The 72089-nt window shown below is 36.3% G+C and overlaps 1 long non-coding RNA gene across 1 annotated transcript; it reads right to left on the reverse strand.

Annotated features, from left to right (window-relative positions):
- Nucleotides 1–6335: 6335 nt before the first annotated feature.
- LOC143679346 (uncharacterized) lies at nucleotides 6336–46790 on the reverse strand. Its single transcript, XR_013173671.1, has 3 exons — nucleotides 46641–46790; nucleotides 44530–44575; nucleotides 6336–6649 (listed from the first exon to the last, which is right to left on the reverse strand). It is a non-coding gene; the product is annotated as an uncharacterized LOC143679346 (long non-coding RNA).
- Between the last annotated feature and the right edge of the window lie 25299 nt (nucleotides 46791–72089).

Raw genomic sequence — 72089 nt, forward strand, 5'->3', positions numbered from 1 at the left:
CTTATTTTCATACTCTAATAAGTTGTAGGTGATATTTTGTATGGCAGAATGTGTTGTGCTATTTAAATTATATATAAGTTTCACTGTAAATAAGCGTAGATATGGGCTAATATATCTGACCCACTGGATAAAACTGCAACCAAAAAGAGGTAGAATTATGCTGAGATCATTGAATCAATTCAAAAGTAAAATAAATCAATATTATAATTATTATTTATCATTAATTTAAAGTATTCTTCCTTACCCAAATCACAATATTTTTTTTTCTCAAATGGAACTGCAGATGGGTGATATATAGGTATAAAACTCCACAGTTCTAAAATGTTATTATTTCCATTGAGCAACCCTAAAAGCTAAGGCTGTAATAGGGGAGAAAATAATAACAAATTGTATTGTTTTTACTTAATAAACTGCTTCAATTTGCAAACACTTGCCCATTGACCTGAAATTGTTAAACTAATGAGAAAAGCATCTTGTTTTTTTTTCTTTCTTTTATAAATCTATGGAATTATTAATAATAATAATAATAACAGCTTTCCCCAGATAAATTCATTTTTACAGAATGGCTTCATATCTATTTCTTTTGCTCATGATTACGAAAGTAGTTAGGGAAAAAAGATAGATATATTATTCATGCCTTTTTTTTTTTTTTTTTTTGCATAGGCAGGCAGTGGAAGTCGAACCCGGGTCTCCAGCATGGCAGGTGAGAACTCTGCCACTGAGCCATCATTGCACTGCCCTATTCATGCACTTGTAATTCTCTGAAATTTAAAGTTTAAGAAAAATGACCACAAATATTCCCTGATTCATTGAAGAAGTTGTTGTATAATTCTTTTTCTTTGGAAAACTTTGACATTCTACCAGAGAAGAGAATTCCTTTCACTTCTCCCAAATCCTAATCTTGTTATACATGCTTTTAATTCAAGTTTCCTTAGAAAAGATTATGCAAGCTACAGGGAGTTCCTTCCGAAAGACTTGCTCATATGCTCAATTAGTGTAGAAAAGTTCTATCATCTTTCCAGTTTATAATCTAATGGGGCTTTTGTAAGGCTGCTTTGTTTTCATAAATGCAAAACCAGGTTAAAATACCATTTAAAATCACATTTGTTAATGGCCAGTCACTATTGTTACTTACAGTTAAATGATGTTTGACAGTCATGACTGGATTTAGTTATTTCGCGCTAACATTATCATTTGACAATGCTTGAATGAATGTCCCATTCCATGCTTTTGAATTCAGTTAAAATTTTTATAATTCAAATGCAGTCATTGTACTTTGAAAATTTCAGTTATAAACAGAACCACGATCCCACTTTAAATACCAAAAAGAGATGAATCCTTTACACGCCTGTTCAAAAGATTTCATTGTAACATGAACAAAAAAAATCAAAAGAACCGAGGATATGCTTTATCATTGGGCAATTTGTTGTTGTTTTTACTGCTGTTTCATTTCTGTTGTGTGCCTATGAGGTCAGCCTTAATTAAGTAAACTGGAAAAATTGAACTTCACTCTGAGCACCTCAGGGCAAAAAAGGTCATTTATCTTTCCATCTTTGGGGCAATCTGGATGTCTAATTAAATAAACAACAATGTTAGAAAAATAGCCTTCGTGAATTGGTATTTTTATGATATAAACAACAAAAAGGATTTGTTGCTTTAAGTATATTTAAATAAAATACATATAATGTATATAACTTCTTTTTCTTGGGGAGAAAAAAGGATAGAGAAGAGGCTACAAAATATCATAGTACACATCCATGGGATGAGACAAGAGGTTTAAATTCTGGAAATAATAAATCTGGAGTTTGCGCCTGTTCCACTTTGTGGAAGTTGGGTGGTAACTGACAGTAAAGGGAGAATGTTTTGATTTTTTTGTGTGGTTGGTGGTACTGGGCGGGTGAAGATAATAATGGAGGCTATTTGGATTTGTAGTTATAGCTTTGAATTGTATCTATATATTTTTATTTACTTTACTTTTTTTAAGCCCACATTGCTCTTTCTCTGTGTCTAGAATCGTTATCCATTATGATCCCATTGAACCATTTTAAAAGTGAGGAAAGAACACCAGCAGAAATAATCTAAGGGGTAAGTGGCAAAACAAGGGGTTGCAGCAAAGCATTCTGACTGCAGACCTCTTTTAAGACATTGCATTGTAGAAGCCTTTGGAAAGACTTTGATACATACACTAATCAGAAATATCAACAGCCCAATGCAAAAAGAAGTAGCGGGCATTGCAATCTTGCTATTGAAATAATCTCTTTTAAATGAAGTTGGCATTGTGATTGTTCCTGACATGTTTCTGAGTATATGTGGTAAAATATTATAAAATGTTATAAAAACTAACTCTCATAATCTCTCAAATCCTATTTTATTAGTGATCATATTGCTAATGTTATTTCTCACACATCCTTCTGAGTTATGTGTTGTGTTAATCTATTATGTAGAAATAAATTGCATTGTCTCTACTAGCTATTTCAAGTGCTCATTTACAAGATAATGATATATCCACACAGTTAAAAGTCTGTGGAGAGTATCTAGTTACTTTGGTCCTGCTTTAAGGTGTCCACCAGCTTTTCCTTTTTTGCCTATGCTTTATGATTTCTGAAAATAGACTTGGAGCAGCAGACACATTCAGGCATGCAGCCAACAGCGAACGAATTTGAGGGATTTGTATATAAGTATATAACTTTATTCTGCACATATTAATACTCAGGCATCCATTCTTAGCAAAAGGATATGAATATTCGTGGGATATTCAGGTTTATAAAATATTTCAGCTATGTAAAATATTCAGCTAACTGTTAGAGCAGGAATATAAAACCTTTTTCTAAATGCTCAACAAACCCTTAAAGAAATAAGAAATGCTGGTTTGTAATGTCCTTAAGGTCAGAGGGACTGCTTCCCCTCTGTGACTCCCTTCTTTAAAATAATAACTGGTATATTCCAAAATAAGAATTTCGGCTAAATGCATAAACATATTTAGAAAACTGAGAACTATAGAATTCTCCCTAGATGTCTTTCAAATTTGGATTGAGGCTAGGTCCAAGATAAAAGCAAGATAAGGTTTCAGAAACTCCCCATTTTCATTCAGAAGCTTAATATCATCCCTGGTTTAAAGTGTACTATAGAAATCCAAGAATCCTTTAGTGCAGTTTGAAAGACGTCCACAGGTTTCTATTTTATGACCTTTGCAAGAAACCTTGCCTCCAAAGTCTGTTCTCTAAAAGTGACATGACAAAGAAAAGTAAGCCCTGGCAGAATGTGATCAATTTCTGTACGCCTGAGTGTTCAAGTCCCTGTCTTTTGCTGTCATTCTGAAGTGAGTGGGGGTGCATCCTATCTCAGTTCCAGTAAAATAGTCATACATTTGAAACTTTGAAAACCTTTTCAGGGTACCAGAACAATCATTATATAGATGGTTGCTAAGTTAGCTTGTATTAATTGGAGTTTGTTTAAAAAGCTTAAAATTCCATTGGGCTTTACCTATTCTTATAAGAGTTAATGGACCAGAACTTCTGTTTACATTTTGAGAATATCTGGTTATTCTTATTTCCTTTCCCCACATATTTGTTCAGTCTAGTCAACATCTAAAAGTATAATTTATTTCTGACATATAAGAAATTTGCCAAATGCAACCATTCGATCTCTCATATATTTTTATTGCCACTCTTTCTGCTGCCACTCTTTCTGTACGTATAAATATATGTATGCAACTATATTCTTTATTTCCCCAATTTCTTTAAATCTATCCAAATTGCTGTTCATATTAATGCAAAAAATATGCTTAATTCTCTTAAATTTTGAGTTACTGAAGTCAATAAATGAATTTCTGATCCTTTTCACATACTATTTGGAATTCATTTTCTCTCATTCCTCAACTTCCATTTTAAACTTCTTTAATATCTTATTTTCTTGATTATGCAAGTACCAACTTGAATCATGCCTATTCTATGTACGTCAAACAAACTTATTCCCTGTTTTCAAATACTTCCTCAAATACTGAAAATAAATTTCATTTGATGAATATTTCTTCCATCCAAATAAGCATAGAACAAATAAATATATCTCAAGAGAGGTTTCCCACTCTGAAAATGTCCTTTTGTTTTATTTTCTCTAACAAAGTACACCTTTGTTCAGTGAAAAGCCACCACTCTAGTTTGTTACTTCATGAATCTTTTTGTAATCATTATGATCCATTTACCATAGAGCAACAATCCCTCATTTGGCACCTTTGCCAATTCATTGAAAATATCATGAGTTACTGCTCTCCATGTAGGTGGAAGAGCCTATGATTTTAATTAGAATAAATCAACCAGAATTGTACTATAAAATTTGAATCTGTAAAAATGAGTCTGATGTATTCCTGACACACAAAGGATCTTTCTTTTTCCTTAAAGCCTGAAATTCCTCAGAGATATGGCTGATCATATAATCCCATTCAGTGGCCTAAATGGATGATGTAATTAGTATGTCAGATACAACAAGAAACCGTAGAATAATATGGACCTCCAAATATATCTTATCTTAAATACATCCATCCTGACAATATATTTTATAGAATCTGTATTCTCAAATTATGGAGCTGTTTACTTTTAGGAAATTAGATCTAAGTTTAAACAATGTCTTCCAATAAACCAGATAGGCTACTTGGAGCACCAAGAAAGATATTTAATCTTGTTTTCTTACTGCTAAAAAATACACATTAGAGGACTGCTTTAAAGATTGAATGAGATAATGTGTGCAATATTCCTGGGTAGATCATTTCCCATGTCCCTAACCAACAGTTCACACAGCCTGTGCTTGTGCATCCTTGCGCCTATTGCACTGATTTCTTCAACTCACCTACCCACGCCCACACAGTTCTTAATTCAATTTAGCCATTATTTTACAGCATTTCAAGAGTAGCATCAGCATTGCAATCAGTGTTTTCTCTCATAAGCTTGACATCTGGTATCTCAGGGATGCCATTCAGGCACAACTACCCACTGAGCCATAATTCCCCTCACCTGAATTACGACTCTTCATGGTTTTGAGAAGTGTGCTCTCAGCTCTGTTACCTTTGTGGGAACACTAATAATCTAATGTTCTCCATCTTTTCTAGATGCTAAAACTTGTCTTCCTCATTTCAAGTCTGGTTCACCATAGTCCCTTGTATACATCTGGCACACCAGCCAGTGTGAGGGTTGACTATGCCTGCTTGAATACCAAAATTCAGGCTTTTCATCACCAGTCCAGGGAGCATTCACATAGAGGAAATAACTCCACTTTGAGAGGTCACAGACATACCTAGTGGCCATCTCCCAACCCTCACCTATTCCCCTCCAGCTTTCTTTGCACGTAGATGTTTCAACATGCTTCTATTCCACAATTCTGAAGAGGCATTAGGTGACCTTATGACAGCATCATAACCGAAAACCAGTGACAAGCAGTCCCAACTGTTTTCCCAGCACAGGAATTCTGCACAAAGGTCGTTTTGTGATTTTTGCTCAGTGGCAGGGCCCCTGCCCCTGGGGCATAAATCCCTCCTTTTGGGCAGTACAGGTGTCTCTCTTCGTCACCCAGTGGGCCCTGCAAAGCCACCATCCACCAACCCTGATGCCAGCATTTGGCATCCCTGGGAGATTGGCTGTTATGGGATGATATTCTGCCTTGCCTGTGTGCTGCTAGATCATAAAGCAGTCACTCGCTGAAAGTTCGCCTTGTGCCTGACCCTGTGTTCACATGATGAAGTGGAGAGCAACAGGCTTCACACACCTAAGACTCTGAGCATTCTCACTCTTTCCTTTGGACTATGCTTAGAGTTCTCACATGCCGCTGGGCAGGTTTCAGTCATTTGTAACAATGCCGTCTATTGGTAGAATGAGCACAGTTTAAAGCATAGGTGTATTAGCCATTATAAGTATTATAAATGGAAGAAGAGAATAGTGAATTCCTTGGAGTTGCTGAATATAATATGAGTAATATGAGTAAAGATCATATCAAGTATAGTGAAGAAAAAAGTACAATGCACTGAGGAAAATCAGTAATAACAAGTAATAATCAGGATTCTGAAAAATACAAAAATAAAACAATAATAACCTAAAAAATAATAGTTTCAAAGTATTCCATTCACTGTCAGCATCTTATATAATTTCAGAATAAAATGATTTATTGACAGTACCCTGGATGATTTTCAGTAGGAACAGATAATCAAGGTCAGATTAATGCCAATTAATAATAAAATATGTGTAATAATTATATGTGTGCCAACTTATATGACATTTGGTTAATAATTAAACATAGGATTTTCACTGGAATCAAACTTAAATTTGCTTATTTAAAATATAACCCAAGAAATCTCTTCTATTTATGTTACACTTAATTCTTATGACATTTTAAGATTTCCCTGAAATCTGTTTTTAAGTCATAAATAAAACATAGTTTCAATGGGAATAGCCTTAATTTTGCTGCCCCAATATTCTACTATTGCACACACACACACACACAGGCACACACTCACACAATCGAATAACAATTGGTTTTAATGTTCACCCTTTTTGAATCATCCATATTCATTGTTTTGTTTTTAATTTATTCTGTGAAAAAAAACACTTTCTCAGGTATATTACTGCATATGTTTCATATATGTTGAGCATTATTCTTCCATTACCTAGACGAGCAAACACAAAAAAACTGGATTTCAAAAGGTGAGAAATGTTAATAAATGCAATACTTGAAAAGATTTTTCCTTATATAATATTTGCACATAAGTAGAAAGCTATTTCTTCCATTATTCACTACATTATGTCAAATAAACTAGAAGAAGTAATAAAACACTCTTCTAAGTCTATATTTAATGAATAAATTGAAATAGATTATTATACTTTATCAGCATAATCCTACAGTCACTGCTTTATGCATTTGTAATTACATTTTATTTTTTGTTATTTGTTCAAATGAGTGATATTAAACTTCTAGAATACTAATAATGCTATTGTCATAATGAGTGATCTCAACAATTCAAACAGAACTTAGAGTAAATAATAGGGTCTAAACAGAAAGGAGCAAGTTATTAAATTTTGTCTTTAAGATAACTCTGACAACAACTTTTCAATGGCAAAGATTCAGGAAATAGAAATAAAATCCCATCAATTTTAATGCAACTTACGTTTAGACGTAATAGTGATAAGTGTATGGGAAATGATTAATCATGTTAAATAAAAGTCAATGCGTTGACATTGAAAATCATTTTAAAATTTTACTTTTCTGTAATATTGTTTAGGTTTTATCTAGTTCCAATCTGGACAATTATGAGTGGCCAATTAAGATATGTGTTGATTCAGTGTTGCATATTAATAACCCAAATGCCATCAGAGTTTAAAGTAGGCTGGCTTAATTGAAACTTCTCCATCATATTTTGTAATGACCTCAATTATCCCTAAATTATCTCAAACTCATGGATTAAGGTAGAGGTCAAATTAGATTCTCCAAATGCTCTTTTTTTTTGGTCAAAATTATTATGTTGACAAATATGTATCTAAAGTATTGGGATATGGTAATTATTAGAACTGAAAAGGTAGAAGACTATTGCAGGTGCCTGAGAAATGGACCTGAGCATGTGGCCCAGGTATCTTCCCATAAGCTTGAGGGTTTTTTTGCATTCTATGACTTAAAGTGAGAAATTCAAGTAACTGTCACATTAAAATCATAAGCCATCATAATTTTATACTAATATAAATTAATGTTTAAAGTTAAAATTATATAAAGAACCTAAAAACTCAAAATATTGCCCAGAAATCTAGGAATCTAATTTATGATCCAAGAGGATATACTGTTAATATCTTTTCATTTCAAGCATCACCTGGCACACTACCATTTATCAAATTAAATAACCTTGCTACCTTCAATGATAAGGATCTATCTGTTAACTGCCACAGGTACTTCTCATAAAATATTTTTAAAAGTACAGATTCTAATTTATAATAAACAGAGTCTTTCTATTATTTTTAATATCTGAAGATATTTTTGATCTCTATCGCCGACAACCAGTTGGCCACTATCCTTTTATAAAGTACTGAGGACCACATTAAGAGAATTCTAGTTCTCAAAAGTTGAGAAATTTAAAGGGGACACATCCCTTCACTTCTGTAATATATAAACAATAGTGAGGTAGAAGAGACAAACATATTAAATCGAAAAAAAAGATAACATACATAGAAATAGAACATTTATCATCACTCCAGTAGTTGTATGTGTTCAACTTCAGGTTTTACATTAGTATTTTCATTTCTTTTGGGTGATTATCTAGTAGTGAGATTGTTGGGTATTATGGTGTTTATATGCTTAACTTTAATAAATTATGAAAATGTTTTCCATCGTACCATTTTCAATTCCCACCCATAAAGAATTATCAGAGTTAGAATTCCATTTATTCCACATTCTTGCCAGCAAGAATGGTATCATCCATTTTTTTGTGTCATTTGAAAGTTGTGTAGTAGCTTTAACTTGTATTTGCTTAATGACTTTTATTGAGCTTTTCTTCCTCTACTTATCTTCCATCTGTTCACCTCCTATTTGCTGAAATATCTGTTTAAAATGTTTCCCTATTTTAGTTGTTTTTATCTGATTAATTATTATATATCTGCATATAATATAAATACATATATTCTACATATTCTTTTATCAGATATATTTGCTTTAGAAATATTTTTTCAGTTCATTTTCTATGTGACTTTCAAAAAAAGTTTTTAATTTTGATGAAGTTTAAATTGTCAAACTTTTTTTGCTTTTATGCTTTTTGATGGTGCTTTTGGTCTCATTTATTAAAAGCCTTTGTCAAAATAAAACTCACTAATATTATCATCTTAGATTTCTTCCAGGAATCCTACAGTTAATTTTTTTATGGACATCCAATTTTTCTAGCACCATTTATTGAAACGCTATCTTTTCTTTGTTGCATTTCCTTGAAACCTTTCAGAAATGGTCATGTATATATATGAGGTTCTGTTTCTGGGCTCCACGCTCTGTTCTCTTTTATCTTTGTGTCTCTACTTTGAGCATTCCCACTTTCTCTTGAGAACTTTATCTTTAGCATAAGTCTGGAAAACAGGTTCTGAGACTCCGCCACCCTCATTTTTCTTTTTGAAGTTGCTTTGGCTGTTCTTGCTTCACACCTTTTCATATGCTTTTCAGAATCACCTTTCCATATACACTTCAGAATCCGAATGAGAAATTGTTCATATCTGCAGAGAACTGTACTGGGATTTTCTTATTCAATTGGAAATTCATTTAGTCTATAGACCAAATTGAAGAAAATTGAGATCTTGACGATATTATATCCTATAATCCACGGAAACAGGATGTCTACCCATTTATTAATTTGATTTCTTTCAAACCGTTTTGCTGATTTCAATATTCAGATCCTGCATATTTTAGATTTTATTTAGATTTTCAATACTATAATGAATGATTCCTTCATTTCTATTATATGGAAATGCAAATGATATTGATGTATTTGTTTTGTATCCTATAACATTAATGCGCTCATGTCTTAATCTGGAAGACTGATTTCTTTTTCTTCTCCTACTGCGTTGGCTAGGACATGTGACACTGAATAGTGTTAGAGGGCAACCTTGATTTGTCCTGATTTTAAAAAGGAAAAACATAAATTTTTTATTCTTTTATCATTAAGCATAATGTTAGTAGTAGAGATTTTGTAGATGCCTGTTATCTGGAAGGAAGTTCCCTCCTATGCTTAGATTCTTTCAGAAATGGATGTTAAATTTTCTAAAATGTTTTTTCTACAATTCTTGAGGGTTTGTTGTTGTTGTTGTAATTGTTTTGTTTGTGTCTTTAGTTCATTGACAGGGTGATTTATATCTCTTAAATGTTTCAATTAACAAGTAATATTCAATTAAATAATATATATTTAGGAATTTTAGGCCTGAGTCTCTAAGTGACATTTATTTATAGCTTTCTTTTCTCTGAATATCTGTATCCGGTTTTGGAATCAGGGGATTACTAGTCTCCTAAAATAAGTTGAGAAGTATGCGCTGCTCCTCTCTGTTCTGGATGAGTTTGTGTAAGGTTGATATTATTTCTTCCTTAAATGTTTGGTAGAACTCACCAGTTAAGCAATCTAGGCCTGCAGTTTTATTTATTGATAGTATTTTTACTGTGAATACAGCACAATTTAATAAGTCGAAGACTGTGCCAGTTATATATTGCTTCCTGAATAGTTTGCCAGGTGTGTCTTTCAAGAACTTTATTAATTCCATATTTGTATGAATTTATGGACAGCAAATTATTTCTAATATTTCCTTATTATCCTTTTAATATGGATAGGAGCACTATACAGTTTCCAATTTTTCATCCTGGTATTGGTGATTAATGTCTCTTCCAATTTTCATGGTCATTATGACCGAATTTTTACATTTAATCAATTGAAAAGAATAAAATTCACTTTCATAGTCATCTATATTATTTTTCTATTTTAAATGTCATTTATTTTGGCTCTTATTTTTATTATGCCCTTTTACTTTTTTTCTTGCTTAATTTCCTTATTTTTCTAGTTTTTAAGGGGAAAGATTAAATGAATTATTTCAGGACTTTTTTGCTAGGAAAAAAATTAATGCTTTAATTCCCCTTCTAATTATTGTTTTATATACATCCCACAGATTTTGATAAATTGAGTTTCATTTTAATTCTGTTCAAATTTCCCTCAGGGCTTCTTCTTTGAGCCATGAATTATCTAGAAGTGTGTTCTTTAGTTTTCAGATATTTGGGGATTTTCAAGATATCTTTCTATTAATGATTACTAATTTACTTCTATTAAGGAGAGAGAGCATAATTGGTATAATTTCATTTTTTAAAAAATTCACTTATATTTGTTTAAGTTTAGGTTTAGCTTGGTGAAATTTCCTTGATGTTGTGATAAAGAACATGTGTTCTCTTTTTGGCTGGTATCAAGGCTATGACGGGGTGTGTTACCTGTTCTTCTATGCTCTTACTGACTTGTTCTAATTGCTCTACTAAGAGCATGTGTTGAAGTTCCTAAGTATAATTGTGCAATTTTCTAAATCTCCTTTCAGTTCTACCTCTTTTTACTTAACATGCTAAAGCTCTGCTCTTTGGTGTATTTACATTTAGACCTGCTGTTTCTTTTTGTGAATTGACCCTTTTATTATTAAACTATTATTCTTTGTCCTAGGAAACATTGCTTGTTTTGAAACTGATTTTGCTTAACATTAATATTTTCGCTCCAGTTTTTTAAAAAATACTTCAATCTTATATATTTCCCATCATTTTATTTTTTACTTATCTGTCTCTATTTTTAAAATTGCCTTCTAATGGAGAGTACATCTTTTGGTCTTCACATTGTACCCGACTTGACATATCTTTGTTTTACTTGCTGTCTTTACACAGTTTTATTAAATGTAATTATATTTGTGATTGTATTATAATCACCTGTTTTGCTAACCATCTTGTAATTGATAATTATAGTATTTTCTCTTTTTCTTCCTATATTTGCATTAAGTAATGTTTCTGTGATACCATTTTATCACCACTTTTGATTTCCTGTCTGTGTATCCTTTAAAAATTGGATACACTTGGTTGTTTGTTTCCTTATTAGCTAGTTTTGTTTTTCTCCTTCAAATTTTCTTTTTGTATTTGTTTTGGATAATCTCTACTGACCTGGCTTCAAATTTACCATTTTTTTTTTTCTCACCTGTGTTGACTCTACCCATGATCTTATCAGAGGCATTTTATCTAATCTTTAATATACCTCTTATTTCTAGCATTTTAGTTATAAATAAATAGTTCAGCACTATTTCTAATTCTGTTGATTATATTTTCTCTTGAGAAGTTTTTTGATGTTATTGTTGCACTTTGCTTTTCTGTGTCTAATTATATTTACTGATGGACAAGTATAGTGTGTAGACAGTAGATGCACAGATAAATCATCTCATGCCTGCAAATGGGCACTCCTATTATGTCATTAGTGTGAGGGGTTGAAGTTGATCTGGGTTTTGGTTTTGTTGTTGTTATAGTTACTTTTAGGGTACTGTGGGCTTCATGTTTCTCAGGTAATATTTTGTGCTATGGAGGACTTAGATTGTGAGGGAATTTTTGTATGGTCTTGCACTAATAGCTTTTAGCCTACTTTCTGTAAATGCACCTCAGAGAGGGTCTTTCTCCATGCACTTGACCCTCTCCCAGTGGCCGCTGATGTTGTTTTTTGCCAAGTGCTTTCTAATCTCACAGTGTTGGTGGTGGGGTTGGGGTTCTCAGTCATCCTGCCTTGTCTTGAATCTTAAGCAGGCCCTATGCTCCTGGGTCATGGCATTGGAGCTTTCTCTGTAAACCTGCCCCTTAACTAACAAAAAGAGATCCCAAATTGTCAAGGCCTGGAACATTTTCCTGCCCTATTTAGGGGTTTGGTAATTAGGTGCTGGTGTCAATTTGGCCAAGTGGTGATGGTTAGTTGTCTGGTCAAGCAAGCACTGGCCTGACCATTCCTGCAAGAATATTTTGTGGCTAGTCAGTAAACCAGAAGGCTAATCATCAGTCCGTTGATTGAATCTGCGGTCAATTACATTTATGATCAACTAAAGCATGTCTCCCACCAAGGAGATAATCCAATTAGTTGAAGACTTTTAAGGAAGAAGAGAGACTGTTTCACTGCTTCTTCAGCCAATGAGCCCCTCCTATGGAAACCAACCAGACTCTTCATTGGAACTGCCAGCTTCATGGATTTCCCTGTGGATTTTGGACTCTTCCCTTTCCACAGTTGTGTGAGACACCTTTATAAATCTTATATTTACAGATCTCTCCTGTTGGTTCTCTTTCTTTGGAGGATCCATACAAATATAGCTTGGTACTGGTAGTTGTTCTTGAAAAACAGAATCTTAAAAATGGATTTTTACTATTGACTTTCTACTCTGATTAGACACAGAGGTACTAATGTCTCTATTTCCAGTAATCAAGATGGCACTGATAGACCGTGGGGTGAGTTGGCCAGAGAGATACTCAAAGTATCATCATTAGATTCTGGTGTTTGCATGCTTTGTCGAGGCAAGGCTCTGGGTGATAATGTTTTTGACACCTTTATGGAGTTTTGTGGAATTAAGAGATATAATAATGTTGGGTGATTGTTGTTATATACATTTGATGCAGTGTTGAGGGAATTGGATGAGTTGAACACTTCAAATATGCAACTTAAGGACCATATGAATGATGTAGAAGTTTCCATGTTTGCTATCTGTTCTAGTTTGCTCACTGCCGGAATGCAATATACCAGAAACGGAATGACTTTTAAAAATGGGGTATTAATGAGTTGTTAGTTTACCATTCTAAGGCCAAGAAAATGTCCCAGTTACAAGTCTATAGAAATGTCCAATCAAAGGTATCCAGGGAAAGATACCTTGGTTCAAGAAGGCTGATGAAGTTCACTGTTTCTTTCTCATGTGAAAGGGCACATGGTGAATATAGTCAAAGTTTCTCTCTCAGCTGGAGGGGTACATGGCGAACACGGCATCATCAGCTAGCTTTCTCTCCTGGCTTCTGGTTTCATGAAGCTTCCCTGGAGGCATTTTCCTTCTTCATCTCCAAAAGTCACTGGCTCCTGGACTCTCTGCTTTGTGGTACTGCAGCACTTTCTGCTCTCTCAGAATCTCTCATTCTCCAAAATATTTCCTCTTTTATAGGACTTCAGAAACTAATCAAGACCCACCCAAAGTGGTGGAGACATGTCATCACCTAATCCAGCTTAACAACCACTCTTGATTAAGTTACATCTCCAGGGAGATGATCTAGTTACATACATTATTGAATATGGGATTATTCTGCTTCTAAGAAATGGGATTTTGATTAAAACGTGGCTTTTCTAGGGTACATACATCCTTTCAAACTGGCACACCATGAAAGAAAATCTTATTTCCTGTGGATAATCTTATTTCCTGTGGTTAGGGACTTGAGATCTCTGAAAACCAGACACAGAGCCTCATTCAAATTTGCAACATAAATTAAAATCTCAAACTTGCAGGAAATATTCTGTTAAAGTAAGGGCTTTGATTGAAAAAGAACGGGATCCTGAAACATGGGATGGTGATATATGGCTTCATAATGATGGCTCTGGAGAAATAGAATCCCTGGAATCTTCTGAGTCTTTGCTAGATAAACCTGTAATGAACTGCCCTGGGGAAAGAGCTTCCTGGCCTCCCAACCACCTAGAGTTGTCTTCCATCCAACCTCCACCTAATGAAAGTAACACTTCACTGCCTGCTAACTGTGTAACCATCTTCCCTGGAGAAACAGCCCCCAGTCCTCTGTCTGGAGTGCCAAATCTTGTTTCACTAGATGAAACTGCAATGGAATGCCCTGAGGTAATTGGCTTGAAAGACACTTCTATTTCTTTTCATGACCCATCCCTATCATCCCTCTTTTCTTCAAGATCTCTAACTAGACTAAAATCCAAACAAGCCCTGAAAGGTGAGGTACAAACTGTGAATCATGAAGAGATATGCTATACTCCAAAAGAACTTCATGTGTTTTCCAGTCTATGTAGGCAGAAACCAAGGGAATATGTGTGGGAATGGATATGAAAGGTGTGGGATAAGTTTGGAAAGAATATAAAATTGTATCAAGCTGAATTTATTGATAAGGGCTCACTAAGCAGACATTCTGCATTCAGTATTATCTGCTGAGGGATTAGAAAGGGCATTAACAGTTTGGATGGCTGGCTGAAACATGGGTCAAAAAGTGGCTGACATTATTGAAATTCTAGAACTGCCCTAGTATAATGTAGATGAGGGGATCCAGAGACTTAGAGAGATTAGAATGTTAGAGTGGATATATCACAGAAAACCTGCGCACACACACCAAGATTGTCCAGAGGACACATCTTCCATCAGAATTTTGAGAAATAAATTTGTGAGGCTAGCTCCATCATCCCTACAGAGCTCTATAGTCACCCTTCTGTATAGGTCAGATATTATTGAGGGAACAGCTGTCACTTAACTGGAGCCCTTAAAAACTATGGGAATGATCAAATCCTGAGTTGGCAGAAGCCATGGGGCAACAGTTAATAACCAAAGATAAGGTGGCATGCCCACCATAATGGACAGCAGACTCAAAGCAGCATTCAAAATATCTGACTTGCAGAGACTTATGGCATTGGCTAATATATCATAGGGGACCTAGATGTAAAATAAATAAGCAGTCTACTAAATTCTGGTTTGAGCTGTATAAACAGAAGAGTTCTAGGTCAAATGAACAGAAGTCTAATTTGAATTACAAAATAGGCAGTCCTGGCCCCTTAATCATTTCCCAGACTTGAGACAGCTTACAGAACCAAAGCCCCTTGAATGAGGGGAGGACTGAGTTCTCTAGGGGAAGGGCACTTATACAGCCCAAAATTTACACTGTTAACTTTCCTCTCAGACTTCCCCACAGATAACTATGGCCTTTTGCCAGGGTGACTGTACATTGAGAAAAACAAAATGATCACATATTTTGGGGATTATTAAACATGGGCTCAGAAGTGACACTAATTCCAGGAGACCCACAACATCACTCTGATTTACCAATCAGAGTAGGGGCTTATGGAGGTCAGGTGATTACTGGAGTTTTAGCTCATGTCCATTTCACAGTGGATCCCTGGACCCATTTTGTGCTCATTTCCTCAGTTCCAGAATGCATAATTGGAATTGACATACTCGGCAATTGGCAGAATCCCCACACTGGTTCTCTAACTCATGGGTGGGGGCTATTATGGTAGGAAAGTCCAGCTGGAAGCCACTAGAACTCCCCCTACCTAGCAAAGTAGTGATTCATATTCCTGGAGTGATTGCAGAGATTATTGCCACTCTTAAGGTCTTGAAGGATGCATTGTTGATAATTATTAACACATCCCCATTCAAATCTCTTATTTGGCCTGTATAGAAAACAAATGGGTCTTGGAGGATGACAACAGATATTGCAAACTTAACCAGGTGGTGGCTCCAATTGCAGCTGCTGTTTCTGATGTGGTACCATTGCTTGAACAAATCAACATACCACCTTGTACCTGGAATGCAGCTGTTGATCTGGCAAATGTCTTTCTCTCAATAGCTGCCAGTAATGACCACCAGAAACAACTTGCATTCAGCTTTATACTTCCACTGTCTTGCCTTAGGGGTAAATCAATTCTCCAGCCCTATGTCATAATCTTCTCCTCAGAAACTTTGATTGTTTCTTCCCCCCAGAAGACATCACACTGTCCCATTATATTGATGATATCATCTTGACTGTACACAGTGAGGTAGAAATAGGAATGGCTCTAGACTTATTGGTGAGGCATTTGCGTGACAGTGGATAGATTATAAATCCAACAAAAATGTAGGGGACTTCCACCTCAGTAAAATTTCTAGTGTCCAGTGTAGGGTATGTTGATATATCCCTTCTAAGGTGAAGGATAAGCTGCTGCATCTGTCCCCTCCTATGACCAAAAAAGAGACACAATGTCTAGTTGGCCTTCTTGGATTTTGGAGACATCATATTCCTCATTTGTGTGTGCATTTCTGGTCCATTTGCTGAGTGACCAGAACTGCTGGTTTTGAGTGGGGACTGGAACAAGAGCAGGTCTGTGACATGTCTAGGCTGCTGTGTAAGCTGCTCTTCCACTTGGGCCATATGATCTAGCAAATCCAATGATTCTGGTCAGTGGCAAATATGGATACAGCATGGTGCCTTTGGCAGGCCTCTGTAGGAGAATCACAATGCAGACTTTACGATTTGGGGGCAAAGCCTTACCATCTCTCCTTTTGAGAAACAGCTTTTGGTCTGCTACTAAGCCTTAGTAGAAACTGAACACTTATCCATGGGACACCAAGTTAATTTACCATGTAACCTGAGTTACCTATCATGAACTGGGTGTTGTCTGACCCATCAAGTCATAAAGTTGGGTGTATATAGCATCACTCCATCATAAAATGGAAAAGGTATATAAGAGATAAGGCTCAAGCAGGTCCTGAAGGCACAAGTAGGTTACATGAATAAGTGGCCCAAATGCCCATGGCCCCCACTCCTGACATATTATCTTCTCTTTCCCAGACCAGCGCTATGGCCTCTTGGGGAATTCCTTACAGTCAGTTGACTGAGGAAGGGAAAACTAGGGCTTGGTTTACAGGTGGTTTGGAACAATATGCAGGGACCACCCAAAAGTGGACAGCTGTAGCACTACAACCCCTTTCTGAAATGTCCTTAAAGGACAATGGTGAAGGGATATCATCCCAGTCAGTGGAACTTCAAGCAGTATACCTGGTTGTACGTTTTGTTTGGAAGGAGTACTGGCCAGAGTTGTGTTTGTATACTAACTTAGGGGCTGTTGCTAATGGTTTGACTAGATGGTCTGAGACTTAAGAGAAGCATGATTGGAAAATTTGTGACAATTTTCCTCTGGGGAAGATGTATGTAGATAGACCTTTCTGAATAGACAAGGAACATGGAGATATTTGTGTCTCAGGTGAATGCTCACCAGACGGTGACTTCAGCAGAGCAAAGTTTTAATAATGAAGTTGATAGGATGACCTGTCCTGTAGATACAAGTCATCCTCTTTCCTCAGCCATTCCTGCCATTGCCCAGTGGGCTCATGAACAAAGTGGGCATGGTGGTAGGGATGGAGATTATGCATAGGCTCAACAAGATGGACTTGCATTCACCAAGGCTGACCTGGCTACAGCTACTGCTAAATGTCCAATCTGCCAGCAGCAGAGACCCACACTCAGTCCCCAATATGTCACCATTCCTCAAGGTAATCATCCTGCTACATGGTGGCAAGTTGATTACATTAGACCACTTCCGTAATGGAAGGGCCAGTGATTTGTTCTAACTGGAATAAGCACATACTCCAGATATAGGTTTGCCTTCATTGCATGTAATGCTTCTGCAAAAAGTACCATCCATGGATTTACAGAATGCCTTATCCACTGTCATAGTATTTCACACAGCATTGTTTCTGATCAAGGAATCCACTTCACAGCAAATGAAGTGCTGGAATATGCACATGCTTATGAAATTCTCTTGTCTTACCATGGTCCTAATCATCCAGAACTCTCTGGGTTGATAGAACAGTGGAATGCCCTTTTGAAGACCCAATTATGGTGCCAACTAAAGGACAATACCTTGCAGGGCTGGGGCAGTGTTCTCCAGGAGGTTGTGTATGTTCTGAATCAGAATTCACTCTATGGTGCTTTTTCCCCATAGTCAGAATTCAAGGTGTCAGGAATCAAGGGGTGAAAATGGGAGTGACATGGCTCACCATCACCCCTAATGATCCACTATGAAAATTTTTGTTTCCTGTACCTGCAACCTTAAGCTCTGTTGGTCTTAGGTCCAAAAGGAGGTCTTAGTTCTGAAAGGAGGAGAGCTCCTGCAAGGAGACCCAATAATGATTCCATTGAACTGGAAGTTAAGGTGGCTGCCTGGCCAGTTTAGGCTTTTCATGCCACTGAATCAACAGGCAAGAAAGGAGATTATTATTCTGTCTGGGGTGATTAGTCCTGACTATCATGGGGAAATGGAGGTAAAGAGGAATTTTCCTGGAATGCAGGAGATCCCCTAGTATGTCTTTTAGTACTACCATGTCCTGTGATTAAGTCAATAGAAAGCTGCATCAACCCAATCCAGGCAGGACTATCAATGGCCCAGAAACTTCAGAAATGACCACAGCCAGCTGAAGTGCTTTCTGAGTGTAAAGGGAACATGCAATGGGTAGTAGAAGATAAATATGAACTATTACCACATGACCAGTTACAGAAATGAGGACTGTAATTGTATAAATATTTCCTCCATGATTTGTTATGAGATTTTTTGCACTTGTACGTAAGCAAATATCTTGTTTTCCTCTTATCATATGACATAAATTGTATGTTCATGTAATAGTATTTAATTGTAGGATGTGAAGCTTAAAAGTGAATCTTACCTAAGGACTTGCACCCTATTCTGGAGAGATGTAGTATGTTTCTGGTTGCATACAGGACAATTGAGCATTGTTAGGCAAAACATATGTCTGTTATTGCGTTCTACCTGGAAATTAAGCATATTTCAAGGTGATGTATATAGCTGCCAATTGACAAGGGGTGGAGTGTGATGGTTAGGTTCTGGTGTCACCTTTGCCAAGTGAGGATGCCCAGTTATCTTGTCAGGCAAGCACTGGCATGACCATTCCTACAAAGATATTTTGTGACTGGTTGATAAAACAGAGGACTGTTGTATTAAGCCATCAGTCAATGATGTGCATCTTTGGCCAAATACTTCTGTGATCAACTAAGACATGTCTTCCACCAAGGATATAATCCAATCAGTCAAAGACTCTTAAGGAAGAAGAGAGTTTTTCACTGCTTCTTCAGCCAGTGAGCCTCTCTTTGGAGTTCATCTAGGCACTTCATCGCAGCTGCCAGCTTCATGGCCTGTATCCCAGTTTGCTAGCTGCCAGAATGCAATACAACAGAGATGGATTGGCTTTTAATAAAAGGGGATTTATTTTGTTAGTTCATCAGAGGAAAGGTAGCTAGCTTTCATCTGAGGTTCTTTCTTATGTGGGAAGGCTCAGGGTCATCTCTGTTGGCCTTCTCTCCAACTTTCCCCGGGCTGATTTCTTTCTGCATCTCCAAAAGCCTGGACTGAGCTGTAAGTGCTGAGATGAGGTATGCTGACCTTCTTGGGCTGTGCTAAGTTGAACTCTCTCATTTGAGCACCAGCCAATTAGCTCAAACATCATTCATTGCAGCAGGCATGCCTCCTAGCCGACTGCAGATGTAAATCAGCAACAGATGAGGTTCATGTACCATTGGCTCTTGTCCACAGCAACAGAACTAGGTGCCTTCACCTGGCCAAGTTGACAACAGAATCTAACTGCCACAGCCTGCTTTGTCAATTTTGGACTCTTCCATTCCCATGGATGTGTGAGACACCTTCATAAATCTCATATTTGTAGATATCTCCTGTTGACTCTTTTTCTTTAGAGTACCCTGACTAATACAGGGGTATAGAGTATTTCACTTTTCACTGTCTCCCAGGCACTGAGACTCTTATCTGTGCTTTATTGTGACAGGCTTATTATACTTATACTAGATTTAAGGCTTTACACAGTTGTGACCATTCTTTTATCCTTGGCCTGCATGAATGATCTATGCTTTTTCTAGTCTCCTGACCTGCCCACAATCTTCCTATTGGGAGCCTGATGATGTTTTTCAAAAAGAACCAGTGAGAGTATAAAACTCCCTTTGTATATGTGGCTCCCAGAATTTCTATGCTTGTGTGCTCACTTTCACATATTTTATTTGTAATTCTGTTAAGAGTTTTAGTTGAATTATTCCCTTCCCATTTGAATGGTGGCCTCATTTTTGTCTTGGATTCTGCTCCAGGTAACCGCATGTTTGCATTTTATCTCTTCTTGAGGTGCCTACCTTTCCTTAGATTTCAGGCTAATTGTTTTCCCTGCCATGTTAGATGTCTGATGGTAAAAGAAAAATAATGATTTGTGGATCATTCAGCTTTTCCTCATCATTAGCATAGAAGTGACCCTCTTTCTAGTTTTCTACATTTTATGCAGAACTGAGAAGTCCCACATGATTTTTTTTCCATTTTTAAAAAAATATTTTTATTTTTAAATAAAATTTAAAATTGGAGTGGTCCTGATTGGGGTTTGGCAGGTTACAATAGGTAGCAAGGTCTACCTGAGGCTTGCATAAGAGCAACCTCTAGAGCAGCCTCTTGACTCTATTTGAACTCTCTCTGCCACTGCTACTCTATTAATTACACTTCTTTCCCCCCCTTTGGTCAGGATGTAATTGTGATCCCATGGAGCCAGGTCTGGATTCATCCCTGGGAGTCATCTCCCATGTCACCAGGGAGACTTTTACCCCTGGATGCCATTCCCATGTAGTGGGGAGGGCAATGATTTCACTTGCACAGTTGGGCTTAGAGAGACTAAGGCCACATCTGAGCAACAGAGGTCCTCCAGAAGAAACTCTTAGGCATGCCTATAGGTAGTCTAAGCTTCTATGCTACTTATATGAGCTTCACAAGAGTAAGCCTCATGATCGAGGGCATGGCCTATTGATTTTGGGTGTCCCTAAATTTTGACACAGTATCAGGGGATTCCCTGGTGGTAAAGTGTAATAATTCCATATTCTTTCTCCCCTCCCTCAGGGGACTTTGCCAATACTTTTTGATTATCTGCTTAATATACTCTAGGATGTTTCCAGTCATTACAATAATCTATAAAGGATTAATGGACATTTTTCTTATTCTGTGCTTCCTGTGCTTCGATTGTTCAAAATCAGCTATACAGATAGGTTGAATTAGATTATATACTACAGAAAATTTCAGTTTCAGATCAAATAAACCTTTCTTCCAATGGCCTCAAAGAGTATATGTGGTTCTAAAATATAGACACTGTCTTCCTTATCCCTATGTTCTGAATTACTTTAACCTCAACCTGTTCGGCTTCATTCTTATCTCTAAATATCAGGTTATATATATAAAACAGCCTCTCAAATTCCAGAAATAATAATCACCACTCCAGACTTAATGTGTCTGCTCTAAAAGCTCACAATGTAGGCCCCTGTTTTCTTATAAGAATTTTCTAAAGATGACCATAACCTTGTTGATTTTGTTTCTGGCTTATTTTGTCTCACCAAATGTCCTACATGGTCATTCATATTATTGCATGTCTCACAATTTTGTTACTTTTTGTACCAGCACAACCTTCATTCATAAGTATATACTACCATTCACCAATCTGTTTCTCAGTCAGTGCATCCTTCAGTCACCTGCATTCATTGGGTATCATGTATAGTGTTATAGTGTCCAAAGTCCACAGTCTGTCAACATTCTCGATTTTAGATAATTTCATTGTTCCCAAGAGAAAGAAAACCAGTAAACACACCCTCGCCAGACAGAAAATCTACACATCTTAAATCATGTCCCTCCCCCATTATTGACCTCTGCTGTTGCTGTGGTAGTGCTGATACTTTCATTTTGAACATACAGCATATCATGCAATATCAGTTTATCCCAGTACCCTGGACTTAAACACTCTTTGTACAAGGATCATATCTTTGAAGTAATTCTTGCAAGAACTAATTCATATTTCTAGTGTTGATCAGTGGAGCATGTAGGTTTATATAACCCCTTTCAATCTTGTTCATCTTCAATATGGTAATATTACTTATAGACTCACCAGAGGACCACCTTTACTCCTGTCTATTTCCTTACATTGGAGTTCAACCTCATTAGCTAATGGTTCACCCATCTCTAGCTTCTATGTATCTCTAAGTCCCCTAAATTATGTCTCTGATTATATCTTTATGCTTGTCATAAAAGTGGAATCATACAGTATCTATCCTTTTGTGTCTGGCTTATTTCACTCAGCATTATGACCTCAAGGTTTATCCATCTTGTCATGTGCTTAAGGACATCATTTTGTCTTATTGCTGCATAATATTCCATCATATGTATATACCACATTTTGTTGATCCACTCATCTGTTGACAGGCATTTGGTTTGTTGTCATCTTTTGCTGATTGTGAATAATACTGCCATGAACAACGGTGTGCAAATGTCTTCTTGTGTCATTGCTTTCAGCTCTTCTGGGTAGATACCAATTAGTGCTATTGCTGGGTCATATGACAACAGTCTTCCATAGTGGCTGCACCATTATACATTCCCACCAGCTGTGCATAAATGTCCCAGTTTCACTACATCCTCTCTAACATTTATAGTTTCCTGTTTGCTTAATAGCAACCATTCTTATATGTATGAGGTGGTATCTCATTGTGGTCTTGATCTGCATTTCCCTTATAGCTAATGAAAATGAGCATCTCTTCATGTGCTTTTGAGCCATCTGCATTTGCTTTTCAGAAAAATGCCTATTCACATATTTAGCCCATTTTATAATTAGGTTGGTTGTTCCTTTGTTTTTGAGTTGTATGATTTCTTTGAAAATACAGGAAATCAAACCTTTGTCCGATATGTGATTACCAAATATTTTCTTCCATTGAGTTGGCTGCCCCTTCACCTTTTTGAGAAAGTCTTTTGAGGTGCAGAAGCTTTTGATTTTGAGAAGGTCCCTTTTATCTATTTTTTATTTTGTTGCTTGTGCTTTGGGTGCAAAGTTTAGGAAGCTATCTCCTATTCCTAGGTCTTGAAGATGTTTACCTACATTTTCTTCTAGAAGCGTTATAGTGCTAGTTCTTATATTTAGGTGTTTGATCTACTTTGAGTTAATTTTTGTGTAGCATATAAGATAGGGGTCCTTTTTGATTCTTTTGGCTATTGATATCCAGTTCTTCCATGCCCAATTATTGAAAAGACTATTTTGTCTCAGTTCAGAGGATTTAGGGGCCTTGTCAAAAATCAGTTGACCATAGATTTGGTGGTCTATTTGTGCACTCTCAACTCAATTCCATTGGTCAATGCTTCTATCTTTGTGCCAGTATCATGCTGTTTTGACCACTGTGGCTTTATAACAGATTTTAAAGTCGGGGAGTGTTAATCCTCCCACTGCATTCTGCTTTTTTTAGAATACTTTTAGCTATTCAGGGTCCCTTTCACTTCCAAATGAATTTGATAATTAGGTTTTTCAAGAATTCAAAGAAAGTTGTTGGAAGTTTGATTGGTATTGTGTTGAATTTGTAGATCAATTTGGGGAGAATTGACATCTTAACTTTATTTAGCCTTCCTGTCCATGAGCAGGGACTGTCTTTCCATCTATTTCGTTCTCCTTTGATTTCTTTTAGCAAAGTTATGTAGTTTTCTGTATACAAGTCCTTCACATCCATAGTTAAGCTCATTCCTAAGTACTTGACTCTTTTAGTTGTTATTTTGAATGGAATTTTTTCCTTAACTGACTCCTGAGTTAGGTCATTGCTTGTGTATAGAAATGTTACTGATTTTTGCACATTAATTTTATATCCCATCACCTTGCTGAATTTGTTTATTAGCTCCAGTAACTTTGCTGTAGATTTCTCAGGACCTTCCAAGAATAGTGTCATATCATCTTCAAATAATAAGAGTTTTATTTCCTTTCCAATTTGGATGCCTTTTCTTTGTCCTGTCTGATTACTCTAACTTGAACTTCTAGCACATTGTTGAATAATAATGGTGACATTGGGTGGGCCACGATGGCTCAGCAGGTAAGAGTGCTTCCCTGCCATGCCCCAGGACCTGGGTTCAATTCCCGGTGCTTGCCCATGTAAAAAAAATAATAATAATGGTGACATTGGGAATCCTTGTCTCATTCCTGAACTTAGGGGGAATGTTTTCTGTCCATCTCCATTGAGTACGATGCTGGCTATTGGTTTTTCATATATTCCATTTATCATATTGAGGTCGTTACCTTTGATTCCTATATTTTGTAGTGTTTTTATTAGGAAAGGATATTGAACTTTGTCAAATGCTTTTTCAGCTTCAATCAAGGTGATCATGTGATTTTTCCCTTTTGACTTGCTGATGTGCAGTAATACATCAATTGATTTTCTTGTGTTGAACAATCCGTGCATTCCTGGTATAAACCCCACGTGGTTGTGGTGTATAATTCTTTTGTGTTGATCCAATTTGCTAATATTTTCTCGAGAATTTTTAAATCTATTTTTTATTAGAGAGATTGGCCTGTAGTTCTTTTTTCTTATAACATTTTTAGCCAGTTTTGGTATTAAAATGATATTAACTTCATAAAATGAGTTAAGTAGAGTTCTTATTTCCTCAATTTTTTAGAAAAGTTTGAGCGGAATTGGTGTTAATTCTTTTTGAAATATTTGATAAAATTTCCCTGTAAAACCATCTGGCTCTGGACTTTTCTTTGTAGAAAGATTTTTGATGGCTGATTTAATCTCTTTAATTATGATTGGTTTGTTGAGATATTCTATTTCTTCCTGAGTCAGTGTAGCTTGTCTGTGTGTTTCCAGGAATTTGTCCATTTCATCTAAATTGTCCAGTTTGTTGGCATATAGTTGTTCATAATATCCTCTTAGGATTTCTGTCTTCGGGGTCTGTGGTTACACATGCCTTCTCATTTCTAATTTTGTTTATTTGTTTCCCCTCTCTTTTTTTGTCAGTCCTGCTAGTGGCCCATCAATTTTATTGATTTTCTCAAAGAACCAACTTTTGGTTTTACTGATTCTTTCTATTGTTCTTCCATTCATTTATCTGTGTTTTAATCTTTGTTATTTCTCTTCTTTTTTTCTTTGCTTTGGGGTTAGTTTGCTGTTCTTTCTCAAGGTCCACCAGGTGTGCTGTTAAATCCTTGAGTTTTGCTCCTTCTTGTTTTTTTTTTTTAATATAGGCATTTAGGACAATAAAGTTCCCTCTCAGCACAGCCTTTGCTTCATCCCATGAGTTCTGATAAGTTGTATTATCATTTTCATTCATCTCCAGATAACTGCTGATATCTATAGCTATTTTTTCTTTGATCCACTGGTTGTTAAAGAATATGTTATTTAATCTTCATATATTTGTGAATGTTCTCATTCTTTGGTGGTTATCGAGATCCAGCTTCATCCCATTGTGATCAGAGAAAGTGCTTTGAATAATTTCAATTTTTTAACTTTATTAAAAAGCTGTTTTGTGACCCAGTATATGATCTATCCTGGAGAATGTTCCATGAGCACTAGAAAAGAATGTATAACCTTGTGCTTTGGGTTGCAATGACCTATATATGTTAGGTTTAATTCATTTATCAAGTTATTTAACTTCTCTGTTTCCTTGTTGATCTTCTGTCTGGTTGTTCTATCCATAAAGGAGAATGGTGTATTGAAATCTCCTACTATCACTGTTGAAACATCTCACTCATGTACTTTGGAGCTCCTTGATTGGGAGCATAAACATTTATGATCGTTATATCTTCTTGGTGAATTGACCTTTTAATTAACATATAGTGTCCTTTGTCTCTTATGATGTCTTTTTTAAAGTCTATTTTGTCCGATATTAGCATAGCTACTCCTGCTTTCTTTTGGTTACAACTTGCATGGAACATCTTTTTCCATCCTTTCACTTTCAATCTATTTGCATCCTTGTGTTAAGGTGAGTCCCTTATAAACAGCATGTAGCTGGATTATGTTTCTTAATCCACTCTGCCAGTCTGTGTCTTTTAATTGGTAAATTTAATCTGATAACATTGAAAGCTATTACTGAAAAATTGTTTTTTGAATCTACCATCATATCTTTTTTATTTTGTTTGTCAGATCTATATATTTTTTTCTCTCTCTTTCTCTTTTTATCCTTTAAATTACCCTTAATGGTACTCTTCAATTCTGTCCCTTCCTCCAGACCTCCCCCTCCTGTCTTTTTTTTTTTTTTTTTTCAGCTGGCAGTACTCCTTTAAGTATTTCTTGTAGGGCCAGTCTTTTGTTGGCAAATTCATTCTGGACTTTTTCATCCGTGAAAACTTTAATCTCTCCCTCAGTCACGAAGGAAAATTTGGCTGGGTCCAGAATTCTTGGCTGGAAGTCTTTCTCCTTCAGGACCTTAAATACATCATACCACTGCCTTCTCACCTCCAGGGTGCTAGTTGAGTAGTCTGAACTCAATCTTCTGTGGTTTCCTTTGTATGTAGTAGGTTGTTTTTCTCTAGCTGCTTTCATAATTTTCTGCTTCTCTTCAACATTTGACGGACTTGTTAGTATTTGTCTTGAGGAAGGCCTATTTGGATTTATTCTGCTTGGAGCTCGTTGGGCTCCTTTGACTTGTATATTTATGTCTTTTATAAGGGTTGGGAAGTTTTCCCCTGTTATATCCTCAAGTACTTTTCTTAGCCCTTTACTCCTCTCTTCTCCTTCTGGGACACCAATGATTCTTATATTTGTCCACTTTGTTTGTCTATCATTTCCCTGGGCTCCAACTCAAATTTTTCCATCTTTTTTGCCAGTTGCTGTTTTGAGATTTCAAAGTCAGTTATCCTGTCCTCTATGTCTCTTATTCTTTCTTCGGTCTCTTCAAATCTAGTGTTGTGTTCCTCTACTATGTTTTTTTATTTGGTAAATGAGTCTTTAATCTCCATGACATTCATTATTTTTCTGTTTATTCTTTCAAATTCTTCTTTATGCTCTTCCAAGCTTCTTGATCTCCTTTACGTCATTTGCCATTTTATTAAGTACAGTTGTATGAACATCTTTTATTAGTTGTTCCAACGTCTGTGTCTCCTCTGGTGTTTTAATTTTTTTGTTAGGCAAGGCTTTATCTGTTGGCATGTGATATGCTTAGTGATCTGTTGTTTTCATTGCATGTAAATATCTTGATTGATTTACCTTGGAAGTTAATTTATTTTAGTAGTCTAAGGCCTTGTGTTTGCAGGATGAATGTGCAGCAGGGAGCAGGGTATGAGGTGGGGCACAATAGTGCAGTGATTTGTTTCAGGGCAGGTATAGGCACAGGTTGGAGATGTTACTCTAATGCTTGTAAACGTGGGTGCCCAACAGTCAATGAAAAAGTAGCTGTGTGGCTGCGCTGGTCCAAGGGCCATAACCCTGCTGTGCTATGGTCTAGGGTGCAGGGCCTTTTGTGTGCATGTAGAGCTGTGGCAGCAGGTTGGTGTTATGCTTCATGGATTTGAGGCAGATATGATATGATAGTGCAGGTCAGCACTTTCTCAGAGCCGGGAAGCATGACTGAGTACCATGAGCATGTGAAGTTCTAGGACTGCCATAAACTGAAGTTCCCAGAGCTGAATGACATGATTGGGGTCCTGCACACATGCACAGGTCTAGGAGTGTCATAAACTGAAGTTCCCAGACTGAAGGACATGCTTGGGTGCCCGTGTGCATGACTAGGAGTGCAGTAAACTGATGCTCAAAGCCCAGGGTGTGGGATGAGGCCGTAAGTCACTATGGGCAGGGGGCAGGGTAGCCTGGGTAGGAGGTTAGCTCCTGCTGCTTTTATGTGCTGGCAACAGCCTGCAGGGAACACGGAGGGGGAGGTAGTGCTCCAGAGGGTTGTAGGAGAGGTAGGTTGGGCCTCACTTGGGGTGGGGGTATGAGGCAGGTACATGCATTGGGGGCTTGTGGGGGGTGTGCCTGGAGCATGGGGAATGGAAGCAGGTGATGGAGTTCAGGTGTGTGGGGTGTGGGGTGGGTCACAGGCAATGGAGCTGCGCTGGTAAGGGTAGTGTGCCCGAGGAAGGTGGCTTGGCTTACTTCCTAGCGCCCAGCTCCCATCCGTGCACTCCTGCAGGCTCAGAGCCTCCAAGCCATGCTCCAGCTTTCTGCCTCTCAGTTCCTCAGCCTCTGCAACCAGGACTGCCATGTGTGGTGCAGAAGGGTCTCCCAGGTCAGGTGCACCCCCAAATCACTGCCTCAATCACCCTTCTGTCCCTTCTCTAACTTTTCTGTGGACCAGAGTAGAACTTCTAGCTACTCTATTCAGCTCTCTTCCTGGAAGTCCCACATCACTTTTCATATAATCTTTTTTAGTGAAAGTATAAATTTTTCTTAAGACATTATATGGCATTTTGAACAAGTTCACACCATGAAAAATCTAAAGATCTGAAATGAACTGATTTCTAATAGGGAACATTGTCAACTTTTCATTATATAGTAAGGGAGAAAATTAGAGCAATTATAGTATGGTTTTCAGTAATTCAAACTCTATTGAGGAAAGCAGGGGAAATATTTTAAGGACAGCGATGCCATTGTGAATATGCAGAATACTTTGTTAGTAATTGTGAATAAATAAGCACACAAAGTTCATAAGACCTTTGGTGCCACAATTGGAATTAAGATGTCTTACTGACATTAAGGCTGATTATGCTTATTTCAAAGCCAAATTCTAAAGGAGTGGTTATTGCAAGTAGATCTATTCTTAACTAATCTAACTAGTAAACCACACTTGGACACATATAGAGGACTATATTAACAGATACAAAATCCTATTTTGAGAAATTATTGTATAAATTACATACAATCTTCATTCACAGTTTTTTATTAAATATCCATAGATAATTCTAACATAGATCATGGGCTCATAGTCATTGCATTAAAGTGATGAATTCAAATGATATTACAACCAATTATCCAGTTAACCAGATTGGTCTAACCATTTGTTAGCTTTAAGAATAAAAGTCATCTGTAGTCAGATTGCCTAACTCATGTAATGCACGCATGAGATCATCTATATAATTGTTAAATCGCTTACATGTTTTAAATACAGAAATTTGGGATTTGATAAAATATTGATGCAAACTGTTTCTTTGAAATAAATATAAGTTCTACAAAAGGCTACAACTTTACAGCATTTAGATTCAAATAGATTTAAATATTCAACACCCTTATGCCCTAAAGCACTCCAGAATACTCAGTTAGTAAAAGCATTGCCACCAAGCCTATCTATTGTCCATTATAGTATATGCGCAAAAGAGCTCTTGCAATCATTGTCCTTATACAATGCTGTCTGTCATCAAGAAAAATATTGTTGACATGTTTATTATATTTCCTTGATACATTACCAATTGGCTACCAATCACATAAGGCATTGGATGAATATATCTAACTAAGAAAGGAAATGATTTTATCTTTAGAAGCTCAGGGAAAATACTATGTATGACATTGCAATAATTCAAAGGACAGTGAAGCCATTATGGGGGGAAAGATAATTTATTATCTTTACTATGGTATGCAAATAATCTCAATCACTAATTTTCAGTTTTGGAGCAAATTCTATGAGTTAGAGGAATAAGTGAAAGCGATAAAACCTGGGCTTTCCTAAAGGAAGTGGAAAAGGCAATACAGAATGTTGATGTCTGGAAACTTCCCTTCTCAGTCCTCTTTCACTTCTCCAAGACTGGTCATTGACCCATGTATCCAAATTGCACAATCTAACAACCACTGATCAACAGGAGAAAACAACTCGGATGTACCGTAGCAAGCATTATACCTTTAGATTTATTACCTCTCTTAAGCCCAATTGTTGCTTCGAAAATTTTTGTATCTGCTTTATAGATGAAAATCCTGACTGAGAGGATAAACAGCTCCCTCAAGGCCACAGCTAAAACTGAAAATCCAAGGGTAGGATTTAGGATTATCTGGTGTGAAACTTTATTCCATTTTCATTATATCACACTACTTCCTGGACCTGACAGATAGACTTTAATGAAAATAATCACACATAAAAGCCTGAAATGCAATTCTGATTTTTGTTAAGCTAATGGTACATACTGTCATAAAAGAGTAACACAGAATGACTTACCTACTTAGAGAGGTCAACGGGGGGGCTTTCCTTAAAGTTATTTTTGGCTTTAATAAAAAGCTTTTTTACATTAAAAGTTAACTGCAAGAATTATTATTTCGATTTTTCTTTAGAGTAAAGGAATAAACCCTTTACTCTAAAAACACTGAGTAAGTTTTTCTTTCTTATTGTATCATTGTATCTTGTACATACCTCCATTATATCATATTCCAACTTCAATTACTGTTCTATGGCATCTTGCTAGGTCCTAACTCGACAATGAATGCCTAGAAGATATAGACACTGTGTTTTCCTCTATATGTCTGCATCACCCAGTCGAGTATATGGTGCATAGAAGGCATTCACTGCATCTTTCTTAAATTTAACTAACTGAAAGAAGACCTGGATAGCAGATAAAACCATGCACTCTCCAAAACCTACTCCTGGCAATGAGAAATCCTGTTTTCCAAAGTAAAGATCAATTGTAGGAATCACTTTCACCAGTCATGTGCCATGTCTGGAAAAATCACTTCGGTGAGCAATAATATCCCATCTCCAACTTATAAGATGCATGCACTGAAGCTAAACCATGTGTATATTAATTAAAGAAGACAATTCCGAAGAGATACTAAGCAATACTTAAATATCCATCTTGATCTTAGATGCCTTTCCGAATTTGAGGACCATATTTCCAAGTGGTTTGTAGATACTTTTTCCTTGCAAATGCAAGATATATAATAAATTTTAAAAATCAATAGCAGAATACATTATTTTCCTCCTAACCGACCTTCTATTTGCATTCAACATCTCAGTCATGGACACCCCAGTCCCCTCAGCCTTCTAGATTTAGAGACCTTGCCAACAGCTTTATACTTATATCCAAGGTATAACCAAGATTTATCTCTCTCTTTTTAACCAAAAAACAATTTGCCATGGGTTTTATTAATGCTTTTACCAGCCCTCATCTTTGGCTTATTCCTCGTTTACCTCACATAATCCTTATTGATTCTTCTCTACTCCAGATTTTATTACTTCCCAATCCACCAGATTTCTTTATGCAATAAGTAAAGTCAATCACACAATTTGAAATGATTAATACTTCCCTCTTAATGAACATATCACACCCCAGATCTTCGTTATTACATGCCACTTCTTAAAAATGTGTCTCCAGTGCTCCTTTTGAGCTTTCACTCGTCATCATCATCATTTGCTCTAACTACTTTCCAGTCTAACAGAATTGTTTGCCTGTGATTAGATGTCCTATGTGCTCTTCTGTTTCAGCGAACTTGCACATTCTATTTCTATGCTTGGGGGATATTTTCTTTCACATATAAATGCTATGCTCCTACTCGATATTCAAGATCTAATCTAAATACCTTCCCCTCAGTTAAGACTTCCATGAACTTTCTCAGGGAAAATATTCTCATTTCTCCTTTCTTTATCTAGGAAGAATTTTGAGCCCAATGTTGTAATATTTCATATATTGTATTTTATCATTTGTGAGTGTGCACCTATAATTTTGTCCCTGACAAGATTTAGACTTTCTTTGATTATGTTTTTATTATAGTCATACTATCAGCTCCACAAAGTGCTCAGTGCATAACGATTTATCTGTGGCAAATATCTATTAGTCTGGCATGATCTTTCAAAACACAACCTCCATTATCATATGCACATCTTCAATTCTTGCACTTCCCAAGGCTTAAGCAATGCTATATATTTTAGCATTTCCTTTCCTTGATGATTTCATCTTATTCCAACTGATAATCTATACCCCATTTTATTTTTCATTAGAATTCTGAATTCTATGAACAGTTTAATATAGAGGCTATTATGCTTTTATTAATGTTCTTTACTAAAAATAATTTCCATCATTCTCATAACTTTTACCCATAGGTTAATGCATTATTCCATTTTATAAGCATTGGCATGAAAATAGCATATCTTTAAAGCATTGCTTAATGATCAATTATGAACAAATATCTCATATTCCATTATTACATGACCCTTGTCACAGATCACATGTGGAATTGTATAATTCTTAACATGTTTGGCATTCCAAAAACTAATTTCATACAAATCTTTTACACCAAAAAACAAAAAAAATTACACCCGGACCTATACAAGTTATTTTCAATATTACTCACTTGATACATTTTTAAACACTGTTTAAGGGTTAAAAACTTTGTTAGGCACACAGGTACTTTCTCTCAGACCCAAAACAAGACTCAGTATTAACAATAAATAAAAGTGACAATGCTGACTATTTTGTAAGGAAAGCTTATATATATATATATATATATATATATATATATATATACACAATACAGCATTTTACTTAATTCCATTTTTTTTTCACTCTGGATGAATTTGATGGAATGACTTTCACAGAACTTTATATTGCTTAAGAATGACAAGTTACTAACATGCAGGAATGGTGAAATTTCTTTCCATGGTGTATGCTTCTATAAGGAAGTGACTTATGGGGTGGCTCTAAAGGTCTTAGAATTGTTATATATGGGGCAATTTTGCAATAAAACTGTTTATACTATGGGAAAAAATGATGAAAATGCTGCTGATGATGATAAACTTGTATAATGTTTATTGTGTTTTAGACACTATTAGCTAACATACAACAACTTATGAATGATGTGGTTTGAGACAGAGTAGGGACATACTGCTAAAGCAATATACAGTTTGGAAGATACAGTATCATTTCATTGTATTCACAGTATTTAGGTAAAGCTCTTGGCCAATAGATATGACCTCAATGAATATTTTGGAAATTTAAATTTAATTGCACCAAATACATAGTTTACTTTGAGTTTTTGTCTTGGTTACTAAATTATTTGTTTCATATTACCTAATCCTTGATAGAAATTGGTACACTTCACAGATAAAGTAACAAAAATCAGTATATAGGATGTTAACAAACAATTACTTGCATAAAATATTTTACTCAACATCTTTTTGAGCTGGAAAAACTCCTGATACTGTCTCAAATGTTAGAGACTTCCAAGTCAATAGGCCAAGCCTTTGATCTTGAGGCTTCTTTTTGTGAAGCTTATTTATGTAGCAGAGAACCTAAGCCTACCTAAAGCTATGTCTAACAGTTACTTTGAGAAAATTACTTTTGTTGTCAGATGTGACCTCCTTCTCTAAGCCCTACTCTGCAAGTAAAATCATTACCCTCCCCCCTATGTGGGACATGACATCCAGGGGTGAAAGTCTTCCTGGCAAAGTGAGATATAACCTCTACGGCAAGCTGGCACCATGGAATCAACAATGCCTTCCTGATCAAAAAGGGGAAAACAAATGAAAAAAAAAATGGTATCAGTGGCTAAATGAGTTCAAATAGAGTCAAGAGATTCTTCTGGAGGCTACTCTTATGCAAGCTTCAGCTAGATATTGCTAATTACCATGGTTTGCCAAACCCAACCCAAACCATTCCTGTTAACCCTAAAAAACATCTAGGGCTCTATCTAAGATTTTACAAAAGTTTCATGCATTAAGACTACTTTCTAGAAAACTACAATCTCTAGATGGTTTCCTAGGCCAGATAAATCCTGAAACCCAGAATCACCAGCTTCTCCAAGAACATCAGCTAGTTTCATCCCCCTATTCCATACATCAACACTCTTTTCCAACACGAAAAAGTTAGAAAGGTCAGAGCCCAAATGCCTCTAAAGATCAGGGGAAGGATCAAAGGAGAAGGAGGAGCTATAACAGAGAAAATAAGATTTAACAAATGAGTATGAGTGCTGAATCAATATGTTGATATTTCTTTTAGTCTCCAGTGTCTCGGAGCAGCAAAGAAACTGGTTTGGGGAAAAAACTAAAATTGTGGAACGTAACCCATACTAAACTCTGAATCTGTTCTGTAACTACTTGCTACAATGTACTTTGAAATTCTTTGCTGTTTTATATATGTGCCACATTTCATAATAAATGTTTTCAAAAAACCAAATTTTTGAAATGCAAAGACAGATTTGAGAAAAAAAATCCTGTGTTCACTTTATGCACAGAGATTTGTAACTTCATAAATCACTATAAAAAATTAGTTAACTATACCTTTAGCTAACATATAGCTTAAAGATAAATGTAAAGATTTTAATAGTAAATCTTTTTTAAATTACTGCAATTTAGCCTGTATCTGTGAATATACTATGAATGCACAAGAATGAAGGTGTTACCTCCTCTGATTTAAGTTTGATGACTACTTTCTAGATTCAATTATGTGCTTGGATAATTGTGTTTAGGTGCTTTAACACCTAATTGATTATTCTACATTTGTTTGATCATGGTTGAAATATAATTTTACTGCTTAGTTGGTGATTCTTTTTTGGAATGTATTAAATAGATTTGCTTCTTATGAGTGAATTGCTTTCTTACAAAGGTTGTCAGGGATGTTCCAGGCAGGAAAACACATCTTTGGTTATTATTATTATTATTATTTAACAAAACAGGAAGATAGAGAGATAGAAACCAAGGAAGTAATTACAGAACAAAACTTCAGCTGAATTCAGAATATCAACCTCTAATCACAATTGTGACTTTTGCAAAGATGTTTTGGCTGCTGAAATAATAAAGCCGATAATCAAATTTGTTTCATAATATGAATGTTTTCTTTTAAGACACTTTTTTCTAAAACTTTAGTTTATCAAGGTATTACGAAGGCAGGTGTTAATTGTCAATAATTAAGTGGAGAATGGAAGGGAGGGGGTGAGAAAATGTTGGTTGAACAAAATCAAATAGCACTTTCAGTGTTCTTGATACCTATTAATAGTCCAGGTCCCTAAATGTAAATATTGCCCTCAAAGGGGAATTAACAGATGCATGAATTCCCAGACTGTCTTGTAGAGAACCACTGAGAACATGTTTTGAGAAACGCCAAGCTAATTCAGTCTAGCACCATATTTTGGGACAGGAAGTCACACATGCCTATATTTATAGCTTCTTCATTGAGCATTATTTTCAAGGACATATATGGATTTCAATTGAAATGAAAGTCCTGTGCTTTTCATATAAACTCACAGCTTTTTCTCCATTTTATATTGGTCTGTTTCTCCAGCCAAGCCTCTGACTACGGTTAAACAACATATATCTTTCACTTTGCTGATACTTAAGGTGGGTTTTTTTTTTTCTGTAATTTATTTAATTTTTCCTTTTCCTTTCCTTTCCTAAACGCCCACTGTAATACAAAGGAAAGGATTGTTGGTTTGGTCTCTATTTAGTTAAGGTGCAGTTCAGCTGTGATAGAAAGATGCAATAATGATAAGAAAAGCAAGATACTAAATGATATGAAAGATTCTTCCTCATGATGCTCACGGTATCCTTCTTATGCTTCCTTCCTTCTTACACTTCCTCTGGGTTTGACCTTGAAATCATGCTCCATAGGGGCTACTCTGACCAACACATCCACATTTCAGCCAGCAGGAAAGAGATAACTAGTAGAGAAGAATAAAGAGGATAACCATTACACAAAATCCTTCCACTTACATCCCAATGATAAATCCCACTGGCCACAAAGTCCAATTTAGCTGTGAGGATTTTTATTCTTGGAGCCTAGGTGCCTCGTTGAAATGTGATACAGTCTAGAAATTCCAATAAACTGTATCAGATTCTTGCTGTGCAGTGAGAAAGCTATTATTAAATATATAGTTTGCACAAAGAGGGAAAATGAAAGTGATCTCACATGACCGAAATTAATTCTACCTAAAGAGAATCCAATCCATAAATATCACTCTACTGACAAAATTCTTGTGAAGAATATCAAGAAAATCCACATTTCCAGATTAGTTGGTCAATTCACAGTTTTCTTCTCACCTGGCCCTATCAATCAATCTTTTTATTTGGGGGGTGGGGGTGGGGGTGGTAGTCTTTTCTTTCCCAACTAATTTTGGAGTGTTTCAGGGTTCATTTTGCACCTCCTCTCCTCTACATACATTCACTCTCTTTGTGATTTCCTCTGGATGTTTGTCTATCAATATCACTAATATGCTGATGAACGGAAAAGGTATCCCCTGATCTCCAGAGTCACACACTCAACTTCCTCATAATCTGCACTTGACTGTCTCATAGTCCAAACTTAATATGTCTGGAACTGAACTGAGTTTCTCCCCAAAAATGGATCAATTACTCTTTTCCCACCTCATTTGGAGGCCACTCCTTTCTTTTGTCATAAGAAATAAAACTGGAGTAATTTTTAATGCCTCTGTTTATCTCCTACTCCATATCAAATCCATCAAGATCCCTATTGACTCCATCTGAAAATACATACAGAACCTAACCACTGCTCACCCCCTCACTGCCACCTCTCTAGAGCAAGTGTGTATCTCTTCTTGGCATGGTACCGTTGGCCTCCTTAGTAGTCTCCTGCCTCCACGTTTAGCCCCTCACAGCTTATTTTCCCCATTGTAGTCAGATGGACACTGAAGAAATATAAATCAGATCAAGTCATTTATTTGCTCCACATTCTGCAATGGCTCTCCATTTCATTCAGCATGAAAGTCCCAGCCCTTACAATGGCTTACAAGGCCCACCCATTTTTGCTCCTAATTCTTTTCTTCTGTCTCATCCTTTATTCTCTCCACTCTAACCATTTTGGCCACCTGTCTGTTTACTGAATACATTCATCAAGTGTACTCTTGCCACCAAGATTTTTCTCTGCCTATTTGTTCCGCCTGAAATGTTCTTCCCAAATTTCTACATAGCTAAATTTGCCTCTTTCAAATGTTACATACTCTGTCAAGAGAATGTAAATATTTAAACTCCATTTAAAATATCAAAAAAATCACTCAAAGCTCCCAAAATCCTTACCTCTATTCTCTCTGATTAAAAAAAAAATTTAATTCTGTACACTTATCATACTCTAAACAGACTCTATAAATTTGGTTTCCTTTATGCATTGCTAATTAATGCTTGTCTTTCTCCAAAATAATGTAAACTTCACAAGGACAGGAGGTTTCATTTAGTGCATACATATTTATCTAATGAATAAATCACTATGCAAATATGAAATGAAAAATAAATGCATTTGACCTAACCTAAATAATAATCTGGATAGGTGATTGAGGGATTTCAGCAAAAGTTTGATTTGAATCTTGGTAATTTAAGAGCCAGACCAGAGATTCAAGCCCATTAAATTATTGTAAATTATATATAGAGAGAAAAATCAGATGAATTATATTATATATATATAAATTATATATATATATTATAACTCAGATAAGTTATATACATATAACTCAGAAGAATTGTATTCATTTTATCCAAATTTTTACTGCGATAAACTATTTTGATAGCTAGTATGGAGGTTAGAAATAGATGGGAATTTTTCAGAGGGGCCTGAGTGTTTCAGCAAAGAAGATGAGCTGATCTTGTGGCAACTATATGTGTATTCTTCAAACTAATGTTTTCTGTTGATACTTCCCTTCATATCATACATCAAAATCCTCATTCTCTGAATGTATACTTATAAGAGAGTGTTAACATTAGAATTTTTCTTCCCTTATATATTTGACTATTGATAGAAAGTATAGAGATGGGCAAAAGCACTCTGCTTGGCAATTATAATTTTATTTCGAATTATTAAAAGATCTTTCTTGGGCAGTCCATGATGGCTCAGCAGGCAGAGTTCTCACTTGCCATGCCGGAGACCTGGGTTTGATTCCCAGTGCCTGCCCATGCAAAACAAAAAGATCTTTCTTAAATTCCAGGTTGGAGGTGTTTTTTTTTTTTTGTTTTTGTTTTCAAGTGAATTAACATCCCTGATCAGCTCTGGGTATACTAAAAACTTGAGTTACTCAACTTGCAAAACCAGTATAAAGTCCTAAGACTGTGCACTGAACATGTGTAGTCAAATAAAACCTTGCACCTTTATATTAAGACAGGGAGTAATGGGATACCATGAAAGATCTTACTACAGAAGCATAAACATGAGTGTATTTGCCATTTTGAAAAGTATCTGTGGTCGCCATGTGGCAAATGGATGATGGGGCCAGGATAAAGAAGGACAGCAATTGATGAGGCCATTGCATTGATCTAAGAAAGGTTCGCATGTGGGCGTGAATCAACGCTGTGGCAGTGGGCATGGAGACAAGTGGACAGAGTTAATACAACATTTGGTTACAGAATTGACATATCTTGGAAACACTGTGTGATGCAATGAAGTCAGACATCCTGCTTTTTTCTATTTTCCAAGTTATATCTAACTTCTTGGGCAAATTACTCATTCTATAAGCTTTAGTGTTTTCAGGAAAATGGTAATTACTTCCTAGTGTTATTTAGATAATTAAATGAGACTGTCAATATAAAGCTATTAACATCATGCATGACATAGAACTCAGTAAGTAATTAATATCATTGCTACTTATTCTTGGTGTTATCATTTTATTATGGTTATATATGTGGTAAAAAAAAAATTAGGGCGGGTTAAAGATGACTTACATTAAACTGAGTGAGCAGAAAAATTTTCTACAAAGAAGGGAAAACTGAAAGAGAAGCAGGTTTACAAGGCTCAACTGAAATTGAGGATATAAAGTTGAAAACTCCACATTTCCCTAGTACATATATATTAGAGGGTCTTCATTCTGATTTTCCAGAGATGCCTAATGGAGGCATTTCTACACTGGCTAGTAGCCACGGAAGCCAAGTCTCTGGCTCCTCCTTAATCTTTTATTTTATAGGAAGATCCCTCAGTCTCCTAGTGTCTGGATAGCACGAGCACTAGGGGCCCCAGCAGAATTCTGTGACATGCCTCCAAATGGGAGGACAAATTCAAGTCCTTCCAGCCACGGACCATGAAGGCTAGTGCACCCATGCCAAGCTGGCAACTGAATACAGTCTTTCCTTTGGGTTTAAATGGCTCTTAAAAGCCCAGTTTGAAGGTGGGCCATGGTGGCTCAGCAGGCAGAGTTCTCGCCTGCCATACTGAAGGCCCCAGTTTGATTCCTGGTGCCTGCCCCTGCAAAAAAAAAAAAACCTAGTTGAATACACTTTGGAATTTGGTAGAGAAATTTCCTGTTGCATTCTGTTACATTTACATTTTCTGTTACATTTATAAATGTTAAGGATTCTTCAAATTATCCTTACTATTTTAAAAATATGTGAGGAGAAATTTATCATAGGCTTCAAAGTAACCAATTTCCATGCATATTCCATATAAACTGATGTATACTCCATATAAACCATATCCCTGTAGGGAAACTTTATATCTCACATTTGCTTGTTTTTACAGATCTGAAATGTGGTATTTTGTTCATTGAATTCATGCTTTTTTAAAAATGTAAGACAAGGCAACTTGGAGTCATGTTGGAAAGTCATATTCTATTTAGTTAAATTGACCATCTTTACCAAAGCAGAAATTATTTTATGTTTTCAAAAATCTTAAGGTCCCTTAGAGAGACAGAGAGTGTATTCATAAAGCAAGTTGAGGATGACGGAGGGAAGTTTTGCCCAGAAACTAAAAGCACTGACAAGAATTACTGCTCTTTTCCCTTCCCCAAACATTGCATGTAGTAGGTTACTTTCTTTATTTCAAGTGCCTTCCAGTTCCAAGCAAAGTACTTTTGGTGTTACCCTGGACTCCTTATTTTCCCTCTCACTGTGCATCCACCCTGTGAGCATGTATTTGGCTTTACCTTCAATTATACTCCTTTTCTCACCTTCGCTGCTACAACCCTGACCCTGTCCACCCTTCATTAGTGCACTAGCTTTCCCTCTGTGCTCCCTAATGTGTACACTCCACCTAACTGCCAGCATGAGCATTTTAAAGCATAAATCTTATCACATTACATCTCTGCTCAAAATCCTTCAGTGGCTTCCCACTTACCTCAGATTAGAGGCATGGTCTTAAACTGATGGACAACTGCTCCATGACATACCACCTTTCCCCTGCCACGTGTTTACTTTCCTGATTTTATCTTCTACTATGATCATCCCCATTTCAGCCACACTGGCCTCCACTGTTCCCTTCTGTAAACTTCACAGAAGCCCCTGCCTCAAGACATTTGCATTCTCTCTCTCTCTTCTCTTCTTGGAAAACTCTCTCACCATATATCTGCTTGCTCACTCTCCCCAGTATTTGCACAAGTGTCACCTTCTAAGTGAGGCCTCCCCTGACTATTCAAAGTGAGGTGGTATTCCCTTACACAACCAGCACATCCTTACCCTGATGAAACTTCTTATCCCTAAAGCACAGCACATCTTAAAATTTACTACATCATAAAATTTACTTTTATGGTTATTGTTATTTTTAGGTATCTGTCTCCCCCTCTTTGAGCACATTGTAAAAGAGCATTGAACTTTTAGCATTGTTGATCAATAACCCAAAATACCTACTAACGTATCTAGCACACACCTGGTAGCCAAACCTGAATGAATAAATATATAAGGAACAGCTACTTGAAAATCCTGCATCCACTGGTGTGATACCGCCTTCCCACTATTCTACAATTCACTCAAAGGCAACTTGTTAAAAGTGCTATATTGGTCAGAGCGCCCATTTAAATTTCTGAGTTTAAAATCCAGGTAAAATTGTAGGACAACCTGGGTGATTGATTAGTATAAAATGTCTTAATATATTAGGTAAGTCCCGTCATTCTTTGATTCAATTAGTTGTATACTAATTGAATCAATTAGTTGTCATGTGTTCCTGAAGAAGCAAATGGGTTTAAAATTACCAAAATATCCATATATCAAAATGCTTTCTAGCAAAAAGTTCAAGACTTAGGCTGCCATTGCATAATGCACAATGAAGCCACATTTTAAAAATCTTTTCTTGTACAAAGCTTGATGATAGCACAGATGAAAGCACATTATTGAACACATACAAGTTAATTTACACTATCCTCACAATAACTGTTTTCTACTTTTCTGCTCTCTGTGCTATTGATGAGCATTGAGGTTTAGAAGCTTTAGGACTTGCATTTAGTCATATAGTTAAAAAGTGGCATGAATGGGATTAAAATCTAAACTTCTTTAAGGAATTTTAAGTTTATTTATGTTTAAACTGAACTATCATATACCGTCTGTAGCAAAAGGATACTAGCACATATTTTAAAGTTGGCATGAGACTTTTCAACAAATATTTAATAAAGAATGTGGTAGGCAATGGTCCTAGTGTGGTCTGTCACCTTTCCATGGGACCCACAAAACCTCCTGTGCACAGGACCAGGTGTGTCAGCCTAGTGGGATAAAATACAAACCCCTATTGACAAGGGGGCCTGCTGGTACAGTCCTTCCCCTATTATCCTGAGCATAAGATAACATTCACCTAGGACAGCCTGACATAAAACAGTGCACGTTCTATGACATCCAACTCACAGCCTTTTTCTATCTGTCTCTGGAAGAGAGGGAGCAAGTTCACACCACTACGGCACATACACACAAGAGAGGCATGCTGTGCATAGGACATCTCGCATGGGCCATGGATGGAGATTGCTGGTTGTGGGGAATCCAGGCTCACTAGTGAAGCTGACTTGCTGTTTTCTCTATATGAATAAATGTCTTTCATTCAGAAACTTTGAATTGTGCTTTTGCTGGTGACCCTGACACCTGTACTTGAGTGGGTTGACATCTCTTAGGTGTCTCTCCTTCTGAGTGATACAGGAAAGTACTGTGGAGCTGGGAGACACAAAATAAAGAACTGAGAATCATTAATTAAGAAAAAAAAACTAAAATGACAGGTATTTAAACAGCAAAGGCATATATATGTGTGGATATATGTATAGATATAGAGAGACAGAAAAATGCCAGTTTATATGTGTATGTACAAAGGAAGTGATCTTAATTAACCTAAAGAAGTGAGGCAATCATTATAGTCTTTCAATGATATTTTAAATAAATAAAATTCCTGCTTGTCATATTCCAAAAGAATATAAGAAGTTTTGATCTTCTGTGCATTATCTTCATTCTCTTCTACATAGTATTTTGAAATAAAATCTTTCTACAAAGGCTATATATCCCAATTACACTGTGGCAAATATTAATAATAACCACATTTCACTGACTGGTTTCAAGCAAACAAATCTTATTTAACTTACAGCAAATCCATTTTCATACCGGAATTTTATACCCACAAGATCAAACATTTCAACAACTACATAGGCCAGAAACCAACCAAACTGGGCCATATAATATTCATGGAAGTATTATTTGTATTAGTGAATTGTTTATATGAGTTCAGTCTAAATCCTGAGTAAGCCACTGAATTCATTTTATTTGTGTTTTTTTTTTCCATGGAATTAATCTCCTTTATTTAAAATGGAGAAGTTTTTGGTAAATTGAAGGGCAGGTATATTTAATTAAACTGCTCAATAATCTTAATATTACATAAAAAGTTTGGTTTTAAAATTTAAATCTGTAAAGAGCATTAGGAAATCTAATATAATCCTCAGAATTACAGATGAGGAAACTGAGATGAACGTAAGTGATAAACTCCAGTAAACACATATTTAGAGAAAGAACAAAGTTAGGTCACCAATCTCTTAACTGGAAATTCAGTTATTTTGGCTTTGTTATCACACTGTCTTTACCCTACTATAAATGCTTCTGTCTTTTGTCCAGATCATATTTATAGATTCCAATATAATTTTAAGAGGCATTGTCCATTGAAGCATAGAATATGATTTACTCATGGCCATCACAGGGCAATTCCCCATAATACTTTATATTCAATGACCCTGGAAATTAATAAAGTCTATGCTATTTGTAGACAATCTAGTATGGAAACCTATGTGAATTATATTAATGCCTTTATTATGACTATAAAGTGTTTTATGTGTTTCAATAATTAGCATTTGGGAGTTGCCAAACACTGCTCACATCCAGATGGGGAGAATCAAAATTAGTTTAAATACACTTATTGTATTTATAAATACTGTTACAAATGCCAAAGCATCAAGAAATCCAGAAAAGGAATACCTTATTCAAACACTTTAAAATCCAAGTCTAGTACTACTTATCCTAGCACATTAACATTTTCATATATTTTTGGATCATTTTGTAATATTTAGAGATAAAATTACATGCAATTGGACCAAAGGAAAACTGACTGATGAAAACTCTGCCCAAATGTTTTATTTTCTGCTTGTATTTTTATTAAATATAATTGAATCTGCTAGGATAAATTATGAATCAGTTATCTATCACATGAATAAGTAGCTTCTGTTTCTTATATCCTGTATTTTAATGATAAAATGTATATTTATATCCTTTACATTTTGAATGCTGTCTATAATATAAACTTTGAGTGTGCCAGTAAGTATATGTGGGACTAATTTCCTTATAAATCATTTTGAAATATTATGAGACATTGATCTTATGAACATTTAAAAGCATTCCTTAATGAAAAGTACTATACTAGAAATATTTTAAAATGAAACTGTTTCAGAAGTCTTTATATTAAGGAATATTAATAATCATAAAAGTGAGAAAAGCCATTTTAAGATTTAAATTGTATATTTTATTCACATATTATTAATACACTTTATATGTAATAACTTCAGTTTAACAATGTAAAAGGACATTATATGTATTATTTAAAAATTAAATGTACACTCATGAAATTCTTTAGTCAAAGGTATATTTTGATATATTTCTCTAATTTAATATTTAGAATTGTTTAAACAGGAATATACCTAAGAAGAACAATTTTCTTCTTTTATAATACAAACTACCCAAATAAATTTAAATTATGATCATTCAGACAACTACTTGACCCCAAAATAAAAAACATACACTGTGGAACAAGGCTGTAGAATCACATGTGAAGAATTCAGCTTTACTTAAATTCCATAAGATAAACCAGCTCAAAATAACACTTACTTACCCTTATAAAAACTGAAGCTATTCACCAGCTAGAGATGCCACAATCTTATTTGACCACTTACATTTAAATATTGTAAATCTTTCTACTTTGTCATGCAAAAAGATCAAACACTAATGTAAGACATGTATTTTTCAGTAACATGCCTATTTATTTTATCTTCATGATCTTCTTGCTAATTTCAAAAACTGAAAATAATTTTCCTAATATTATTTCACTTCTGTCTTCAAGGTGTTTACATACCTTGAATATGCTCCACATATATTTATTTCAATTTAACTTTCATAGACACAAACTTCTACTCTATTAACTGCCTCCCCAAATTAGATGATAGTATTTCACAGAATGAGTCATACAATAAAATCTATTCATACCCTTTTTGTCAATCCATTTTGACAGAATTATTCCATCTACTTGCCTAGCTTAATGTATCTTCCTAGTATATCTTTCTTCACCATATGTTTTAGGTACTATTACTAAATAATAGGTAATAGGGTAAATAGTTCCTTTACCCTAAACTTACAATGCATGGTCTGATTAGTCCCTTGGTTTTTATCCTCTTAGGAAAACTGAGGAAAAAAATAAAATGCATTTGTTTTTGGTCTTTAATTATAGCTACTCTACAATTAAATTATAAGCCCCTTAGAATGAGTAATTGAGTTATTTCCTTCCCTTATCTCTGTACATAATAATTTGCTGTTTTTCAAAAATTTGAACAATCTAAGTCATTAACCAATTCATCTAAATTAATTGGTAAGTGTCAATGGTTTTATTTCTATTTTCATTCTTTTAGTTTTTAGGTGACCTACTCTCCAGAGTGTGGAATTTGAAAAGTGTACTTGCCTGTGTACATTTATATATTGCCATATGGTATGCAGTAAACCAAAGTTGTGAATAAATGTGGCATTTTATTATGATTTTAGCGATAAAGTGGGACTCTATTAGCAGAGTAGATGGCTCTCCAAAGTATTAATAAGTAACAATAGTGAAGGTAATATGTAGGAAAAGTAGGAATGAAAAGAAAGGAAGCACTAAAAATAAGTAAATAATAAATAAAAAGGAAATGGATCACCATAATTCCCGTCACGTCTGGCAGTGAATACTGGCTAGGTGGGTGGATGAAAAAAGGGGAAAAGGGTACTTTTTTCACTTCTAATCAATAATCAAATTAACCTGGTCAAATACAGAGACAATTTAGAAATTATTTCTTTTGCCCAAAATGTTATCCTGGTTCAAGCCACATATTACTAAACCTCCCACATTCTATGTGTTAGATTTCCCCATGTTTTATTTTTTAATTAACATATATCACTCTAAATGAGGGACCTATGAGGAAATGAGATTATAATGCTTTAAATGGTGAGCCATAGAGGAATAATTATCTTGCATTTCCTAAATATATTACTGCAAAGACATTAAGAGCCAACAACTTGTGATCACCAGTTACCTACTTCAAGTCACTCAGTAAGGCAGTACAATTACCGTGTATTTGAGGAAATGACCTTTCAAAGTTATTAACTTTAGTTCGTCTCTTGGCACTTGAAGCTCACCTTCATAAACGGTATTATTTTTCCAGCCTTGCCTTCTGTTCGAGGTTCATTTTACCATCTTCCAGACTCTTCATAGAGATGCTAAATTGTTTAAAAACCTCAATTTCTAACTTATAGGTTGCCTTATCATGCTTTCAATGCCTGCTCATAAGTGAAAACAACCTCATTTCTAGGTCTTTATCACACTCGTAGAGCTGAATAAATGAGTCACACAAAATTGGAAGGACCAAAACTCTTAGATAAAACTGATTGATTGATCTTTTTATAATGCAAGCTTTAAGAAACTTGGGAAACTGATCATTTAAGTAAAGCCATTGTTGACCATAAATGACAAGTCTGAAAAAAATCTCATCTACTCATGAGTTATTTTACCCAGCATCATGCCACATTGTTTAGAAACTGGTGTTAAACTAGACGATCTGAGCTAAAGGAAAAAAGTAGCAGTTTTAGTGTTGGAAGAATAAAATTATCATCCTGGTGTGCTACTTAATCATCTAATTTTGAGCACGCATTAGTCTCCCTAAACCTCAATTTTCTTACTTGTTAAAAATTTGAATGACATGATCTGTCCTTCCCTTTCTTCATAAGTATCACTGAGACCCAGTGGAATAATGTAAATGAAAGTGTTTTCAAAACTGTCAGTACTATTCCCCTCTCTTCCTTTCTTTTCACTATTATAATATTATAATAGTTGTTAGCACCTGCAACTGTTTGTGCCTCAATGCATAACAACACATATGTTCCTAATTTGTCTTTTTCTGTATTTCTGTATTTTATTCACAGTTTTTTTCTCTCAAATTTCTGATTGTATCAATCTTTTGCTAAAGCAGTTGAAGTATATCCCCATTTGCCTGTAATTATATTTCACAGACTATGTCCATTTCCAACTTTATAAAATAAAACATTTCTCCAGGCAAATTCTTTATACATTTATACAATTATTCATATATATTGCTTCTTCCAACTCATCCATTACACACACAAAACATATTGGGAAGCTTTTTACTCCCAACTCTTCACCTGCTAAAACCCCACCATCCTCCAGCAGCATAACCCAAATCCTACCTCTTCAATGAAACTTTACCTTAATTAATATCAGAAATGATCTCGAAGACATCTCAGTTCCCATAGTATCCTTGCTTGAACTGCTCATTTTGCATTTTTCTTACTTTTACCTATATTGCTTCGTTCATGAATTCTTTCCTTCATTCATGAATTCTTTCAATAAATGTTTCCTGGGCTACCCATTGTGTGCCAGGCAATATGCTAGATGTTGCATGTACATTGGTAATAATGACATACACAACAATAACAACAACAATAGATGTGTTAGTTAGGGTTCTCTAGAGAAACAGAACACACAGGGAACACTCACAAATATAAAATTTATAAAAGTGTCTCACGTGACTGCCGGAACACAGAGTACCAAATTCGCAGGGCAGGCTGTGAAGTCGACGACTCCAATGGAGGGTTTGGATGAACTCCACAGGAGAGGCTGGCCAGCAAAGGAGGAAGAGAGCCTGTCTCTTCTGAATCCTCCTTAAAAGGCTTTCAGCGATTAGACTGAGCATCACTCATTGCAGAAGACACACCCCTTGGCTGATTACAAGTGGAATCAGCTGTGGATGCAGCTGACGTGCTCATCATCCAATTCTATGAAATGTCCTTATTGCAACAGGCCAGCACTTGCTCAACCAGACAAACAGGTACCACCACTTGGCCAAGTTGACACATGAACCTGACCATGACAATAACAAAAACCCTAATCCTCAGGAACTTATTTTCCTGTGAGTGTAGAAGGCAAAGAGGGAAGACAGACAAGTTAAATTTACAGCATATTTGATATTGATATGTGCTTTGGAGAAAATAAAAAAGAAAGCAAGGGTGTGTAATAGGGTGTCCATGCATATTGAAGTGGGGTTTGTTTTATTACCCATAGGACTATAGGAAAATCAAACCTTGGAAAATAAGGGATAATTGGGGATCCTAGGCTTATGTTGCAGAAGTCTCCATGTGCCTTTACATGTGACAGAGGAAACCCAATGCCAGCTGCTTTTCTTCAAAGAAGGTGTCGTCCTTCTGATGGCCTAATTTGGACATTTTCATGGCCTGAAAACTGTAGATTTGTAACTTAATAAATCCCGGTCATTAAAAACCAACCCATTTCTTGTATATTGCTTTCCAGCAGTGTTAACAAACCAAAACAGGCTCCAAACTTCTTGTGTGCATGTGAGTGTGTTTGTGTTTATATGAGTGCATGTGGGTGTTTATTGCCTGCATCTCCAAACCAGCACTGGGTCTGAGAGGAGATAAAGCTCAGTATATCAGTGCATTTTTGTTGTTCTTGCTGTTTCCGTTTTCTTTCACTTATTTCTCCCTACTTTGGGAAATTTTTCTTATCTCTGGGGCAGAGATAATTAGCCTCTTTCTTCTTTTAGGCTTGAATCCATTCAAAAGCTAGGTTTTTGAGACTTATGAAACTTTGTTTTTCTGTTTTCTGCTATCACACAATTTCTTCGAGACATTTAACTTCAGAAATTCCTTGGTAGCTGTAGGGAGGGAAAGATAAATAAACAAGAAAATCAATTTATACTTTAAAATATCATTAATTCACACAATATAGATTACAGTATGAAAAGATCCAGACTGGTTCTAAATTTAGAGATACGTTAGATTATCTCTGGTTTTCTTTTTTGATAAAAATCAATTATTATGATCCTTAAAACCTATAACTGGATTTTGATTATAGGTGATGATAGATATTAATAAGAATAGGTGATGTAAACAGAATATTATAAAAATTATATTTCCAAAATTCTTGTCTAGTGCCTCAAATTCATTTTCAAAATAATAAAATTCACTACATTTTATATCAGTTTACTTTTTAACTTTTATTTATAATTTAAGAGATGGTATGTATTAAATGGTTTATCTAGAATTTACTATGTGCTGCTGCCAAAGTGATTTTTAACAATGTTACACGTTTTAAAGTTATAATTCCACAAATTCTGGTCACTAGAAAAATCAATTTATGCTTGGATTTCCAGTCGAGAAGTTACTATTTTTGCCAATTGGGATGAAGTAAAACACTGTTATCTCTGCAATGAGAAAGAATGGGACACTTAAAAATAAGAAGCAGAAAAGTTTTACTTGAAAGAGCAGATAGAGCAGGGCTGTGACACAGAGTTTCATGTGTGGCAAATAATCCACTTAAAAAGCATTGTGTCTGCTATGCCAAGCACTGCAAATGAGATTTTTATATAAAATATTTTTAAATTAATAAACAACATCTTTGAGTATGACATAATCATATTATAAACGATAACATGTAATCTCAGCAAGTTTAAGTGAATTTCAGTCACATAGCCAGTAAATGATAAGGCTCTAGTAAATCATAAGGACCTTTTCTTCAAATTCAGACTTTTTTTTTAACTTCCCATCCAAAATATACTTCTTATACTACAGCTATTGGATAACAGTAGGCAGTTAATTTACAAAATGACTATCAACTGCACAGTATACCTAAGCTTTCATATACTGAAAGATAGCAACAACAACATATTTTGGAGTATTTTCTTCTATAAATGTCATTAACCATTTAAAAATCCCTCATTTTATTAGCATCCAATACAGCTATCTTTAATGGGTAGGAATGAATGATAAAGTTTACTTATGAAACAAACATTTTTAAAAATCTTCTGGGAAATAAAAACAGACTTTATAAATATATTGTTTAGATATTTTGAGAGTGGTATGTGTGTGGCCCTGCGTATGTGTATATAATGGAAGAAAATAAGGCAAAATATGTCTTATCCCTTATCATTACATATGCTATCTAAATATAATATGAAGTAATATTGACCAATGAGAAGATGAAAATAAACCCCGGATTTTCATTACAGCACTATTTTTCAAAGTTGGTGCATCAATTTTTTTCAAGCAATCCCATAGTACCATAAAGAGAAATGAGTAAGAATAATTTTGTCACCCTTGTTCAATAATGAAACATTTACTGAAATGTAATATGCTCAGAAGTTTTTTTCCAAAGAGAGATTAATCAGATTCTTCACAAATGAACATAGCTCTTCTTGAATTAAATGAATAATGAGATCTACATCAACACATGATCCACTGCAATAATTGTGCTTGCCAATTCTGGTACACAAGTCTCTTCTTTTCAACATTTCTTTTTTTTTTTTTTTTTTTTGTATTATTTGCAATTTGTAACCTAAGGCTTTGCCCATGGTTCCCACTTCAAAACTTGTTAAACAATATATGAAAATGTATAATGGATTAAGACTCTTGCTTTGAATTTAGCTGAGGTTCTGATACAGAAGCCGGGAAGATAGAGTGAGATTGGGACAGCAGGAACCCCAAAACCACCAGCACCAAGCATGTTTATGAAGGGATTGCATTAGAATCTGTTCCATAATGCTTGCACCCATCCACAACATCAAGGATATCAGAGATGTAAGAAAAGTTTTTGTAAGGAGATTCATGAGAGAAGTAATTTGGTAAGGAAACTGTTGTTATTCTGAGACTCTCTTTGCCAAATAGTGGAGGCACTTACTGTATTTACCTCTGTTGGGAATTGAATCATATCTGCCATAAAGACACATCCAAGTTCAAATGCCCATATGTGGGGATTAAAACCCACTTGTAAATAGGACTTTAGAACCTTTGAAGATGCAATTAGTTAAGGTGTAATTCAAAGTGAATGAGGGTGGGCCTTAAATCATTATGGCTGAAGTTCTTATAAGCAGAGGACATTTAGACACAGATAGTTAGTGGAAGCCAGAAAAAGAGATACATGTTGCCATGTTATGGAAGAAGAGATGCATTTTTAAGCCAAGAAATACCAAAGATTTCTGGGCAAGCCAGTACCAGAATTCTACAGACACCAAGAGAAAGCATAACCTCTGGATATCACGTTGTTGGACTTCTAGCCTCCAAACTGTGAGACAATAAATTACTGTTAAGCTAACTATTGTGTGATATTTGTCATAGCATCCCTGACAAACTAAGACAACTTTGTTCAACCCAGATCTGATAAAGGAAGCTTCTGTGATACCACTGAGAACACTGGAAGGTATCTCCTGCATGTGGTAGAGACATACCTCTGGATCATGCCTGAGAAAGCTACAGCAGAACCTGCACTGTCTACTAATTCTGAGCCAAGGCATATTGAAGGTAAGAAAACAGTTGGCTCTCCTGTTGGAGCTACTGCTTTGAGATCCATCTCCTCCCCCAAGTACTTCAGAAAGACAAGGATATGAGTTTTCCTCTGATTGGAAAGGATCAAACTGGGAATCCTCTTAAATCTAACCCATGAGGCCAACTGAAGAGGTGAGAAGAGGTCAGCAGAGAAGCTGGAAATGTACCATATATCTAGGGGTTGAGAAGGAGCCAGGAGTTTCAAGATACTACACAATGGAGAGAATTGTCCTCCATGGTCAAGGAAACTGCAAGAGAAAGTGTCCAACAGAGCATCTCTAGAGTGCTTTAGAGAATGACTCAGATTAACTGTCCCAGACCTTGAAAACTCAAAAGCATTTACCTCTCTTCTAGTCGACTCCACCCACACCTTATCTTCAGAAATCAAATAGCACCCGGGAAGACTGATTCTAAAGTCTTGACTCTTCTGCTCACTTTAGTAAAGCCAGCAGTTCCTCAATGTTTAGTTACCTGAACAGTACTTAATGTTTATTTAACTCTTCCAACATTAAATCTCTTTGCCTTCATTGTTTTTACATTCTATTTGTTTGAACTATTTGCCCCATGAAAACTGAAGTGGGCATATCCATACAGGAAACAAAATTTACAGAAATTAGACTGAGACATCAAATATAAATTCTTTAGTCTCAATGAAACAATTATAAGAGCAATTTAGAAACTCTCATTTACTTAGAGACCAAACATTTCCCCCTTCTGTTTAACCTGTGAAGTAAAAAAAGAAAAAATTAGTCATTCTTTAAAGATATGTAAATGTACATAACTGCATGCAAAAAAAAAAAAAAGTTTCATAGACTACCCTATGTTCCAAGGCATATTTCCTGGAAAAAACATAAGATTTTTCCTGGAAAAAATTACTTAGATAAATCTTTTTGTTTAGATAAATCTTTGTAAGATAAGAAATAAATTTCCACAAGTGGGAGTCATATTATGCTCTCCTTTCTTAGAGTTCACATGTATCATTGTCAAAAAGCAATGTCCTATATAATTTGTAGTGATTGTGTAAACCACGTCTATCTTTCTTATTGCTAATTTCATGCTTTTATGAAAAAAAAAGCTGAAAAGAATAATAAAACGTATTTTTGTATTGCTTGCTGTATTAGTTAGGGTTCCCTAGAGAAACAGAATCAACAGGGAACACTTGAAAATATAAAATTTATGAGAGTGTCTCACATGACCGTAGGAACGCAGAGTCCAAAATCCACAGGGCAGGCTGCGAAGCTGATGACTCCAATGGATGTACTGGATGAACTCCACAGGAGAGTCTCACCAGCCAAAGAAGGAATGGGACCTGTCTCCTCTGAGTCCTCCTTAAAAGGCTTCCCATGATTGGATTTAGCATCACTAATTGCAGAAGACACTCCCCTTTGGCTGATTACAAATGGAATCAGCTGTGGATGTAGCTGATGTGATCATGACCTAATCCTATGAAATGTCCTCATTGCAACAGACAGGCCAGCGCTTGCCCAATCAGGTGAACAGGTACCACAACTTGGCCAAGTTGACACCTGTCCCTATACATGACTGTCCACCCCTTGTCAACTTGGCATATATATATATATATATATATATATATATATATCACCTCAGACCATACTTAATTTCCAAATGAAAACAAATAAGCACACATTTTTTCTTTTACCTGACAATACTCAACTGTCCTGCATATAACTGGAAACACATTAAATCTCTCCAGAATAGCGTGCAAATCCTTGGGCAACATTCATTCTTAAACTTGATATCTTACAACTTAAATAGTATAACACAAACAAAACAGCATTACAGTCCTCGTTTCTGTAACTGATCATGTGGTCGAAGTTCATATTTATCACTACCTTCTTCCACTACCCATTCCATGTTCCCTTTCCCCTCAGCAAGCACTTCAGCTGGCCGTGGTTCTTTGCCTGGTGGGGTGACCCAAACTTTCATTCCTGAAGTCTCAGAGCCATGAGTGGTCCTGCCTGGATTGTGTTGTTGCAGTTTTCCATTGATTTTAATCACAGGGCATGGTAGTACTAATAGACGCCCCAGGGGATCTCCTATATTTCAAGAAAACTCTTCTTCACCTCCATTATGTAGTTGCAGTCCTACTTCCTTCTGATAGTCAGGGTCAATTACCCCAGACAATAATGTAATCCCCTTCTTGGTGTGTTGATCCAGAGGCATAAGTAGCCCAAAGTGGCCAGGTGGCAATCTAAACTTCCAGTTCAGTGGTATCACTGTTGTTTCTCCTGGAGAAAGCACACCCCATTTGGGAACTAAAACCTGTAGACCAGCAGAACTCAGGGTAGCAGGGACAGGAAGCAAAAATTTTCCTAGTGGATCACTAGGAGTAATAGTGAGTGGCACCACACCCATTTCCACCCCTTGGTTCCGGGACCCATGGATCCTGGCTATGGGAGAAATAGCACCATACAGTGGACGCTGATTCAGAGCATACACAGCTTCCTGGAGAACATTACCCCAGCCTTTCAAGTTTTTGCCACCTAGTTGGCACCGTAATTGAGTTTTCAAAAGGCCATTCCACCATTCTATCAATCCAGCAGCTTCTGGATGATGGGGAACATGGTAAGACCAGAGAATTCCATGAGCATGTGCCCATTCCCGCACTTCATTTGCTGTGAAGTGTGTTCCTTGATCCGAAGCAATGCTATGTGGAATACCATGACGATGGATAAGGCATTCTGTAAGCCCATGGATAGTAGTCTTGGCAGAAGCATTGCGTGCAGGGAAAGCAAACCCATATCCAGAGTATGTGTCTATTCCAGTTAGAACAAATCGCTTCCCCTTCCATGAAGGGAGTGGTCCAATGTAATCAACCTGCCACCATGTAGCTGGCTGGTCACCTCGGGGAATGGTGCCATATTGGGGGCTGAGTGTGGGTCTCTGCTGCTGGCAGATTGGGCACTCAGCAGTGGCTGTAGCCAGGTCAGCCTTGGTGAGTGGAAGTCCATGTTGCTGAGCCCATGCATAACCTCCATCCCTACCACCATGACCACTTTGTTCATGAGCCCATTGGGCAATAACAGGAGTTGCTGGGGAAAGAGGCTGACTGGTATCCATAGAACGGGTCATCTTATCCACTTGATCATTAAAATCTTCCTCTGCTGAAGTCACCCTCTGGTGTGCATTCACATGAGACACAAATATCTTCATGTTTTTAGCCCACTCAGAAAGGTCTATCCAAATACTTCTTCCCCAGACCTCTTTGTCACCAATTTTCCAATTATGGTCTTTCCAAGTCCCTGACCATCCAGCCAAACCATTAGCAACAGCCCATGAGTCAGTATACAAACGCACCTCTGGCCAGTTTTCCTTCCAAGCAAAATGAACAACCAGGTGCACTGCTCGAAGTTCTGCCCACTGGGAGGATTTCCCCTCACCACTGTCCTTCAAGGACACCCCAGAAAGGGGTTGTAATGCTGCAGCTGTCCACTTTCTGGTGGTACCTGCATATCGTGCTGAACCATCTGTAAACCAGGCCCGAGTTTTCTCTTCCTCAATCAATTCACTGTAAGGAACACCCCAAGAGGCCATAGCTCTGGTCTGGGAAAGAGAAGGTAATGTGGCAGCAGGAGTGGAAACCATGGGCATTTGTGCCACTTCTTCATGTAACTTACTTGTGCCTTCAGGACCTGCTCTGCCTCTATCTCGTATATACCATTTCCACTTTACAATAGAGTGCTGCTGTGCGTGCCCAACTTTATGGCTTGGTGGGTCAGACAACACCCAACTCATGATAGGCAACTCAGGTCTCATGGTAACTTGGTGGCCCATGGTTAAGCGTTCAGTCTCTACTAAGGCCCAGTAGCAGGCCAAAAGCTGTTTCTCAAAAGAAGAGTAGTTATCTGCAGCAGATGGTAAGGCTTTGCTCCAAAATCCTAAGGGTCTGCATTGTGATTCTCCTATAGGGGCCTGCCAAAGGCTCCAGACAGCATCTCTATTTGCCACTGACACTTCCAGCACCATTGGATCTGCTGGATCATATGGCCCAAGTGGCAGAGCAGCTTGCACAGCAGCCTGGACCTGTCACAGAGCCTCCTCTTGTTCATGTCCCCACTCAAAATTATCAGCTTTTCTGGTCACTCGATAAATGGGCCGGAGTAGCACACCCAAATGAGGAATATGTTGTCGCCAAAATCCGAAAAGACCAACTAGGCGTTGTGCCTCCTTTTTTGGTTGTGGGAGGGGCCAGATGCAGCAATTTATCCTTCACCTTAGAAGGGATATCTCGACATGCCCCACACCACTGGACACCTAAAAATTTTACTGAGGTGGAAGGCCCCTGTATTTTTGTTGGATTTATCTCCCATCCTCTGACACGCAAATGCCTTACCAGTAAATCTAGAGTAGTTGCTACTTCTTGCTCACTAGGTCCAATCAACATGATATCATCAATATAATGGACCAGTGTGATGTCTTGTGGGAGGGAGAAACGATCAAGATTTCTGCGAACAAGATTATGACATAGGGCTGGAGAGTTAATATACCCCTGAGGTAGGACAGTGAAAGTATATTGCTGACCTTGCCAGCTGAAAGCAAACTGTTTCTGGTGGTCCTTACTAATAGCTATTGAGAAAAAAGCATTTGCCAAATCAATAGCTGCATACCAGGTACCAGGGGATGTATTGATTTGCTCAAGCAATGATACTACATCTGGAACAGCAGCTGCAATTGGAGTTACCACCTGGTTGAGTTTACGATAATCCACTGTCATTCTCCAAGACCCATCTGTTTTCTGCACAGGCCAAATAGGAGAGTTGAATGGGGATGTGGTGGGAATCACCACCCCTGCATCTTTCAAGTCCTTAAGAGTGGCAGTAATCTCTACAATCCCTCCAAGAACATGGTATTGCTTTTGATTTACTATTTTGCTTGGTAGGGGCAGTTCTAGTGGCTTCCACTTGGCCTTTTCCACCATAATAGCCCTCACTGCACGAGTTAGAGAACCAACGTGGGGATTCTGCCAGTTGCTCAGTATGTCTATGCCAATTACACATTCCGGAACTGGGGAAATAACTACAGGATGGGTCCGGGGGCCCATTGGACCCACTGTGAGACGGACCTGAGCTAAAACTCCATTGATCACCTGGCCTCCATAAGCCCCCACTCTGACTGGTGGTCCAGAGTGATGTTTTGGGTCCCCTGGAATTAATGTCACTTCTGAACCAGTGTCTAATAATCCCCAAAATATCTGATCATTTCCTTTTCCCCAATGCACAGTTACCCTGGTAAAAGGCCGTCGGTCTCCTTGGGGAAGACTTAGAGGAAGGTTAACAGTATAAATTTGTGGCAGTGTAACAGGTTTCTCCCCCATAGGGATCTGGCCTCCCCTTCATTCAAGGGGCTCAGGGTCTGTAAACTGTTTCAAGTCTGGAAATTGATTAAGGGGCCGGCCATGACTCTGTGTTTTTGTAATTCAGGTTAGGCTTCTGTTCCCTTGACCTAGAACTCTTGTTTATACAGCTCCAACAAGAATTCAGTAGACTGCCCTTCTATTGTATTTCTAGGCACCCCATGATTTACTAGCCAATGCCACAAATCTCTGCGTGTCATATAATTTTGATGCCTCCTTTGAGTTTGTTGTCTATTATAATACCCACGTCTACCCTGTCTTTGGTGATTAAGTGCTGCCACCTGGCTTCTGCCAACTCTGGATCCTGTCATCCCCATTGTGTTTAAGGATTCCAGCTCAGTGACAGCAGTTCCTACAGTAATATCTGACCTACAGAGAAGTGCAACCACAGAGTTCTTGAGGGATGATGGTGCTAGTCTCACAAATTTATTTCTCACTGTTCTGGTAAAAGGTGCATCCTCTGGACATTCCTGGGGTGTAAGAGCAGGCTTTGCATGATAAATCCACTCTAACATCCCAGTCCCTCTAAGCCTCTGGATCCCCTCATCTACATTATACCAGGGCAGTTCTGGCATTTCAACCTCAGGTAATGTTGGCCACCTTTTGATCCATGTTTCAACCAACCACCCAAACAAGCTGTTAACACCTTTTCTAACTGCTCTAGCTATGACATTGAATGCAGAATCTCTGCTTAGTGGGCCCATATCAATAAATTCAGCCTGATCCAGCCTTATATTCCTCCCACCATTATCCCACACTCTTAAAATCCATTGCCAAACATATACCCCTGATTTCTGTCTATATAAATTGGAAAACTCACACAGTTCTTTTGGAGTATAACGTACCTCCTCATGTGTGATACTTTGTACCTCACCTTTAGGGGCCTGTTGGGACTTTAGTCTAGTTATAGGTCTAGAAGAAATGAGGGGTGGTGGGGGTGTGTCATGAAAATAATTAGAAATATCTTCCAAGCCATTTGCTCCAGAGCTTTCATTTGCAGTTTCATCTGGTGAAACAGGATTAATAACTCTAGGGCTAATCCCTTCAGGAGGAGGTTGGGTGGCCAATTCCTCAAGGCAGGCTGGAGGTGGGGCGGCTATGTCCTCAGGGCAGACTATTACAGGGTTATCTAAAGAAGGCTCAGCATCGTCTAGGGTTTCAACCTCACCCCCAACATCATTATCAATCCATATGTCACCATCCCATTTTTCAGGGTCCCACTCCTTTCCAATCAATGCCCTCACTTTAACAGCAGACACCATGCAAGACTGAGATTTCAGTTTACATTGTAAAGTTGCTACTCTAACAATAAGATTCTGAGTCTGATTTTCAGAGATCTCAAGTCTACGGCTACAGGAAATAAAATTTTCCTTCAGGATACTCATAGAAACCTCTACATCTTTCAGACGGCACTTAAGCTTCTTGTTTGAAGCCTTAAGCCCATCCCTTTCACCCTTTAATGTAGACAGTGTATCTAACAACAACCAACCAACATCTCTATAACTCTTATTCCTACAAAACTCTGTAAAGGTGTCAAAAACATTATCCCCCTGTGTCTGGCTTCGTACAAGCGAAGCATTAGGAGAATTGAATGATGATATTTTGACTATCTCCTTTGCCAACTCAGTCCATGGATTGGGAGTGTCATTCTGATTATGGGAATCAGAGTCCTTAGTGTCTCTGAGCCCAGTCAGAATAGAAAACCATTCATAAAAACCCATTTTTAAGATTCTGTTCCTTAAGAACCACTCCTGGTACCAAGATGTATTAGTTAGGGTTCTCTAGAGAAACAGAATCAACAGGGAACACTTGAAAATATAAAATTTATGAAAGTGTCTCACGTGACCATAGGAATGCCGAGTCCAAAATCCACGGGGCAGGCTGCGAAGCTGATGACTCCAATGGATGGCCTGGATGAACTCCACAGGAGAGGCTCACCAGCCAAAGCAGGAATGGAACCTGTCTCCTCTGAGTCCTCCTTAAAAGGCTTCCCATGATTGGATTTAGCATCATTAATTGCAGAAGACACTCCCCTTTGGCTGATTACAAATGGAATCAGCTGTGGATGTAGCTGATGTGATCATGACCTAATCCTATGAAATGTCCTCATTGCAACAGACAGGCCAGCGCTTGCCCAATCAGATGAACAGGTACCACAACTTGGCCAAGTTGACACCTGTCCCTATCCATGACACTTGCCAAGTATATTCTTCTGATTTTGATTACTGATTTATCTGTAGAAGAATAGCAGAGGTTCCACATAACTATAATATTTTAGATTTTTGAAAGGACAGATAGTTTTGAATGCAGGCAGATAAAAAGCTAGCTCTATTTCTTCTAGGTAGGAAATTTTCTGTATTTTAATAAAAGTACTCAAGTTAATGGGTAGGTACAACGTGACGAGAATAACCAAAGGTGAATAAAGCATTGTCTCTGACATGAAAAGGTTTATTTTCAGAACAGAAGAAGGAAGTGAATTGATGCAGAAAAATATCTTAAGACATTTTTTTTTCAGTTCATTATTCATGTAGATGCAGTTCTGTCTCAACTAAGAGGAGATAGTAGGATTGAGCATGTACATGCGGAGAGTCGGGAAACCTCGATTTTAAAACCATTGCCTTCAGGTTTCCAATCTCAGGACTCTCTTTTAGTAGACTTACACTAAGGGAAAAGTATTTATATCTTTTAGTCCATGAAATGAAGATATTATTATCATGTTGTACTACATGTATTTACTATAGTTTTTGGACTGTAACATCAATTATAAATATTAACCATCCACTGTCCCTTCTCTTTCCATTCTACAATTGTGACATAGTCACCTACTACATTCTAGGATTCTTTTCCTGCACCTATATTTCTTACCAATAACTTTATTTGCAATTGCTTACATTCATAAGATAAAAATTATCAATACTTCCAAGACCTTTCATCAACTAATCTTTGCTTTCTTGCCTCCTGGATACAACAATACTATTGATACAGGCATATATTAAACATATTGCAGTTCAGTTCCAGACCACCACAATAAAGTAAATGTGCAATAAAGTAAGCCACATGAAATTTTTGGCTTCCCAGTGCATTTAAAACTTACATAAACACTATACTGTAGTCTCTTATGTATGTAATAGCATTATATCTAAAAAAAAAAAGGTTACATACCTTAAATTTAAAATGATTTGTTTCTAAATAATGTTAACCATCATCTGAGCCTTCAGCAAGCCATTATCTCTTTGCTGGTAGAGGGTCTTGTTTTGACATTGTTGGCTGTTGACTGATCAGGGTAGTGATATTTGAATATTGGAGTGCCTGTGGCAACTTCTTAAAATAGGACAACAATGAAGTTGTTGATGGACAAAAGGTTTATTTATAGTTTGTAATTCTGCTTGATAGTGTTCTACTTATCCAGTTTTTCAAAATTGGATTCAATCCTTTCAAAAGCTGCCACTGCTATGTCAACTAAATTTATATAATATTCTAAATGCTTTGTCATCCTTTCAACAATGTTCAAGCTTCTTCACCAGGATTAGATTCCATCTCAAGAAACCACTTTCTTTGTTCATCCATAAGAAGCAACTCTTTATCCTCTAAGGTTTTATCATGAGTCACATCTTTAGGCTCCACTTCTAATTATAGATCTCTTGCCATGTCCAACCATCTGCAGTTACGCCCTCCACCAAAATCTTGAACCCCTCAAAGTCAGACATGAATGCTGAAATCAACTTCTTCCAAACTCTCATTAATGTTGATATTTTTACCTCGTCCCAAGAATTATGAACATTCTAATGGAATCTAAAATGGTAAATCTTTTCCAGAAAATTTTCAATTTACTTTGACTAGCTCCTTCAGAGGAATTGCCATCTATGGCAGTTATTATCTTGAATGTCAATTTTTTCTCCTTGATTCATGGTTTACAGAATGGATGTTGTGTTAACAAGAATGAAAATAGCATATTTGCCATTATACAACTCCATTAGAGCTCTTGTGTGACCAAGTATATTGTCAAAAAGTAACAATCTTTGAAAGCAGTCTTTTTTTTTTTTCTGAGCAATAATTCTCAAGAGTGGGCAGAAAATATTCAGTAATCTACACTGTAAATAGATACGCTATCAACCAAGCTTTATTCTTCTATTTATAGAAGACAGGCAGAGTAGATTTCGCTGAATTCTTAAGGTCCCAAGGATTTTAGGAATGGTAAATGAGCCTTGGTTTCAAACTAAAGCCCCCAGCTGCAGTATCCTTTTGCAAGAAAGATAGTCTATCCTTTGAAGCATTGAAACAGTGCTGGTTTGAAAATGTGTTCCCCAGAAAGCAATGCCCTTTAATCCTGATTCAATATTACAGGGTGGTAACTTTGATTAGATTGTTTCCATGGAGATATGACATACCCAACTGAGGATATGACCCTTCAATTAGATTACTTCCAGGGAGATGTGATATGCCTAATTGTGAGTGTGGTCTTTTGAATAGATGGAGATGTGACTCTGCCTATTTGAGGTGGGTCTTGATACTGTTTAAAGGGAGAAACATTTTGGAATTGCTTCAGGGCAGACACAGACAGAAACATTTGGAGATGCAGAAAGAAAACACCCCCAGAAAAGTTGTTTGAAACCAGAATTCAAAGGACCAGCAGATGCCAGCCATGTGCCTTCCCATGCTGACAGATGTGATTCAATGCCGTCAACCATTCTTAAGTCAAGGTATCAGTCTCAGGATGACTTAGCTTGGATATTTTTATGGCCTTAGAACTGTCAACTTGTAATTTATTAAATTCCCTGTTCAAAAGCTATTCTATTTCTGGTTTATTGCATTCTGGCAGCTTAGCAAATTAAAACACCAAGCATTGACTTCTCCCTAGCTATCAAAGCCTTGAGATGGTATTTTTTTCAAATAGAAGGCTTTTTTATCTATATTGAAAATCTGTTGTTCAGTGTAATCACCTTCATCAATTATCTTGGCTGCATCTTCTGGATAACTTGCTACAGTTTCTACATTGGCATTAGTAGCTTTACCTTGCACATTTATGTTACGGAGATGGCTTCCTTCCTCAAACTTCATCAACCAACCTCTGCTAGCTTCAAGCTTTTCTTCTGTGTCTTCATCACCTTTCTTATCCTTCATAGAATTGAAGAGAGTTAGTCCCTTGCTCTGGATTAGGTTTTGGCTTAAGGGAATGCAATAGTTGGTATGATCTTTCCAGACTATTAAAACTTTCTAAATATCAGCATAAGGCTGTTTCATTTACTTATCATTTCTGTTTTCACTGCAGTAGCACTTTTAATTTCCTTCAATAATTTTTTCTTTTGCATTCACAGCTTAGCTAACTGATACAAGAGGCCCAGCTTTCAGTCTGTCTGTTTTTGTCATTGCTTCCTCACTAAGCCTTATCAATTTTAGCTTCCAATTTCAAGTGTGTCTTCCTTTCTCTTGAACACTTGGAGGCTATTTTTAGGTTATAAAGTGGCCTAATTTTAATATTATTGTGCCTCAGGGAATAGGGAGGCCTAAGGAGAGGGAGAGAGATGCAGGAACAGCCAATTGGTGATGCAGCCAGAAGACATAGCATTTCCCTAATAAGTTTTTTTTATAGATATGGTTCATGACACCCCAAATAACTACAATAGTAATGTCAAAGATCACTGATCACAGATCACCATGGCATATATAATAATAATGTAAAAGTTTGAGATATTGAAAGCATTACCAAAATGTGACAGAGAAACATGAAGTGAGCAGATGCTGTTTGAAAAATGGTACTGATAGTCTTGTTCTACCTAGCGTTGTCACAAACCTTCAGTTACTAAAAAGCACAATATCTATTAAGTGCAATAAGGTGATGCACAATTAAATGATGTATGCTTGTACTGGATCAGAGTCCTCTTTCATTGCATTGCTTCAAATGCAGTTTGTATTTCAATATGTATTTCAGTATGCAGTATTAACGATTGTCATAGTCAGGTTCATCAGTCAACTTGACCAGGTGGTAGTGCCCGTTTTTCTGGTTGGCCAAGTGCTGGCCTGTCTGCTGCTATGAGGATATTTCATAGAATTAAACCATGATCACATCACCTGTATCCGCAGCTGATTGCATTTGTAGTCAGCTAAGGGGAGTGTCTTCTGCAATGAGTGACATTTAATGTAGTCACTGGAAGGCTTTCAAGGAGGTTTCAAAGAGGTCTTCAAAAGAGACAGTTGCTTTTCCTGCTTCAACTGATGAGCCTCTCCTGTGGAGTTCATCCAGACCCTCCATCAGAGTTGTCAGCTTCACAGCCTGCCCTGTGGATTTTGGACTCTACATTCCCATCGTTAAGTGAGACTTTTTCATAAATTTTATATCTACCAATATTTCTTGCTGATTTTGTTTCTCTAGAGAACCCTAGCTAACACAATTACTAATGACTTACGTAGTATAGGCCTTTAAAGTTTGCAATAACTATTTTAACACACACACAAATGTGTATGTGCTATTTTTTCTTGAAAGAAATTTAATATTTAAAAACTCAGTTTTTGACTATATTATTATTTAAGATTGTGCATTAAAAGGACACTTCTTTAAGAGAACATGGTCAGTTTAATTAATCATTTTAATACTCTTAATCAACAAACAAGGCAAGAATTAAGACTTTTCCAGATGAAACCCTACCTCATGCCTTTTCCCAATCACTCCACTTCTTTCCCTAATGTAACAACTATCCTCACATTTATTGGGCTGCGCTAAATTCCTTAGATTTGTTTATCATTCATCACACAAGTGTTTATCTGTAAACACTATCAGGCAGTCTTCCAATTTTAAATATTTGCATACATTTTAAGTTCTTGTTGATCTACAATTTCCATCGTCATTCCTTTATTTTTATTACCATTAGACCTCTAGAATTTTCCAGTTTTATGTTTAATCTGTTTCCTTGTCTGCCACATTTCCTATAAATTGGATAGTTGGCCCCCAGACTTGCTCAGGTACCTTGATAAGACTATAATTGGGGTTGTGTTCTTTCATTGGGAGTCATGTAATGTTGGCCTGTCTCTGTTCTTGTTACATTTGCTGCTCAATTCCTATATTTATTCTTTAATTGGGGGAAGGGGTTGCCAAATGATGGTGCTGTAATATTATCCACTTTTCTTTTGTTTATTAGAGGGAGCACATTTATAAAAACTTATCAATTGATTGGTACCAAATGTAACATCTAATAAGAATTGCAACATAAATATTTTGATACTTTACCTTTATTTATATATTTTCAAGAAAATGAATTTCTCTTTATGGTCCTGTAAAGTTGGCCAGTTAGGTTTTTTACTGTTACTGAGAACTCATAGATATACTTATTTAATTTAAATAAATAATCATCCTTTGGATACGACCCTGTCATGGAAGAGAGTCCTACCTGGTTGATTCTGAAGTTAGAAAGCCTCATTTGTTGAAGATTGGTTGTGCTTAAGTAATTTTCTTGTTTTCTTTGTCCAATTATGCTAAGATTGCAACTCTATTTTTAGTTTGAAAACTCTTCCACTTGGTATCAGTGACTTGGACTCACTATTTTAACCATAGGTTCCCAAACTTTCTCAGTTTACAGTGCCTTACTGTCTCTAAGTTTTGTACAATGCCCCTGAGGCCAAAGAAATATCTAATAGTTAAACCAGAAAAGAAGCCAAAAGAAGAGATTCAGAGGACAAGGTCTGGGAGGGTCTCAAATGTGAGTTTTCATATCCTTCCCACATAGAGAGCATCATTCTCCTGGCATGGGGATGTCTTTACTGATCTAGGAAGTTCTTATTCGTTATTTTTGAAATCACTTTTCTTGTACTTTCAATTATATCAAATTCATAAATATATCTCTGATATCATTTCTGAATTTCTAAATGTTCAGTTATATTTTTTATTATGTCTTGGTTCATCTTCTTAATGTCATTTAGCTTCTTTTAAAGTTTTAGACTATAGGCATCATCTGTTTTGGAAGTGTGCCCTTCTGAATTGGTTTTATTTTCTGTAGTAATGCAATTCTTCTCATTCTCTTTTTCATTCTCATAAGTGTGGGTGAACTTTAACTGTACCATTTTATTGGTTGCTCTTTTTTCTCTGGAATTAGTTCACATGAAAGTTTAAAAGGATTTGTGGTTCAGGATGGCCTTTTAACTTCAAAGAGCTATCCTTTTATATTATTGTGTAATGATCTATAATGCGATGGCCTGCTTGCTCAGTTTTCCTCCTTCTTTTCCCAGAAGTTTTCAGAACTTTTCCTTTTCTTGGACACTAAAGTCTCTATGTTGCTTCGTTTTTATTCCATTCTTAGTAGATTCTTCTTTGGAGAGGGGCTTGACATGAAAGAGAGCCTTGGTTGGTTTTGCCTATTCAAAGGGGTGAGGATACTTGAGTCCTTTCATACCATCCTGAAGACCCCTTTGCATTAATCCACCATCAAACTGGGCAAAACCTCTCCCAAATACATCTACTGCTCACAGATAGGTTCACTAAGCTTTCCATTGTATGCCTGTGGGCTATATTTGGATCACCTGTTCTCAACTTCATCAGGTGGCCTCTTGCTTCTCTCTTCTTCCTTCCATATAGACAAAGCCCATAAAAGCTTGTGACTACTGGTACATTTTTATTGTGGTGTGCACTATGGTACCAACTCAGTCAGTTTTCTTGTACATATTGCACAGAGGTTTCCAGGTTTGTTCTCTAGTTTTTCTATGTTGCTTTTGGAAAATTAGAGAGATTCCAAAATAATACCACTGACACCATTTTCCTATTTTAGTGCTTTAAAAATTTAGACAGTTAATGTTGTTGTTCTGTATTTGATTCTTAGTATTATCCCAAATACAGTTTTTGATGGACTGATGCTTTCAAGTTATCACACTAGTTAAAGCTGTAAATGGAGCGACTGTGAGGATGACTGCCACACTCACTGCTCCTGTAAAGTACAGGAAACTTTAGGTGAGTCGACTGAACATACATGTGTGTTAAAAATATTGTGTACTTTATTTCAAGGTGAATAATAAAGCATCAAATTTTCTGATGAACATGAAAATATATTCCAGTGGCTCTTTCTAAAAGAACTGAAAACAAAACAAAACAAAATGCATGGATATTGTCCTTTGATTTTCAGGCCATTGACCAGAGAACCTAGCATTCTCTGTGGTCATCTTCACTTCTTAGATTTATGTGTTCTGTGATTGTCAGGAGGAACGGCTTCAATCTGAATTGCTACAGTTAGAATTATCAAATGCTTTTATATATTTATTACTATTTGAATTTTAAATTTTTGGCATCAATGGAATAAGCAATTAGATTATAATCAACTTTGAAAAATTAAAAGCACACTTAGAATTATAAATACAGATTATTGTGGGCTAAAGGCAAGTGTTCACAGCCTAAATGTAATAAATTTTTCCAGTTATTATTAAACCAAATCTAATCAAATTTTATAGTTTTTGGCAAATCCCTCTGTTCTAGTTTGCTAGCTGCCAGAATGCAACACACCAGAGATGGATTGGCTTTTAGTAAAAGGGGATTTATTTTGTTAGTTCTTCAGAGGAAAGGCAGCTAACCTTCCACTGAAGTTCTTTCTTACGTGGGAAGGCACAGGATGATCTCTGCTGGTCTTCTCTCCAGGACCCTGGGTTCCAACAACTTTCCCTGGGGTGATTTCTTTCTGCATCTCCAAAGGCCTGGGCTGAGCTGCAAGTGCTTAGATGAGGAATGCGGAGCTGCTTGGGCTGTGCTACATTGAGGTCTCTCATTTAAGCACCAGCCAGTTAAGTCAAACGTCCTTCATTGCAGCAGGCACGCCTCCTAGCCAGCTGCAGATGTAAATCAGCAACAGATGAGGTTCATGTAAAATTGGCTCATGGCCACAGCAACAGAACTAAGCACCTTCACCTGGCCAAGTAGACAACTGAATCTAACTACCACACCCTCCAAATAGCTGAGTCTTCTACTTGCTCCTTCTGTGATAACAAATCTCTTAAAACAAAAGTAGTAAAAGAAAATTCCTGTTACTCAAGTAACCTATACTGATTTTGCTCCTCCAAATATGCCTTTCATCATGCACAAGTTCTTTACAAAGTACTTTGACTATAAAGGATTCCAACACTATTTTTTAAGAGATCATAAAATAACACATGCCAAGCACCTCATTCTATTTAAGAGATCATTTTCCACTGAATCTCCCCTAAGCAGTTGCAGCAGCTTTGTACTAGTCAAATCCTTTAGTTTCCCGGCTGCTAACACAAACACCATACAAGGGGTAGGCTTAACAACAGAAATTTATTAGCTCATGGTTTCAGAGGCTTGCAGGCTTACTTCTCCTTTGGGTTGGTATTCTCTGGCTGGAAGGCAATCTTTGCGGTTCCTTGGCTTTTCCATTACATGGCAGTGTACATGGTGGGGTATTCTCCTTTCTCTTAGGGTTTTCATTGATTTCTGGCTTCTGACTGCTCCCAAAGCTTCCCTTTCTGTGCCTATGCCATTCTTCCTTCAATTCATGCCTTCTCAGTCCCTTTCAGGCAATTGCCTCTGTTCGTACAAATTTTACAAAAACCTTTAGCATCCATATTTCTAGCAATAGTCTTCAAAGCAATCTAGGCTTTTTCTACTAAGTGCCTTCAAATTCTTCCAACCTCTACCCACTTCTCAATTACAAAGCCATTTCACATTTACAGGAGCAGCATTCAATTTTCCAATACCAAAAACTGTAGTACTTTCCTAGCTGCTAAAATATATATCTACAATCAGTTTGTTTAAACAACGGGAATTTATTGACTCATGGTTTTGAGGCAAGGAGAAGTCCAAAATTGATGTGCCAACAAGGCAATGCTTTTCTTTCTAAAACTGTGACATTTTGAAACTGGCTGCTGGCTTTTTTGTGATATGGCAATGCTCACAACAGCATCTTCTCCTTTCTCTTATGGGTTCTGTTGCTTCCAGCTTCTGTCTGCTCTCCATGTCTTTTCTTTCTGCTTCCAATTTCCTTTGTTTATAAGAGCTTCAGCCATACTGAATCACAATGACTTCAGCTATGTGATTATATTTGTTTACAATCACATTCAGCCAGTATGATTAAGGCTCACATCCATTTGGTTTGGGCACAGTTTAACTAATAACATCTTCAGAGGTCCTATTTACGAGTGGGTTCACACCCACATGACCAGGGGTTGGGACCTGAAAATGCCTTTTGTGGAGGATATGACTCAATCCCCAACTCCAAGGTAGAGTTTAAGCTTAAGCAACACTTTCTAGAGAGTTAAGATGCTATAATTTGTATTTTGAATAATGAATGAGGAATAAATTAAGTAATGGAGAGAAATAAAAATATAAGCCTTTCATTATAATAGTGTTAAAGAAGAAACAAGTTTGAACTTTAGATTTTGGGAAGGTCATCAATTCAATAATTCTGCAGTGAGCACTTCATTTTTAAAATTTCTATTGTATATTATGTTTTAGCTTTATTTTATCACATAAAAATATTTTTTTAACTTTCATATATCTTCAGTATACAAGATGTACAAAGTATACAAAGGCTTACAGTATACGAAGGCCACAGAAAGTAATATGTGTGGATTTCTATGAAAACATAAAATCTTATTAATTGATCTCTTCTAATTTAGAGTTAGCACTGAAGGCACAGACTGATTAAATTAATATTCTTAAATGAAACGTGTTTGCTAGGCAATTTAGGAAAGCATATAAAATAGCTAAGTAACTTAAGAATTACGGTTATTAATTAGAAACATCCAATTGCCTGAAATTTGTATTGTGATTACAAACCATTCACATCTTTTTATTAAAGACAGGGCTTTATGAATCATTATTACTTACCAGGTTTTTTTTAATCTAATCCACCATGCATAATAGTAAATTATAAACAGTATTTTGTTTTGAAAGTTTCAAAATCACTTCTGTTTGGTCTTACTGGATAAAATTTATCTCATATTATTTCACGTCATATAATTTGCATTCTGAAACCAAAACAGTTTAACTTACGTCATACACATCCCTTAGGAACAAATTATATATTTTTTATTTATCAATGAAACCATTTATAGGGCACTAATTAAACACAGAGCTAAATATTATTTTCTAGGTTCAAAACATTTTGCTATCAAGCCACAATACATGAATAGAGCTTAAACTTAGAAATCATGCCACTTTGATGCTACTATTTTGCCTACATGGCAAAAATCCAGTGTTATACTTTACATTGTCATTTATTCCACATATTCACTGGGATATAATCATAGTTTTTATTTCTCCTCAGTGCCCAGCTCTTGACAGAGTGGTACCCATTTGCTGTTTCTATTTTCACCTTAAGTTTATGCCTGAGCTCATGTTGTTTTGGCTTCTTATTTTATCACATCAAGCTAGATAAATTTCCAGTCATGAGTGAACTAATAAACTCCCAGCTCCCAATTCCAATGAAGAATTTTAAGGCCTAGTTAGAATGTTTTTCCACATTTAGCACTGATCGCTATACATCCCTTGAAATTATGTCTCATTTATTTTTATCTCACTGAGTGTTGTTCATATCACACATTGCATGGTAAGTTCACAACAAATACTATTAAAAGTTATACGTTGCTTAAAAAATTTAGCATGGTAAAACCGAACACCTACCAATAGGACCAGTGTGATACCTGTATGGTAAAAACAGTCTAATGAGTCTAATTTTTAAACAGGTTTGTTTTTTTCAGAAATATATTTTGACATTAAAATGACATGTTCTTTTATAATAACAATATTCTCACCATTTTTAATACAGAATTTTAGGTGAAAAAATAATCGACCAGTTTTCTTTCTTAATTATCAGTTTTGAACAGAAATTCAAAGACGATTCACAATAACAGATATAATAAATAAGAATGCAGAATTCATTTTAGTGGTGTTACTAGTGCTCCCTATAAAACTTTATCTTTAAGTTTGCCAGAGATATTTAAGGAGGAATAAACTTAACAAATATGAATATGCACTTTTCCATTATTTAATGTTAGGTAATAAATGCATTTAATATCTGTGATTAAAATGCATGAGTTCCCTTGTGATTAAATCACTCTTGGGAATGGCTAAGTTCAAATTTTAATTAATTTAACTACTTACTTAAAACACTGAATTTTATTTTATTTGCTGATGCTTCTCCAGATTTCATCCGGGAGGGAAGAAAAGAGTAAAAACCGTATACATAGTCGGAGAGGCTTTGGCTCCATCTTGTGGTTCAGTAAATTACGTCACTGGATTATTTTGCTTTTACAATTAAGCATAACGCTAAACCCCACAATTAAAGCAACAACAATATATCATTTTTCTTTTCCGTCTTTAAATATTGTCAAAAGTTGGAAAATTAAACCGCGAGTAGGAACTTTCTGAAAAAAATTAAAGTTCTTTCAATGGAGATAATTTCTCAACATTCAGTGATCATTTTATTCTACTTCTTAAATAGACATTGTATTGAAGCAGTAATTGAATTATAAAAATTCCTAGTGAATAAAAGCTGTGATTACAGATATTTTTGGTATGTAATTACCGGCATTTTTTAATATGATTGCGCAAAACATTCTGATTTCTGAATATGTATAATATGCTCTCATTCGCTGTGAACATTTCTAGTTTAATAATTTTGAAAGTGACTAATGAAAATATGGCCTGTCTTTTCCACAGCAAATCATGGTCACGTATATATTGAATGTTGTAAAGAGTTCTTCAGAAGATATTTTTCAGAGGTTCAGTGTGAAAATTGGTCATTTGCATATTAAAATAATTTTTGAACAATTATGGCAAATCATAATGAGTGAAATTGATGCATTGAAACCTCTTGAAAAGCAAGACCTTTCTTTTATAGTTTTGAAGGGAATAGATAGAAATACAGTTGCTATAGAAATAAACATTGTTTTTAAAATATGCACAAAAACGGTGCTGACAGTTATTAAAGTGCTTGTTTTTGTCTTTTTCTTGAAGTTGACAATTTACTTAAAAATTGAATGGACATATCAATCAATCTCACAAATCTAAATGAGGTTTAAATTAATGACTATTCACATCTAAGTTTATAAAGGAGTTAGCACATTGTGTATTTGAACTAATTACTGACTTTTCATGCCGCATGGGGTCTTACTAATTTACAGCTAAGGAAGCTAAAACTCAGATGAGGAAATACAGTTGGAATTCCTAAATTCCTTTGCAACTTAGCAATTTCAAAAATATCTTTCAACTGGTATGCAAACTAACCTTCTCTATGAAATCATGCCATGTCCATTCTTTCATTCTTTCTGCATTTACAAATGCAGTTCTATCTCCTGAAATGCAACACTCTGCTCTTTCATTCCACACATCGAATCTTATCCCTTCAAGATCGAGCTCAAAATAATACTTCTTTCATGAAGCCCTTGTGAACTTCTCTAGGTCTCAGTGGTCCATCCTTTGAAAATAACTATTTGAATCTAAGTCAGAGAAACAGACATGGTTTTGGATTTTACAGTTTCACTGGAATGTGACATTACATGCTCAACTGAATTTGGACTATCATTTTAAACATTTTAATTACAGAAATTTCAAAAATATACAAAACATGGAGAATAGTCCTATGTGTCCTTGTGTATCCATTACCCAGGTATATAATTTTCAATTAACGGCCAGTTTTATTTCATCTATATATTGCTACTCAAAGTATGTTCTGTGAATCAGTAGAAGTAGGCTCTTCTAGGAGCTTGTAAGACACGTAAACTCTTAGGCCTCAATGCAGAATAATCAATCAGAATCTGCACTTTGAATGATTCTTATACACAATAAATTTAAGAAACCTATAATAAAACCTACTTCTCTACCACTATAAGATGTGATTATTTTGATCAAATCCAAGACATCTCATATCCCCTTTAAATATTTCAGTGTACAGCTCTCAAAGATTAAGGTTTTGAAAAAATATAATCCAAATACCATTATCATACCACTAATGCACAAAATAATTATCAATAATATCTAGTGTTCAAATCTCCCTATCTGGAGTCATGAATGCCTTCATTGATAATTTATTTTTAAAATTAGGATCCAAACAAGGCCACACTTGATATTTTATTGAAGTATGTCTTAAATCTGTAAAGTTGTAGGACTCCCCTCCCAATTCTTTTTCGTTTCCATACAATTTGTTTGTTTAAAAAAAAGGATTTTATAGAGTTTTTCACATTTGAGCATTTTTAAGTGCAGGTTGGGGGCACCCAATGTCCGTGGTGAGCCTAAAGAATTGTTAAGATATGCCATTTAGTTATAGCAGATATGTGATTTTGCAACAATTATCTAGAACATGATGTAACCAAAAACTCATTGGCTTGGCCCAACTGGGCTCCCTTATGTGTCTGTGGTCAGCTGCAGGTTAGCTGGGTGACTTGCTGATCTCAGCTTCACCCTCTCTCATATTCGAATTTCCAAAATGGAAAAGTAGATGGCCTCAGTTTTGTTCCTCATGAGCATTCATCTTGTAGAAACTTATTTTCAGCTCATTTTCATGCCACTTGCAGGAGTCCAGAAGAAAGTGAGAGTATGGAAGTTCATTTTTGCTCCAAACTGAGAACTAGCATGCTATCACTTCTGCTACATTCATGGTCAATGCGATGCATAAGGCAACTCAGGTTCAAGGGATGGAAAATTGAATCCACCTCTTAATGTAAGACATTGCAAAAATACATCACAAAGATTGTGGATGCAGGGAGGGAGAAGAATAGCTACATTTTATAAGTCAATCTACCGCTATACTTTTCGGAATAATTTTAATGCAAATTTGAAAAATAATGGCCAATGTTATATTATATTCATGGGTAGTTTTACTTATATAGTATACTCATATATTATTATTCTATTCTGCCAATGCAGTGTAAGGTTGGTTTGTCTATATTTTAAGCGAAAATGGTACCATATTTTAATACACTGGAATTTATTTATAGTAATATTTAGTATTCTTTCAT

Source organism: Tamandua tetradactyla, chromosome 4 (genome assembly GCF_023851605.1).
Source record: "Tamandua tetradactyla isolate mTamTet1 chromosome 4, mTamTet1.pri, whole genome shotgun sequence".
Classification (NCBI taxonomy): domain Eukaryota; kingdom Metazoa; phylum Chordata; class Mammalia; order Pilosa; family Myrmecophagidae; genus Tamandua; species Tamandua tetradactyla.